General features: G+C 40.4%; 3 protein-coding genes across 3 annotated transcripts; 1 reads left to right on the forward strand and 2 right to left on the reverse strand.

Annotated features, from left to right (window-relative positions):
- Window positions 1–31,337: 31,337 nt before the first annotated feature.
- On the forward strand, window positions 31,338–36,725 carry LOC308082514 (uncharacterized protein). Its single transcript, XM_080424306.1, has 6 exons — window positions 31,338–31,421; window positions 32,461–32,539; window positions 32,755–32,831; window positions 33,046–33,326; window positions 33,852–34,112; window positions 34,401–36,725. Exons 4-6 carry the CDS (start codon window positions 33,050–33,052, stop codon window positions 35,432–35,434), a joined length of 1,572 nt encoding a protein of 523 aa, XP_080280432.1. The 5' UTR covers window positions 31,338–31,421; window positions 32,461–32,539; window positions 32,755–32,831; window positions 33,046–33,049; the 3' UTR covers window positions 35,435–36,725.
- Window positions 36,726–40,550: 3,825 nt separating this feature from the next.
- Window positions 40,551–46,501, reverse strand: LOC308098602 (uncharacterized protein). Its single transcript, XM_080447012.1, has 8 exons — window positions 46,407–46,501; window positions 45,290–45,368; window positions 44,998–45,074; window positions 44,531–44,681; window positions 43,026–43,141; window positions 42,656–42,734; window positions 42,459–42,567; window positions 40,551–41,526 (listed from the first exon to the last, which is right to left on the reverse strand). The coding sequence occupies exons 4-8, from the start codon at window positions 44,630–44,632 to the stop codon at window positions 40,574–40,576; spliced, it is 1,359 nt and encodes a 452-aa protein (XP_080303138.1). The 5' UTR covers window positions 44,633–44,681; window positions 44,998–45,074; window positions 45,290–45,368; window positions 46,407–46,501; the 3' UTR covers window positions 40,551–40,573.
- Window positions 46,502–48,642: 2,141 nt separating this feature from the next.
- Window positions 48,643–56,100, reverse strand: LOC308073607 (uncharacterized protein). Its single transcript, XM_080412611.1, has 3 exons — window positions 56,029–56,100; window positions 52,886–53,131; window positions 48,643–50,904 (listed from the first exon to the last, which is right to left on the reverse strand). The coding sequence occupies exons 2-3, from the start codon at window positions 53,121–53,123 to the stop codon at window positions 49,622–49,624; spliced, it is 1,521 nt and encodes a 506-aa protein (XP_080268737.1). The 5' UTR covers window positions 53,124–53,131; window positions 56,029–56,100; the 3' UTR covers window positions 48,643–49,621.
- Between the last annotated feature and the right edge of the window lie 15,989 nt (window positions 56,101–72,089).

The following is a 72,089-nucleotide window of genomic DNA, read 5'->3' on the forward strand; positions in this document are numbered from 1 at the left end:
CTGCATGGACCCCCCCCTCCACACACACACACACACACACACACTCACACACACACACACACACACACACACACACACACACACACACACACACACACACACACACACACACACACACACACACACACACACACACACACAAATGATTGCCACTTACGCTAACAGTATACTTTTAGTTTTCACTTTAATTTGACGGTGCTTTTATGCATGAATATCTCAGAGGAGAGTAGAAGGACCCAATTAATGAGCACTTTGTTTGAGCTCATTTCACAAACATAATTTGAATAATGTGCTTTTTCTGAGACAAAAAAAAAGAAAAAAAGGATTAATGACACATTGGATCACTTTAATCAGGGGCAAAAACACTGGCAGGTACTGTGCATCTTTCTGCAGATTTGACCTACTTTCTCCTTTACTGCTGAGAAATTCATGGACATGGTTATAAACGGTAACATTTTACCAATACACAGGATGTGAAGGAACTATCCTTTGTGCTACAGAACTAGAACACTAAACCAGCCACAGAAGAGATAGGAGCTGCGGGGGGGGAGAGAGATGGAAAAGTATTAATTATTATGAATTAATCACTTAAGCCCCTATTTAAGAAATAGTGAAAATGCCAATCTACAAGCTCACACCGCGTCACAGTGTGACACGTTGGTGAGCTTAGTTTCACAATAAAACGTTTTTACAATATTATGAAATTCTTTGGAATTTTTTAAATTAAATATACCGGTATACATATTTTATTTCCGAAAAAATATTATATAATATTTGAAATGGGATATTTACTCGCCACTCATAAAATGGTTACGTGACCCAAAAACGGGTCCCGACCCATTGTTTGGGAAGCACTATGCTACAGAAGTAGAGCACTAAACCATGCAGCCACAGAGGAGATAGGAGCTACGGGGGAGGGGAGGAGAGAGATGGAAAAGTGATGTGTACAGACTTATGCAACACTTAAAACCCTCCTTACCAACTGTGGTTATGCAGCTGCACACAATGGCCCCTACATCACTCCTGTAGGGTCACTGCTGATGACCAGTAATCCCGTGGGTGTGTGTGTGTGTGTGTGTGTGTGTGTGTGTGTGTGTGTGTGTGTGTGTGTGTCTGTGTCTGTGTCTGTGTCTGTGTCTGTGTGTGTGTGTGTGTGTGTGTGTGTGTGTGTGTGTGTGTGTGTGTGTGTGTGTGTGCTAAAGGAATGTCGATGTGTGCAGTTATGCATGTACGTAGTGTGCGAGCGCACACACACACACACACACACACGCACACGCACACGCACACGCACACGCACACACACGCACACATATTTCTTCATTGTGCTTCCACTACTATACTAGTGAGGGCCAAATGTCCCCACAAGTATAGTGGAATTTGAGAAATAAGACATTTTCCTGGTGCTCACAAGAGAACTGGTTGTTCTATGGTTAAAAGACATTTTTAGACTTGAGATAGATTCGTGTTGGGGTTAGGTTTAGGTTGTAGTTAATCCAGATTTAGTTTTGTTGTCGTGCAACGAGAATAGATAATCTGCAAGCTCACAATGTGTCGCTGCGTGGCGAATTGCACACTTGTAGATCGGCTACTTTTCGGCTTTAAGGTTGGGGTTAATTGCCTCTTTAAAAAAAAAATTACTTTAATAAAATAGCAGTCCTAAAATGACGATGTACAAACGTGTGTTTGCGTGTGAGTGTGTACATGTGTGCAGAAGGAACATGCACACGTGTTTACTCATGGATGTATGTGATGTGTGTGCATATATTAGTAAACATTGTGCATGTGAGCATGAATATGTATGCATGTATTAAGTGTGTCCAGCTGGTCTGCAGAGCTGCAGGTGCGTCAGTGTGTGGAGTGATGTGAAGCTGAGTGCACAGATGATGCAACACTGCCATTCACCGTTCAAACATCATTGCTTCTTTTTTTTCCTATTCTTTTCTTCTATTCATCAAGGCTTTAGAGAACGCCTGCGGTGTTCTGCAATACTGTCCTAGTTCCAGTTCACCCAGTTACAGTTACACACTTTCACACCTGGGAGCATGTCCAGCCCACTTAAAGGAGCATTTGGCCTTCTCCACATGCAGCACTAGTCCTCAACGTCGGGTTTGGAGACCTCCATTGGGTTTGTAACTGAGTGTACAAAAGGAACCAAATGGACCCGTAATTTGTACACTCTCTGAGTTAAATAAGCACTGAGGATTTTAGTCACCCACTGCTCCTAATATTTAGGAAGGGTAAATGCAGAGGATGAACACTGAATATGTGCAAATATACTTGGCAAATACCCCAACAACTACTTAAGGGGACGCAATTGTATTATTATAATAATATTTTTTGGTCGATAAGCAGGATCGATAAGGGGATCCAAATCCTAATATTACAATTGGCTTGAGAGAGGACCGGCCCGCCCGGGCCGCGGGCACACCTCTGACATCACGCTCATGTCACCATGACTCAGCCATAACCATATAAGGAGTTCCCAATACAGCTACACCCAAATATGGTGTGTGTTGTCTAACCTCAATAACCTCAATGCGTCGTCATGGCATCAGGCGCAAACAAATCCGTCAGCTCCAATTATGGGCACAAAATTGGGTATGCCCATACATGGGCGTAAAAGGGACAAGGACTGACAAATATAGATATCTCCTATATGGGCATATCAGTCGGATCGGCAGTGCGATGAAGGTGTGAGAGCCACGTAGCGGCCCAAACTCTACATGTGAGGGCCACGTAGCGGCCCGAAATTCTAGTCAATAATTAACGATCCCCATCCCTTGGTTTAAGTCATTAAAATTGTAGCTTTAACCTCATGTCACCCAACCACTGAGAAGCTCTGTCAACAGGAGGATAAATCTAGACAGACAAGACACTCGCACATTGGAAATCATTTTGCTCCTTGCTGCTTCTAAAGGCGGCGTAATGATATATCACATTATCCGTCCAAGTGGAGGCAGGCAGGATTCAGGGCACAAAGACTAATGAGAGGATGGTCTCAAGAGTTTGCCTTTGCTTTGCTTATCAAGAAATAGCTGGCTCGTTCTGATGGAGACACAGAAACAAAAGGCTGAGATTAATTGTGTGTTTTGAAAATCTGTTTCCATTTTCTACTTCCTCCGTAGCCCCTGCAGATGTACAGTTTTGAAGGCAATATGAGGATCTCCAAAGTGTTCAATACACTAACTAGTCTTTATCCAGCAGTAGCCAGTGGTGGAACAATTCATTCTGATTTGTAACAGTAGCATTACCACAATACGAAAACACTCTGAAAAGTAAAAGGCCTGTATTCAAATTTGTACTTGAGTAAAAGTACAAAAGTATTGGCATCAAAATATACCAAAATAGACCAAAGGACTCCAAGTATGGAGTGTGTTGTCTAACCTCAATGTGTTGTCATGGCATCAGGCGCAAACAAATCAGTCAGCTCCATATATGGGCAAAAAAGGGGGCATGACTCATATATGGGCATGGGACATGGACCGACAGATACAGAGATCTCCATATACGGGCATATCGGTTGGATCGGTGGTGCAACGTAGGTGAGGGCCGTGTAGCGGACAGAATTCTAGATGTGAACCTCTAGTAATCTAAATCTGCAAAGTAACTAGTAACTAGTTCAAATAATTGTAGTGGAGTGAAACATACAATAGGCCTACTTGCTTCTAAGATGTAGTGGAGTAGAAGTATGAAGAACAGAAGTAAAAGTACAGTACTTGAGTAAATGTACTTAGTTACTTTCCACCACTGTGTGAGAGTCATGTTCAATACACTAGTCTTTTCATCTTCCAGTCCCGTAGCTGCCAATACTTACTTTTGAAGGGAGCCGCTCATAGAGTCAGTCGTCATGCAAACCAAAGCACCCAATTTAAAACACAGAAGATTGAGGGTGTTCTTGCGGATGACTTGAGCAGATTTTTATTTTTTCCTGCCAGTGGTTTTCTATTCATCAGCTTCCATTTGCTGCCAATCTCACTGAAGTGTGGTATGGGACAGACTGGGCTGGCCTCTCGTTTCTGTTTTATATTGTGGAGCTAGCATGGGGGCTTTTACCCGGAACCCTGGAGAAATATCTAGCGCAAAGCCATCAAAATGGCTCCCAGGGAGGCCATATCAGATAATTCCCTTCTGTCTGTTCCATGTTTTATGGCAGAATCTAATAAAAGGCAAGAGCAGTAAGTTAGTAAATTATTCCTGAGATGGTTTTAACTATCTTGGAGTAGTTCAGATCAGGGCTATGTGAACAGGAGAGTTGTCAGTAATCCGTTGGCGTCAATTTCCAATTTCGGGTCATGGGTGGGATGGTCGACTTGGATGTATACTTTCAACTTGAAGTCCCTATTTTGAAGTCTCATTGTGTTATTTGATGGCTAACTATAGGAAGTGGGAGAAGTGGTACTGTTTACAAAGAATTTCAAAGTTGCTATTTGGAGCCACAGGACTTTTTTCTTGAGTGAAAAAATCTGAGTACTTCTTCGCTGGCAAAGACACTATAGCTCTGGTCCTAGTTCGCTAGCTCAGCTGATTTATGATTGGAGCTCTGTCTCCACCCAGCCAAAGATGATTATGTAGGCTGCCCCCCCCCCCCTCCCCTGCCTACAGCCACGCCATAAAGGTTAGTGGAGATTAGAGGTGCTCCTCAGCAGGCATAAGGAGGGAGGCACCGTGGACAGATGAGACTTTAACTGCCGCGCGGGGGGATCCAATCATTCACAAAATGTGTGTGTGTGTGTGTGTGTGTGTGTGTGTGTGTGTGTGTGTGTGTGTGTGTGTGTGTGTGTGTGTGTGTGTGTGTGTGTGTGTGTGTGTGTGTGTGTGTGTGTGTGTGTGTGTGTGTGTGTGTGTACTTGTATTACTATACATGTGAGGGCCAAATGCCCCCACGTGTATAGTAGAATTTGAGAAATAGACCATTTTTTTTGGTCCTCACAAGAGAGGTCGGTTGTTTTATTGTTAAAAAATAAGATGTTTAGAGTTAGGCTTACAATTAGTAACAAACATCAGGACATTTCTGCTCACAGCCCCGGCACGCAAGTAAGTATACCTCAGGGTTAGGGTTAAAAAATGAAATATTTTGGGTTCGGGGATAAGAATCGCATTTATAACATTGCTGTCCTAAAACGTTGATGTCCTCACAGGTATAGTAATACCAATTACGTGTTTGTTTGTGTGTGTGTGTGTGTGTGTGTGTGTGTGTGTGTGTGTGTGTGTGTGTGTGTGTGTGTGGTAGTGGGTGTGGTGGTGGGAGTCAGGGTCTCTTCTTTTGCTGGCAGTCATCAGAATCCAATTCAGCACAACCACTTTGACTCTCTCTCCTTCCATGCAGGTTAGTGATCTGCAGCTGCCGGCCAGTGTTGCCATGTCTGCTTAATATAAGTGACTTTGGGCTTGGTTTTCGGTAAAGTTGCTTGTAAATATCGGTAGTTGCGTTTTTTTGGGCTTGTTTCTAACGTGTTGTTGCTTATTTGGGCTTGTTTCCTAAAAGTTGTTTAAACCAGAGATTCTCAAACATTTTCAAATCAAGGACCCCCAAATGAATATGCATTTCACTTTTTTTCAAGATAGTTTTTGAAAATAGCAGATCTACAACTCACAACGCGTCGCATCGCGACCCGTTGTGAGCATGTAGATTGGCTATTTTCAAATATCCGATACATATAGGTTGTATGTGTCATAGTCGCTTCTTTTGGGGTTGTTTTCATAGACCTGGTTGCTTATTTCTCTCGCAGAAACTGGCAACACTGCTGCTGGCCTGCCTCCATGCCTCCATGGGGCTTTATACCACTAATCCTGGAGCCTTCTCACAAAGGACTGATTGCACCCACTCTGAGGGAGGGGGAATCGATACGCCATTGAGTCCTCCCTCCCTCTCTCCCTCCCTCCAGCTCTTGTGGGGCTCTGTTATGTAAAGTCATATTCATTGCTTTGGCGCGCGCACGCACAGCAATGTTGTCTCTGTTGGGTCCAAAACTGTTACTTTTCAGGAAATGGAGAATAAAAAAAGAGCCTGTGTTCCAATGGTTCCAATGTAGTTATTATTTCGTCACTGTCAGGCAGAAACCTCTTATCTCCATGTTCTAACTTTTTGCGTTTTTCCGTAAATGAATGCCTTACTTGATCATACAGCTTCAAACAAAAGTATCAAAATCCACAGGGTTGAAACGCGTCGCGAAACGACGTGTTTCTTCAACCCTGATCTTGACTGATCAACCGATCTTGACTGATCAACCCTGATCTTGGTCTAGCGGAGCAGATAAGTGCTACGATCTTTCAATTTATGATAAAAGCATGAAAATTGGCATGAGCAGTCTCCATGGGTCACTTGACAAGAAAATTGTCTGAGGCATTTGTAATTTCAAGATGGCGGGCATTTTTCAAGATGGCCGACACCTTAGTGGGCAGTTAAGTGATATGATGGTTTATTTGGTGATACAAGCATGAAAATTGGCATGAGCAGTCTCTGTGGGTCACTTGACAATAGGCCACCCACAGCTACTTGAAATTTCAAGATGGCGGCCATTTTTCAAGATGGCCAACACCTTAGTGAAGCAGTTAAGTGATATAATGGTTTATTTGGTGATACAAGCATGAAAATTGGCATGAGCAGTCTCTGTGGGTCACTTGACAATAGGCCACCCACAGCTACTTGAAATTTCAAGATGGCGGCCATTTTTCAAGATGGCCAACACTTTAGTGGAGCAATTAAGTTATATAATGGTTTATTTGTTGATACAAGCATTAGAATTGGCATGAGCAGTCTCTGTGGGTCACTTGACAATAGGCCACCAACAGCTACTTGAAATTTCAAGATGGCGGCCATTTTTCAAGATGGCCAACACTTTAGTGGAGCAATTAAGTTATATAATGGTTTATTTGGTGATACAAGCATTAAAATTGGCACGAGCAGTCTCTTAGGGTTGCTTGACAAGAAAACACTCCCAGCCACTTGAAATTTCTATTTTCAAGATGGCCGCCCCCTGGATCCTCAAAAGATACATTTTCTCATAGAAATGTATGTTTTTTTTTTCATTAAGGACGATTATACAATTATTATTATTATGCTAAAGAACAACTTTTAACACATCAAAATACAGTTGTGTTGATTTGTTGATCATAGATAGATTAGATAAGAGTGAATATCTGCACTACCAGGGCACACTGGTGATATATCACTGCTGTTAAACTTAGAGTGGGGTTCAATGTCAGCTAATTGAAAGTTAGTATCCCAAATGCTGTCTAATTTACCCCAAAACATTTAGATAGCCGCACCTGAATTGACAGGTTGTGCCAGCGCGGGAGAGCCGAGCCAAGGTTAATGGGGTTTTAGTTAACCGGATGGTGTACAGATCGCACAGGATTTAAATGGCATTGGATGAACGATCGGACTAAGTGTAGGGTTAAGGCACGAACTTAGTTGTATCCCATACATCAAAGTGCTTGGTAAAAGGTGGTAAAGGGATAAACCCTCGGCCTCACCAAGGAAAAACTCATTCAGCCGAGTTTATTCAACAGAGAGCACGATCGTACTGGTTATGATACCATTGCAAGAAATGTTCCATTATTTCATAAGATCAATGCTCTGCCTATCTTACTTAGTCCAACCCGACTAGATGAAGGTGATGGCATAGAAAGCACATTGACAAGAAACAGAGCAAAATATCATTCAAGTTGTAAACTTAGGTTCAACAACACAGAGCTGGAAAGGGCCCAAAAGAGATCATCTACATCTGCTGAAGACACCGAAGATACCAAAGATATCCATGTCAAGAGGCCAAGAAGATCTAATGTATGACAGGTCCAGCGATGTCACAACTGTGAACGAGGCAAGGCTTGATCTCTTTGCCAGAAAGCAAAGACAATATGACTTGATCCCACCAACTCAAGCAGCACTCAAAGAGCATGCCAAATGTGCTTCTTTTGAGGCTGGATACGTGTGGGGACAGGCATTGAAGTGACATCCACAAATGCCGAGCCCATCTGACTGGGGATGGGTGGAACAGGACGAGAGTCTTCTGGACTCCACTTCCACCTATTGACCAAATGTGGGTGCACCAAGGCATGTACTGGAAGGTGTAAGTGCTTCAGATATGGACTCAGTTACACATTCCTATGTAGTTGCCCCTGCTAGAACCTATTTGCATGTTTATTTTGCCAGAGTTATTCCCCGTTGTCCTCTGTGTTTTCAAGTGTAGGCCTGTGGCTCGGCTTCCCCTCGCCACATCTGCGCATCATGTTTTACTTTTTATCTAGTCTATTACTGTGTAATTTTCAGTTGTTACTTTGTAACATTGCTTCCACTGCCTTCCACTGCCATATCTAACAGTGAAGCACATTTTCAGTTTAGTTCCTTAGTATCGTTTGTCATGGTTCCGTGGCTATTGCCATTCAGTATTAGCCATTGCTCATAATTTTGGAGCACTGTCCGTTCAGCACCACAACTGTGCTTATCAGCACCACAACTGTGCTAATTTATTCATCTTATTTTTCGTTTCCCCACCCCTTAGTATTTATTTGACACATGTAATGGCTGTTAGTTAAAAAAAAAATATATATATATATATATATATATATATATATATATATATATATATATATATATATATATATATGGTAAGGAAGCTTGTGTAGGCCTACCTCAGTGAACCCTGAGAGCTATGCCGGTGGGAGGCACTCCTGACAGGTTTTACCAAACTGGACAGGTCGTGGGCGAGGAGTCAGACAAAACACAGTCAAACAACCTCTCTTGGCAGAGCTTTTTGAGCAACCCAATACATTTCTATGAGAAAAGGTATCATTTAAAGAGCCACATGGCGGACGGCAGTCATCTTGAAATTTCAAGTGGCTGTGGGCGGTTTCTTGTCAAATGATCTTTTGAGACGGCTTATGGCAATTTTCATGCTTATATCACCAACTAAATGATTTCTTAAGCTTAACTGCTCCACTAAGGTGGTGGCCATCTTGAAAAATGGCCGCCATCTTGAAATTTCAAGTAGCTGTGGGTGGCTTATTGTCAAGTGACCCCCAGAGACTGCTCCACTATTCTGCATTTATCCGCTCCACTATTCTACAACCCTGATCTGTTGTTCAACCCTGATCTTCTGTGTGTGTGTGTGTGTGTGTGTGTGTGTGTGTGTGTGTGTGCGTGCGTGCGTGCGTGCGTGCGTGCGTGCGTGCGTGCGTGCGTGCGTGCGTGCGTGCGTGCGTGCGTGCGTGCGTGCGTGCGTGCGTGCGTGCGTGCGTGCGTGCGTGAGTGAGTGAGTGAGTGCGTGTGTGTGTTAATTGGGTCTTATATTGCTAAACAGGCTGTGCCAATATCCCATGGCTGGGGAGAAATCACCGTCTTAAAGGGATCTTCATTTGGAAGACAAACGAGCAGAATGTAAAAGCAATGAATCTTGCTCTGAAGCAGCCTCTCCATCCTGTCCGCCTCCATTTGGTGGAGTTAAGGTGCAATCACATCATCTGCAGCAGTGCGCTTTGATGCCTCAAGGAAGGCCTAGTTGTAAAGAATAGGACTGGCTTTGTCGGGTGTCATAAAAAACATTTCCTTTTTGTTTGCATCCTCAGACGCATTGATTTAGCCTCAGAATGACAAATATGTGTTGTCACAACGATACCGTTACAATATGCACATAATACTTTGCGCCTTTACCTCGTATAAATCTTCAAATCGATGTATTGACAGCAGCCACGGTGGAGAATCAATGGACAGACAATGGCCAGACAGATTTATATGGACTGTGTGACTCTGTTGAAGACAGAAACAGTGAGATGAATTTCCGCAGTCCTCCCTGAAGCATAACTTTTACCGCTCATTCCGCTCTCATTTCAAAGTATTTCATTACTGCACACTGCACAGCGATAGCTGAACGTACACAAGCAATATCTTTGATGACATTCTAATGTGCCATTGACTCGGCAGATGAAACGAACTGACTGTCAAACCGTGTCTTTGTTACTGTAGGTAGACCTGCTCTTTATGTCTCTGTAATGATCCTGTCTTCCCGGTCTCTTCATTTGCATGTTTAACCACTGAGCCTTTCATGTCTCCAAATGAAAATAATTAATCTTATCTTTGATTATCTGGTTCAGTTGTCAAACGTAGAAGAGAGGGGGTGTTCTGCGCTGTCTATACTGTATGCTCAGTTTTCTGAGTGATTTTTACTTTCCCACAATATGTGGTGGCCTCCTCCTCCGTAAGTCAACGGATAATCAGGTATTTACATAGGCTACTATGCCATATCTTGACAACAATCCGTTTTCTTTCTTTTTTTTATAACTATATGGAAATTACCCAAAGTGAAACGTTCTGAAAAGGCATCTGTATAGAGACCAGAGTGGAATTGTTAAATCATGACATCACTGTCAGTGCGAGGCAGGAGATGGTGGATCCAAACGCAGAACACAGAGGCTGAGGCAGAACAGGTCGAGTGCACAAGCATGTAATGACCAAAACTAGCAACAAGAAGAAGTTACAACAGGACCTATTGGAATATACTAGACTAGAGGAATACACTAGGATGCTGTAACAACATCACACAGTGATAACCAGACATCAACGCAGGTATTGGCTAGCGGACTAACAGGACACAGGTGGAAATAACTAATAATCATAGTCATAAGGAAAAAAGGAAACAGGACATCACTACAAAATAAAGGTATGCACGTTTAAAGTAAAATCCAACTAAAACTGAGAAACAAAGAGCACACCCCATCTGCGACACACTACAGCTGCAAGTTGAGGTCAATCTGTCGCACTGTGCCCGAGTTATGCCTGGAACAGACACAGACACACAGACACAGGTTTCGTGAATTTATAGAAAGACTAAGGACAGGACAGACTTAAATATATCTGGACATGTTAGATGAATGTATGACTTAATTAATTTGCATTCAAATGATTCCTTTGTGGAACAAATTGTACTTTAATTTATTGAGCAGTTGTTATGAGCAATTCTTGTTCATAAAATGTTACTTAATCTCCAATGCACTCAAGCCATACTGTGCAATTATAGTTTGATAGTGCTTTGATTCAAAGTGCTTACATTATTCAGAACCTTCACCCAAACTGTCGAGAAAGCACTCACATGCATCCCGTTTCATGTGACTTGGACTGGCAAATCAACATTTTTACCCGGTTCTTTCTGTGCCGCCTTCTCTGTTCCTGTCACGCCTGTTAAAATCTCTATGATTTGCGCACTGTTTTAAATCCCGTAACATGCAGCCTTCTTCCATCAAAGCATTTGCAGCAGATATTCAGTTTCATTTAAGATGTGCAGATCCTTCAATAATGTAGCCTGATTGGGAACTAAACAAAGTGTACCAATGTCAGAGGCACACCCCACTGTGTCACAAATTAATCTTCCCATAAAGAAATCCCATAGATTTTAAAAGAATCAATTAATAATAAGTGATCCAAAATAATAATTTAAATGAATTAGTCCCGCAGACTGTATTAAATATAACTAAATATAGTTGCTGTCGGCAGAAACCTCGTATCTCCATATTTCAACTTTTTTTGTAAATCAACGTCCTATACTTAAATTTTTTTTTTTAAATAATAATAAGAAGTAACGATTTTGGACATGCAAGGTTTCCACCCAACAGCAACGATATCATATAATACAGGGCCACTTCCCAGACAGAATACCCAGACATATTTTATTTTAGTTCATATATTAAGTGTTTTTTTTTCAAAAGTCAAGGGGATGTTGGCATGGGAAAAGTTTATTATGACCCAGGAGACGTGGCTATGGCATCAGACCTTGGTACTGTATTTCACTCCTCTTCAGTTTGCTTATGCATCCATACTTCAGCAACCTAAAAAGAAAAACAGCATCCGGGAAGCAATGATAAGTGCCTTCACTTCTCATTACCTCTAGTGCACAAAATGATGTCTCACTTATACGGCAGGGGAGGTTTGGATCATAAATATGAATTTATTGCTGGGAGACATTTTCTTCACTGCATTTTATGGGGCGTCTCAGGTGTGGTGAATATACAACTAGCTCATACTATTTCAATCCATGCATAATCTGTCTCCATCCACCTCAACCACTTTCAACCCGGCGTCCTTATGTTGGGTATGTCATTAAAGTTTTCACAAATTTTAAAAAATGTTCTAAAAAAAATCAAGAAATCTTCAAAACTCTTCATAAATAGCACCAAAACAAATAGCAGATCTACAAGCTCACAATGCATCACAATGTGACAGTTTTTGCTATTTTCGCTCCACACCGTTGATCCTTACCTTATGTTGTTAAACAATCCAGATAGGGAGGGTAAAGGTTGACTGTTATCTTACAAAACAACACTCCTTTGTGTTCTCTATGACCCCGGTACCTGCAAGGGTATCTGATGGCTCTTTTCCACTACAAGAACTAAGCAAATCGTGCTGTGTCTTGTTGTCACATATTTCACAGGTTTTGGATTTGTTTCAGGATAGATCAGATAATGTTCTCAGAACCTATAGGTTGTTAGTTAGGCTTAAGTTAGGCTTAAATTAGCTATGGAATTTTTATTTAATTTCTCTATTTGTCATGTTGTCACTGTGGTGTGTTAGTATGTGGGATTACGGAGCTTTAAGCTCAATCCGCATTACTTATGTTCATTCATGTGCATTGTGCAAATAAAAAGTAAAGTAATATGGGCCCTGCTCAGGAGGAGGTCATGTTCAAGGTCATGGTTCACCAACATGCCTCTATTGCCGTCACCCTTCTCAGCTGTTTAACTCTCACTCTTTCCAAATCAGTGTGGCTACCTCAACCTCTATCTGCCTTGTTCCCAGTGGTGGGTGAGGTTCTCAGATTTTCTTTTGTCCTCCTGGTGGGGGCTCCTCACTGGCAGGTGAGTCAGTAAGATACGACAGCAGTGACAACACAGAAATATGTGAGGGGAGGAATCAATTGGCATAACGATTAATTGCGGAGAAAAAGGGGTAAAACATTATTGGCTACTCTAAATTAAAATCAATAAATAGCAATAATACCACTATGTAGAAATACTCTATTACAAGTAAAAGTATTGCATTACATTTTTTATTAGAAGTTCAAAAGTATTGACATCAAAATATACTAGTACCAAAAGAAAAAGTCATCAGTATGACCATTATGTCCCATTATTACACGGCTTGGTTGAATACTTGATTCTAATTGGTCAATCATTGAATTAATCGGAGTGTTATTTTTGAATAATGACCGCTGAACTCAATAACAGACCACTGTCTAATCAAAGGTTCATATCAACCTGCGTTGCTTTATTTTGTGCCGTATCCAACATGGCAACTGTAAACAAAGACAGCCAAATTTCTCTCAAGAATGTTTTTGAAAACATTTGAAGCGAGAAACGGACAATGCAATAACAAAAAAAGTGTTCTATTCAATCAACACTTTCTGTTGTTTTCCAAGGTTGCACTGGACGCGCCTGGCATAAATTAATGGAATACTTTCATTACCGTAAGCAATGAAATCCTTCGTTTTGTTCTTACTTTTGGGTCAATGTATTAATTTCTTTATTAAGTAGCCATGTGATAAGCTGGTGATTAGACTCTAATCACTCTGTCAGGGTTTATTTCTCAATAATGATCCTGCTCCTGCTCCCCATAGATTTTCCCTTGCTTATGTCCCACTTCACAAGTTTTTCAAAAGTATATTTTCTTTGTCAAAATCTTCAAAACAATATCCGATCTACAAGCTCACAGCACGTCGCAATTCGGCGCGTTGTGAGCTTGTAGATTGGCTATTTTCGATTGGTGAAGTAATAAGTTAATGTATGTTTTCTAATAATAATCTAAATCTGCATAGTAACTCGTAACTAAAGTTTTCAAATAATTGTAATCGAGTGAAAGGTGCAATATTTCCCTCTTAAATGTTGTGCAGTAGAAGTACAAAGTATCAACAAATGGAAATATATCTAGTAAAGTAAAAGCACCTAATATTTGTACGTAAGTACAGTACTTCAGTAAATGTATTTACTTCCCACAACTGGAACAACTTGTTCCCAGCATCCACTCTGAAAGCAATGAGTGTCAGCCTACAAAATATAAAGAATACATCACATGGATGCACCTGGGATGTATCATCAGTGTTGTAGCCGTCTAATGTTATTAGCTCCACTTGCGGTTTGCTGGAATGGCCCTCCTAAAGGCCTCACCGTGGGTTTGTTGGGCTTCTTCCTCACGGAAGACACAGCCTGGGGCGCTAACCCATACTGCTCCCGGTATGCCGTCTACATTCTGGCTGTTACCCGTCTCTCCGGTGGTCACCAAACTATTCCTGGTTGTCACGTAGTCTAATTCCTATGAGCCACTATAAATAGAGTCACTAACTATAAAGACTACATCACATGGATGCACCTGGGATGTATCATCAGTGTTGTAGCCTGGGGTCATAGGGTGTTTCGGGTCTCGCAACATACACTCTCGCCCAGGTGACCCAGCCGGGGTTGATCAAGCCCCAACTTACATCCCAGGTAGCTACCCACGGTCAGTCCTATAGGGAAAGACATGGCCACTCAGTCCGCTTCTCTGGAACTACTCTGCCTGAACACGGGGAGGCTCTGGCACGTGGAGGGACTAGGCTCTGTGTGGGTGGCCTCCTGGCCGGGCTCCTCCTTCGTCTCACCAGGTCCCTGAGCACTGTACCAAATACGCTGCACCAGATCCGCTGCACCGCCCCGATCCAAACATTTCCTTTTGGCGTGATGGTTCCTTGGGCCGATACCACTAGATTGGGCCGTCTAATGGTATTAGCTCCACTTGCGGTTTGCTGGAATGGCCCTCCTAAAGGCCTCACCGTGGGTTTGTTGGGCTTCTTCCTCATGGAAGACACAGCCTGGGGCGCTAACCCATACTGCTCCCGGTATGCCGTCTACATTACGGCTGTCACCTGTCTCTCCCGTCTCACAAACACTCAGGAGTAAATGAAATAATGATTGCTAATACCTAATGAGACGGTGGTCTGTTTGTACCTCATTATATGATACAAAAATTCTGCATGGTTTGATCTCATCTTGGTCTTTAATCCAGTGCAAATAATTGATAGAAGGAAAGACTGTTGTGGACGGTGCGTGCAAAATACAGTAGTCAGACTTTCTTTGAAATTGAAACTTTTAATTCCTATAATTACATTTCTAACGTTAAAGGGAAAAGGAAGTTGGAACAATATGTTGCATCATCAGCGTGATTAGACCCCTCACTATCACGTCAGGGTCTAATCACCCTGTCAGGGTTTATTTCTCAATAATGACCTGCTCCCCATTGATTGTCCCTTGCTTATGTCCCACTTCACAAGTTTTTCAAATGTAAATTTTCTTTAACTTAATTAAATCTTTCAAAAATATCCAATCTACAAGCTCACAACGCATCGCAATTCGACGTGCTGTGAGCTTGTAGATGGGATATTTTTTAATAGCTGAAGTAATTGGTTAATATATGTTAAGAATAATGTAAATCTGCATAGTAACTAAAGTTTTCAAATAATTGTACTGGAGTGAAAAGTACAATATTTGCCTCTGAAAGGTTGTGCAGTAGCCTGGCTCTAGCCCCTGAAATTGCAGTTGCAATTTACGGTACTTGAATAAATGTATTTACTTCCCACAACTGGAACAACTTGTTCCCACTCTGAAAGTAATGAGTGTCAGCCTACAAAGAAGGAGTATATGAAATAATGACTGCTAATACCTAATGAGACAGACGGTGGGCTGTTTGTACGTCATTATATGAGACTAACATTCTGCATGGTTTGATCTCGTCTCGGTCTTTCCAGTGCTTTCTTTGCAATTAATACTTAATTCCTATAACTTTACATTTCTAACGTTAATGGGAAAAGGAAGTTGGAACAATATGTTGCAAGCTGCAAAGTCACAAAGCAAGTCTTCTCGCCTGTGTAACTGCACACAATCCGACTGTAGTGTAGGAAGGTCGGTGATGTTTATTGTCAATATCAGCCAGAACGTGGGAGTATATCCCTGTTTCACAATGCGCTAGACCCCTGGGAGATACATTGCTGAGGTGGAGTGCAACACCTACCATCAGCTCCCAATACTTACCGCACATCTTGCCTCACCCAAGCCGTGCTACTCATACACTGTGTTGGCAGTGCCAGGATTGAACCCATGACCTTGTGGTCGAAAGTGCTCTACCGACTGAGCTACCTGGACACAAATCCCACTAATGAGGGATCCACTGGTCGCTGTCCGAGGTGCTGAAAAAGCTGATTTTACAACAAAATGTGTCAAACCATCGCCAACAAAGCCATCGTGCTTTTTTATTTTGCTGTTTGAAGTTGGTGTTTTCATCTCAACTTCAGAATGACTGCTGAGCAAACAAAAAAAATGTCTTTGGTTGGAAAGGCAGACAACACATTTCAGGGATTTCAGGGATGCCCTACTCATCCTACAGAGGCTTGCTGTTACACTGAGACAATAGATTACTGTTATTTTCAAAAGATTTTCTTTTTTTGAAAACTTGTGAAATGGGACAGTCTGCATAATGAGTACTTTTACTTTAGGTACTTTAAGTACATTTTGATGCCAATACTTTTGTACTTTTACTTAAGTATTTCGGACTTTTACTTGTAACAAAAGTACTTCTACATTGCAGTATTGATACGTTTACATAAGTAAAACATTTGAGTACTTTTTCCACCACTGTGGTTATGTCCAGTAGCTGTTGCTCTGCAGTTGTCATGATAGATGTCCTTCCCTCTCCTCCCCCTCTGTGTGCATCCTGTTATCAGAGCTAGTTGCTGTGTGCTGGGGGTGGGGTTGACCTTTGTCCTGCAAACGATGCTGGGGATGTCTTCAGACAAACAATTGTGAGTGAAAACGTAGGCTTATGCTGTGTCTCTCTCTCTCTCTGGCTTTGAGAGACGGGGTCTGTCTGTCTGTGTCCATTTTATGCCCATGTATGAAGATCCTTGATGTCACCAATATACCCATTATTGTACTTTTTCTTTTTTTTTGTACTGCACTGCAGTTATTTGAAAACTTTAGTTACTTTGTAGATTTTGTATTATTATTACAACACATACATTGAAAGTAGCCGATCTACAAGTTCACAACGTGTCGCGAAGCGGCACGCTGTGAGTTTGTACTACCATTTTCAAAACATTTGCAAAAGATGTTTCAAAAGATTCCCTCCCCTCATCCCCGGCGACCAATTCTAGCCCCTTTCACCCCTACCTTCCGAGGTCAGATCTCTATCGTTTAATTAAGGTAGATGTTGGGATGTCGCTGACATTCTTCGGCAGCCCTGCCACTCCACCCCGAGGGCGACATTTTGTTGCAGAAGCCTCTTACAGGTATCTCCAAATTCTAACCTTTTGTGTTTTTTCATAAATGAATACCCTTCTCGATCATAATACAGCGTCACACAAAAGCATCAAAAGTAGCAGATCTACAAGCTCGAAACGCAGCCGGAAAAGCGACGCGTTTTGAGCTTGTAGATCTGCTGCTTTTGTTTTTTGAATCCTGAAAAGTAACAGTTTTTAACATATTAGGAAATTGGCATGATATATATCATGCCAATACTTTTGTACTTTTACTCAAGTAAATTCACTTTTATTTGTAACAGAGTATGTTTATATTGTGGTATTGATACTTTTACTTAAGTAAGAATCGGAGCACTTCTTCCACCACTGAACTGTTGTGATGCTGTGGTCTTTGATGAGCAGAGGAGGCCGTTCATAGGGTTGGCATCTCAACTGCCATGTCTGTGTGCATCAATCAGGGCATTGCATTGAATTGCGGGCCAGAGATGGTTAAAGGAGAATTTTGGACTAAGTTTTTCTTACCTTTTCTATGACGTTATAATATCTTAGGATGAATGGTACAGTAGAAAAATGTCATAACTCCATCCCGGGTCCACCACAGCTTAAAACATGCGCGGATAGGCCTTGCGTTAGATCGCATATTTTAATAGCTTTAAAATAAAAACAATTGGTGGGATCTGACGTTCATAGTGACAGAACACTGTCAAAAAAAAAAAAAAAAACCTAAGTCTCGCTAGACGAGATTGAAATCTCGAGATTGAAATCTCGTCTAGCGAGACTTAGGTTTTTGTTTTTTTTGCTTGCATAGTGTTCTGTCACTATGAACGTCAGATCTCACAAAAAAAAGAAAAAAAAAGTTATTAAAATATGCGATCTAACGCAAGGCCTATCCGCGCACGTTTTAAGCTGTGGCGGACCCGGGATCGAGTTATGAAATGTTTCTACTGTACCATTCATCCTAAGATATCATAACGTCATAGAAAAGGTAAGAAAAACTTAGTCCAAAATTCTCCTTTAAGCCATTCAATCCGGGAACGCATCTGTGTTTAGATTTCTTTGGCTATACAAAAATAGCAGATCTACAAGCTCATAGCGCGCCGCCCTATGAGCTTGTAGATCTGCTATTTTTGAAAAATCTTGATAATTTGCGCAAATCTTTGAATATATATTCTACAAATGTCTTCTAAATCCTAAATCCTAAATCCTAAAAAACATATGTTGCTATATTAGCGTTTTTTCAAAAATAGCAAAATCTACAAGCTCATAGCGCGGCAATCGGTGCTGCGCTATGAGCTTGTATATCTGCTATTTTTGAGAAGCCAAAGAAATCTTAAAATAACACAGAGATACGTTCCCGGTCTTAAGAGTGTGTGGCGCGCAGAGTGTTTGTACCATGATGTGTAATAAGCAAATAAGCAGTGCCGTTTCTGGGCTTTGCAAGTAGGAACAAGTAGATGGCAATACATATGTGGTTGGATGAGCATCCTGTGACAAATGATTGCATTGTAATCACTTTTGGAATGTTATAAAAGGCTAAATCAGTGGCTGAAAGCTACTGTAGTACAGAGTATTTAGCTGTGTATGTCTAGGTATAGTGGCTAGTATAGCAGATGTTTTACATGTCTTCCTTTTTGGCAGTGCTGCAATGTTGCAATGATGCAATTGACCGAATGCATATCTTATGGGCAAATGCAATGCTCTTAACTTACAGTATAACATGATGACAAACTAACTAAATTAATAAAGTCACCTATATATTGTTTTACCATTTTATTTTGCCTACTAAGTTCACTAACAAAGAAAAAAATAAAGGTATGTTCAATGGAGCACAAATCTCTGCCAGAAAGCACGGTCAAATAATAATACTTACTGGCATATATAATACTTTCTCTCTCTCTCTCAGTCTCTCTCTCTCTCTCTCTCTCTCTCTCTCTCTCTCTCTCTCTCTCTCTCTCTCTCTCTCTCTCTCTCTCTCTCTCTCTCTCTCTCTCTCTCTCTCTCTCTCTCTCTCTCTCTCTCTCTCTCTCTCTCTCTCACACACACACACACACACACACACACACACACACATTATAACATTTGACATTTGAATTGAGTAAAAAAATAAGTTAAACACCTTCTCTCCTTAAGTGATTCAGCTGAAGTACTCCCATTTGATCCGGCAGCGAGCTTGGAGAGCAGGGGCCTGTTCCTCAAAAGGTGAATTAGAGCTAAAGCCTGGCTTTACCACCTATCCTGGCTTAATTTAGCCAGGATTAGAGCTGAGTCGGTTCCTCAAAAGGTGAATTATCTTGAAGATTAGTTTAGCCAGTTCACCCTGGCTAAGTTTAGCCTTATCCGATTCCTCAAAAGAGAATTGAAGCAAGCCTAGCTTAGTTACCATGGCAATTTAGCTGTGAAGTTAGCCTGGTCAGGAGCAGGCTAACAGCCAAGCTTTATTAATCCAGTGCCTTGTTCTTCAAGTTTTGTGAAATAGCTGTTAGTCCAATGACTCCAATCATAAACCAATGAGTTTTTCTACACTTATTCAATTCTTATGCTAAAATCAAAGATCTACAAGCCCGAAATGTTTTTGTCTTATGACGGCCGGGGGTCCCCGCCCCCCCATGGACCCCCGCCCCCGTGGACCCCCGTGTACCCCCGGCCCCCTGTGTACCTCCGGACCCCCGTGGACCCCCGGACCCCCATGGACCTCCGGACCCCCGTGGCCCCCCGGCCCCCCATGGACCTCCGGACCCCCGTGGACCCCCGCCCCCATGGAACTCCGGACCCCCGTGGACCCCCGGACCCCCATGGACCTCCGGACCCCCGTGGACCCCCGCCCCATGGAACTCCGGACCCCCGTGGACCCCCGCCCCATGGAACTCCGGACCCCCGTGGACCCCCGGACCCCCATGGACCTCTGGACCCCCGTGGACCCCCGCCCCCGTGGACCCCCGTATACCCCGGACCTCTGTTGGGGGTCAACGGGGGTCCGGGAGTACACGGGGGGCGCGGCCCCCCGTGTACTCCCGGACCCCCGTTGACCCCCGTGGACCGTGGACCCCCGGCCGCCAAAAGGCAAGCTTTTCCCTTGTAGATCTTCGATTTTAGAAATTTGAAATTAGAAAATTATTCTAAGTGTTTATAATTATAATTCCAACATTCACTTAAACTCCTTATGTTTAAACCTAACTGAATTATATATTTATGGATTTGTATATAAATTAATTGCATATTTTTGGACAACTTGTGCATTTAATTTGTCGGCAATACTTTGCCACGCTTTCTCCCTGGATCTATATTTATTGCGGCCGTGTTTCCTTTCTTGCTTATTATAAATTTTACTTCCTTGTAAGATTCCATGAGCTGCTGCAGTGCTGCTGTTCAGCCACATAGAAGAACGCCGCTCTGGTTTTGGGCTCCATGATTGGTCAAGTTCAAGGATTCTGCTATCGACTTTCATGGTCTTTTATAGAAATAAGTGAAGCCTGGCTTCATAATCCTGGCTCGACACAGCCTGGCTTGACAAGGCCTAGCTCGACAAAGTCGCTCCTTTTCAGCCTGGCTTGGCGTTCCAGGAACCGAATAAACCAGGCTATACGGACCCGACTTTGTCAAGCCTGGATTTGACTTAAATCCAGGCTTATTTAATTCACCTTTCGAGGAACAGGCCCCAGGATGACACCAGGCAGTACCACACGACCGAGTTCCGAAGTTAATTAAACACATAAAGAATATATAGTACACGTCACATTATGTGACCGGAAGATATATGAGTCATAAGAGATGCAGAAAGGAATATGACTAACTATAAAACATGATGCTCTACATTGTAGATGAGTAGTACTTCATGCATCACTGGACATACACAGAGTCCTGAATAGCCGAAGTGTAACGGTTGAAGTGGTTAAACTGATTTTGATCTTGTATAACACATTTTGTTGGGGGACCCCTTGAAACCCCCTCAAGGACCCCTGGGGGTCCCCTGACCCCACTTTGAGGACCACTGCGATAAAGCAGTGGTCATGGTGTCACAAACATCTCTGTTTGATTACAGAGATGAGGTTGGCGTCTCAACTGCCATGTCTGTGTGCATCAATCAGGGCATTGCATTGAATTGCGGACCAGAGGTGGTTAAGCCATTCAATCCGGGAATCTGTGTCACTTTAGATTTCTTTGGCTATTCAAAAATAGCAGATATACAAGCACATAGCGCGCCGCTCTATGAGCTTGTAGATCTGCTATTTTTGAAAAAATGTGAAAATGTGTGCAAATCTTTGAATATATATATATATTCTACAAATGTCTTATACATCCTAACAGTTTTTAGAAAAAACATATTATGTTGCTATATTAGTGGTATATTAGTGGAGAGAGAGAGTCTCTCTCTCTCTCTCTCTCTCTCTCTCTCTCTCTCTCTCTCTCTCTCTCACACACACACACACACACATTATAACACATTATAAAAGGACATTTGAATTGAGTAAAAAAATAAGTTAAACACCTTATCTCCCATTTGATCAGGCAGCGAGCTTGGAGAGCAGGATGACACCAGGCAGTACCACACGACGAGTTCCGAAGTTAATTAAACACATAAAGAATATATAGTACACGTCGCATTATGTGACCAGAAGATATATGAGTCATAAGAGATGCAGAAAGGAATATGACTAACTGTAAAACATGATGCTCTACATTGTAGATGAGTAGTACTTCATGCATCACTGGACATACACAGAGTCCTGAATAGCCGAAGTGCAACGGTTAAAGGAGAAATCCGGACATTTTAAGTGTTATCTTTGAGTGTTCGGGCGGGGGGGCCCATTGCAGTTCCAGTGCCCAGGGGCACTGAGAGGTGTTAATCCAGCCCTGTGTCCCCCTCCCCGCATGTCCCTCCTCCCCGCGCGTGCTTTTTTGGGGTACTTTTTCCCCCGTTTTTTTGTTACTGTATTTCGGTTTTAGGGTTAGGGGTAGGGTTAGGTTAGGGTTATAGATACATAATTAAAAAACAATATATATATATATATATATATATATATATATATATATATATATATATATATATATATATATATATATATATATATATATATATATATATTTTATTGGTGGCTTTGGATAAAACATTGGTGGCTATAGCCACCGAAGCCCCTGCGTAACGACGCCCCTGGATAGAGGTAGGTAGAGAAAGAGAGGGAGAGAGAGAGGAAGAGAGAGAGAGAGAAAGAGGAAAAAAGAGGGAAAGAGAAGGAGAGAGAGAGAGAGAGAGAGAGAGAGAGAGAGAGGGGGGAGATAGATGATAGAAGTGTTATCCCTGGCAACACCGAGTTGCCAGGTTCTGGGAGAGAAACAAGCAACCAGCGTTAGCTCGTTCTGCATTAGCGTTAACTCGTCTGGGACTTCCAGTGCCTGTTAGGGTATCATGAGACTCCACAATGAGCAGTAGTAGAGAAAATACTAACTTTGCATCGGTTATAATAGACAATTTTCACTCTTACACGGGCTCCCATTATGCCAACGGAGGGGGTCGACAGACTGCATGTCACGGGACTCTCTGAAATAGCCACTTTCTACGTCGGTGAGTGATTAACGACACATCAAAGATAACACTTAAAATGTCCGGATTTCTCCTTTAAAGTGGTTCAACTGATTTTGATCTTTTATAACACATTTTGTTGGGGGGACCCCTTGAAACCCCCTCAAGGACCCCTGCGGGTCCCCTGACCGCACTTTGAGGACCACTGCGATAAAGCAGTGGTCATGGTGTCACAAACATCTCTGTTGGCTTACAGAGATGAGAGTGAGTCAGCACCGGTCGAACAGATACAGTACAGGGCAAACCTGAGGTCAAACAGATACAGGTTAAACATAATCGCCTCTGTCGGGTGGAAACCTCATCCAAAACTGTTACTTTTCAGGATTCAAATTCAAAAGTAGCTAAAAGTAGCAGATCTACAAGCTAAAAAAGCGCTGCTTCACGCAGGGTTTTGAGCTTGTGGATCTGCTACTTTTTATGTGACGCTGTAGTATGATCAAGTATAGGGCGTTGATTTACCAAAAAACGCAAAAGGTTACATTTGGAGATAGGAGGTTGCTGCCTGACAGCAACGATATTATACTGTATATCATAATCTTGGTTTCACTCTTGACTCTACTCTTACCTCTACGGTGTTATACTCTTACTGCTGTTGCTGCACACCAGAATTTCCCCATCACATGGGGATCGATAAAGGTTTATCTTATCTTTATCTTATCTTATCTTATCTTAGCCATAGAACAGCACCAGGCGGCAGTGTCTCAGGAGATTCTGTAGATCTGCAGCTTGGGAATCGTAAGGTTCCCGGTTCGCTTCCCGGCTCCCCTTTGGAGCAGGTTGGTGTCACACATTGCCTGCCAAGAACGCATATATGCCGTCTTTCCAACAAACATATGTTTTTGGGAATATTCCACAAGAGGGTGCTCTAACACAACTTAGGAATGATCCCTCGAGGCTGAGAGAAGGAATGGATGGATGTGATGTCATCCCAAAAAACGTCACCTCTGTCCACTCCTATAGTAGAATTTGTAGAAAAACACAGATTTCTCTTTTTTTTTAAATGAAAACGAGCCTTATTCAACGGGCGATAGCATCAATTTGGCCGATCGCGGTAAAAATGTTATTCCTCTGGTGGATAGAGGAGACCCCCCCCCCACTTCCGTGTCTACAACGTGGCTTCTGCTGCTGTTTTAATCTCAGGCAGTCAATGTTTTAATGGTTTCCTCTGCTGTGAGTGAATAAGTGAATGTAATGCACAATGTGTAGTGCTTTGGATATGTAAAGTGCTTAGGATAAAGGCGCTATATAAATTTACCACTTACATGAAAAAGCATGCATGCATTCAATCGATAAATAACACATCAAAACAATTTACAGCAGCATTAAAAAGCCACACAATTATAGTCATTAGGCTGGTTAGTATTATGTGATAATGAATAGCGGAATATGTGTTTTGCATTTAATTATAATGCACACAGAATTGTGAGAAGAAATGACACAGTCAGAATGTGCTGCCGTGTGATGATGATGATGATGATGATGAGGAGGAGGCAGGAACATATTATTATTATGACAGGCTGAGCTGCCAAGTGAGCTTTCACAGAAGCAGCAGTGGAGAGAATAGGGGGGGGGGGGAGAAGGGGGTGCATTGGGCGGTGGAGGGTGTGTGGGTGCTGGGAGGGCTTCCAGTTTACAACCCGGACAAAATACAGTCATAACATCAAACAGGCAAGCAGCATGGAGGCTTAGGAAAACGCCCTGGGATGGACTTTAGTCACAGAAGAGAACATAATAAGGCAACAGTGCCCTCTGGTGGAGCCGATGGGAAAGGGTTGCTCACTAAAATCCAGCTGATGCATCAAATACAGTGGTGGAAAGTAACTATAACTGATTACATTTACTCAGGTACTGTGCCTGGGTAAAAATGTTTACTTTACTTTACTTAATATTTCCGTTTTTCAATACTTTATACTTCTACTCCACTACATCACAGAGGCACATATTGTCCTTTTTACTCCACTATATTTATTTGACAGCTTTAGCTACTATCGGACCGGTATAGTTAAATTTGTATCATTATTAACGTACATATTACACTTCAGCTAGTCGAATAATACAGATCTACAAGTTCACAACCATCGCTATGTGCTGTGAGCTTGTAGATCTGCTGTTTTTGATACATATTGGCAATTGTTTTTTTTACAATTTGAGGACTTTTTTTTTTACAGAGTATTTGTATGTGCTGGTATGCTGCTTTTACTTAAAGGACGACTTCATCCATTTTCAACCTATATTCATATAATTGGTCCTCACTAATGCTCATTATAATATGGTACCATTTCTGTCTCACTCACTCTGCGTCAGAAACCTGCCTACCAGTGACATCATCGATGGGGAATCCAAGCTAATAGAGACGGCAGGCTTTCTATTCCTGGAAAGTAGCATGCTATAATGGTAACCATTGTTCTTGCGTTAATAAAACTCAAAATGTTGAAATCTTGTTTGAAAAAACAACCCTGCCTAATGATGATGTCACTGGTAGGCAGGTTTTCTGTCCACAGCCCTCCTTCTGAGACACAGACCGAAATAAATTGTACCATATTATCATGAGCATTAGTGAGGAGCAATCATATGAAGATATGAAAATATGTGAAGTCGTTCTTTAAGTAAAAATATGTACATTTCTCATAAAAGATATATGTAGTTCTTCCACCACTGATTAAATGGTTCTAATGTATGCTAATCCACCTGGCAATGTCAACGTTCCCTGTACAGTACCTCATTCCAATAAGCCGCTCTCATGCATTTTTATGTTCAGACGAGGATATTTTGCATAGCCTATGAACTACCATGAATACACTTAACATCAGAAATGTCCTTCCTCTTCCTTGCACTTGCGCTTCCTTACACTCAATTACGTGCAGTCACCCCTGTCTATTACCCTGTGTTTCCATGGACCTCTCTCACATGCATGCATAGTCTATTTGCTCAGCCAGTGCCTCACAGGTGGGAAGTAAATCTTGTTTGAAATGACCCGCAGCTGCCTATCGATGATGTCATTGGTAGACAGGTTTCTGTAATGTCCATAGCCCATGAGACACACAGCAAGTATAAGTTGATGAATTTAATACATAGGACCATAATGGAAACAAGTCCCCGAGAGTTTTTTTTATCCTCCTTTTAGCCTCACTGTACCACGTGTTGGTTACATTTCTGACTAATTCAATCAATCAATCAATCAATCAATCAATGGTTTCTTATAATGAACATTAGTGAGGACCAATTGTACGAAGACGAGGCTGAAAATAGATTAAATGGTCCTTTAAGTGATTTCTTGCTGATGACAGCCTTTGTGAATGTCACCACAGATCAATGAATTGATCATGTGTTCATACAACCCACTGAGTAATAACCACGAACATTTTGAGTTGTGCACATCCTCAATTTGCATAGTCCCTCAGCATGCATGTATAAAACCTTATTACCCAATTACGAGTTAAATTGCCCTGGCTGTGACCTTATATTGTTTTGCAAATAACTTGTTTTGACAACAGAATCTTGATGAAGTCATTTTCATAAAATGCTTATGGACTTGCTAGTCATAAATATGAACTCAAAGTTAGGTTAAGACTTGGACAGGGGCCGTAAAAAAATAAAATAATCTGAGTACCTTTTCCACCTCTGGGTATCCTCGTCTATCTTTGATTCATAGTCCGTCATACGGCGGTGTCGCTGAGCGAAAATAGCAGATCTACAAGCTCACCCAATCCGGGTTCCCCGGACCAATGTAACACCTGAGATTCGACCCTGTGTCTCATGAGAAACCACCCATCTACACACATCTACCACCTGGACAAGAGTGGATCTCTCAAGCCAGACAACCATTCCAGTCTTCAAACGCTTCACAGAGTCTGTAGCTACGCCTACGCCTCCTGAAAGCTCTTTCAAAACTGCCCTAAAAGAATACCTTCAGGAGGCTGCAATTCGAAACTGTACATATTTTATATATATATATATATATATATATATATATATATATATATATATATATATATTTGTTTTGTTTTTTCTTACCTTTAAACTGTTTATATTATGTTCTGCATAGTAGTGTATATCTGTCTGTCATTTATTGTCTTATGAATTGAGTACGTGAGGACCCTTGTATTTTGAACTGTACTTCCATGTGTTTTTTCTCTCTGCAAACTTCTTAATAAAGTATTCAATCAATCAATGTCAACGGAAGCTTTCATCTATTTGTCACTTCCGTTCACGAAAATATATTTTCAAACATCTTAAAATTATATTTCAGTCAGACAACTCTTGGATTGAATAAAATATTTGTATTGAGCATAGATATCTGAAGCATAATTTGGCATCAAGGCTCTGTCTCTATTCATTCCCTGTCAACGTGAAAAAATGTATAATTAATAGATATGCCAAATAGAATTACATGGTATGAATTAATACCGCAAAGGGCAATATAGAAACAGAGCCAGGGAGGCGGTGGGGTTGCAAAACATCATAGGGCAGCAGCAGACAGCGAGGCAATGGACAGCAGAGAGCAGCAGAACAGCACAACGGACAGTGAGAAGGTAAAGCGAGAAATGATCAGGTAGGCAGGGAGGTTTAAATCAGTGGTTCTCAAACGTTTTCATGCCAAGGACCCCCAAAAGGATATGTATTTGGCCGCGGACCCCCATCTCAAAATATTTTGTTCCAGGGACCCCCAGAAGCAAAGATTGGAGTTACAAATGTTGGCTTTAAAAATATATATATTCAAAGAAAAATGTTTCTTCTTTTTTTTTCAAAAATAGCAGATCTACAAGCTCATAGCGCGGCAATGAGCTTGTATATCTGCTAGCCAAAGTATAAAATATGGATTAAAGGGGTTGAAATGATTGTGACGCTTTATTAACTAATTTAGCTGGGGACCCCCTGGTACCCCCCAAGGACCCCTGGGGGTCCCTGGACCCCACTTTGAGAACCAATGGTTTAAATAGCCTGCCCTGATCAGGTGAAGAGTGCATTTGACTGATCACCTGATCAGGGTTTGGCGAGCTGCCTTGAGTTGTCTGCCTGAACTAGCTCTGCAGGCTTCGCGTCATTTTTGAATTTCTATTTTTGCCAAGCAACAAGCTAGTTAGGCTTCAACTAATTTGATTTAGAAAAGGATTCATTTCCGTGACTGCAAAAGTGAAATGGAAGTGACGTGGAGGCCAAACATCGGCTTTACAATCCTCACATTTTCAGAGCTTCCTTTGCACAGACTGTTGTGTTATTTGAAAACTGAGTGAGCCAATAGAGCACCGAAGTCTGAAGTAATTTACACATCCTACCTACATACTATATATGTCTATGAAATTAATTCAAGGACCCCAACGGAAACAAGTCTTTTTTTGGTTGGACCTTTTAGACAAAAGTATTATAAATGTAACTGTGTTGTTTTACATTCTTTTGCCTAATAAAAACTTCAATCAATCAAACCTGGGTCGCGTTTTTTTCCCCCCATTCTGAATTCCCATAGACGTGTTTAATATCGCGTCAAATAAGAAAGTGTTACAAAAATCCCGGCGGTTTGACTCTTATGGATACGAAGCATCAACTGACGGTGAGAAAACGCTAATGTTACTGCCACCGTATTAGTTACATTTTCACCAGAAACAGACTGTATCAAATATGAGTGACTGACTATCATAAACGATACAGAGCCACCTCCCTGACAATATCGCTGAGACAGTTTGTTTATTTTTTGGACCACAATTCTTATATGAGACGATTCTAAGATGACCCAATGTTATTCTCCTTAGAGAAAATACTTCTACGACCCAGGGGATGAATGGGTGACACCAGGACCTCTGTACTCTATACTGCCTCGAGGGTCTGAGTGAATCCCTCCTTGGCTGGGGGAGATCATTATTAGACTTTGGGTTCAGGCTGAGCTACTCTGCTGCACTTGTAGATCTGCTACTTTTGGCCTAAACCCTGTATAAATATAGGTCAATACTCATTAGAGTGAATTTTCCATCCTTCCCGCAATTGTCTCTTCTTCACATGCTGCTCATATAACAGCATGCTGTCATAATGATGATATGCTTAATGGCAGTGGTGAGTTGCGAGCTTGTAGATCTGCTATTTTCAATGCATGTGAAATAGGGCTTAAAGCCAGCGTTGTGAGCTTAACACGATTAAGTAAAAAAATGTATACAAAAATTTGAGAACTTCTTCCAGCACTGTATATCTCCTAGCAGAGGGAGAAACAGCTGGAAGCAGTTAATATGGCTGTGGGTACAGAAGGTTTGATCAGTAACGCTGACAAAGGCCTATGTGCCTTTTTGTAGACTGCTGCTGCATGCAGATCATTATCATTAAAGACTCCTAAACTTCTTCAGGGAGTGCGGATGTTTCTTCCTTGTGTATATTGTCAAGAATCAGCACCCAGTTTAGTCTCAAGACTACCTCAAAAACTTAAAATAAGAGGCAGGGTAAGTGATATTTTTGGTGAAAACAAAAATGTTTTTATTACAATGTTAAAGCACTGATAGTACCGTAATCATTGCTATAGTGTGTTTGTTCAGTAACAGGGGTCTCCCTGTCTCTCCAGCTCTTTAATAAACAGAACATTTTCACTTTCAATTATTTATATCCTATATCCTGCGTGAGTTCTCTCTCCTGATTGGATAAAATTGGTATCCTGACCTGAAAATTGGTTTTCTGTTTACCAAAGAGCTGGAGAGACAAGGAAGGAGACTCCTATTACTGTACAGACACTAGAAATGAGTCCTATCAGAATATAGAGCTAACACTTGTTATAACAAAACAATATAATTTACCCTACCTCAAGAGCTCACCTAGTAAAAGAAAAAAAATGCATGCATTGGTCTTTTTACAAACTACAGGGCTCATTATAACAACATACTTTTAACATCACCTTGTGTTGTGCTTTATTAATGTTTGTGGAGGTGCTGTTATAGTAAACAGAGAGTAGGTGCACTACCTCATGATAACATTAGGTGTCACTACAGCATCACCAATGAATGTATTAATGCAAACAATAAGATCCTCAAAACTAATGCAAAACTAGAGGCTTAACGTTGTTGTTAAATAATTGTTAAATTGTGATATTATCACAATATTGTAAAAATTGTGATAAATCACAATTGAAAAAGTTGATATTTTATATTTGATCAAGTATCAAACATATCAGACAGACAGTCTGCATTTCCCCAAAAGATGCATGCATTTAAATCAGTCTAACCAGAAGCAGGGATATAACATATCCCCAACATAAACATGAATTAATCTACTATGCAGATGCATGTTGGTTACATGTCCACATGTGTTAGGTATACACATACCATTTTGTTTCGATGGATGCTTGACGTTTACCTGGAATCCATGTGTGGCAGTTAATTGATTTCTTTGCACTCTATTTACTTGACCGTGTATTAGGTTACTAGGGTTCATGCAACTTACTGAAGTTGCATGAACTGGATATTGAACATTTTGTTGTGGATTATCTGAATATACAGTCAGAGAACATAACACACATAAACCACAGAGTCTGATCTGAATTAAGAGAATACAATTACATTATTACAATAAGGACACAGAAACGTACATGGAACAATGGTAAAACTAAACCCTCAAATATATCACCCTCCGTCTCAGATCTGTCTCTGATACACTACCGGTACTCTCATACAAAACATACCCATGTGATCACTCACAAACTATTTCTGCACTGCTAAATCACAGAAAACAGATGACAGAAACAACTGTTCACTACAGGTTAAAGGACACAACAAAACCACTCTCAGAATGACACCACACAGAAACACACTAATTAACTTCAGAAATAATATTAAAGTACAAATGATAATTCAATTCACAAACATTCAGCTATTGGATTTAATCAATCATTTCTGTAACGATCTGCTAAAGCCTGGATAGTATTTGTAAATTGGTATTGATAATACAACCAGATTCCACTCAATAAGTACAGTACACTCAGGTAGCAGTTGATGCAGAGGACTTCTCTCATCATCTTTTGTATTGATAATGATGATGTTTAAAGAGAACATGTCTTTCACAAGCACCGCAGCTTGAATTGTTTACAGTACATGATGTTCCTGAGGGAAAAGAAGTGTAAATAAAATCTCACGCATAAATAAGTTGATCACACGGTGCGGCCCCTTGGCATGAACACACACTTAAGGTGTTGGACCCCAAGGTGGTGACTGGATATTACTGTCTGTCTGTCTGTCTGTCTAAAATACACACCAGCACAATGTCAATACAATATTCACGTATTGGATCTATTGGTGCCATACCACCGTGTGTCCAACAGCATTTGTTTTAATATTCAGAAACATTGTTTAATTTTCAAGGAAACCGTTACTCTAGTGTTTATCATCACAATAGGACCGTGCAGTTTGAGTAACAGCTGTGTCCATGATGGGCCATTAACCTTCTGAACAGGAATTGCAAGTGATCAGGCTATCATCCCAATAGGCTCAATTCACGTGACGTCAGTTCACTTCCGGGTTTAGTGTTAGTGGTGATGTACTGGGATTTCTCCGTCAGGCTAAACAGTGTGTCTCCAGAACAAAGCCAGCAACTATTCGTGTTTTATGGTAAAGTAAATTCTACTACTGTTTTCTGTTTTATCATCTTGTTTTCTTGAAAGAACTATCGTTTTTTTACATTTTAAAATTCGGAAATTGCCTTAGATTGGGTTGAGAATGTATGCTAGCAATGCTAATAATATTAGCCCTGCTGTCTGCCTGCCTGTGTAACACTTTTTTTTATTATTTTCTTTTTTTATAAATGATGAAGTGGCGATGCCAGGGTGTAGGTTTTGTTTTAAAACTACAATGTATTTGTAATCAGATATAACATTAGTGTATATCCATTATAACCCAGTGTGTTATCCTTTGTATCTCACTGTGTGTGTACATATAGCTATAACCAAATGAACCCGACGTATTTTCAGTGGTGGAAAGTAACTAAGTACATCTACCCAAGTACTGCACTTAAGTACAATTTGTAGGTACTTTTACTTTACTGGAGTATTTCCAATATTCATTACTTTTACTTATACTCCACTACATCTCAGAGGCAAATATTGTACTTTTACTCCACTGAAATTATTTGAAAACTTTATTAACTAGTTACTTTGCAGATTTTGATGATTATTACAAAACATACATTAACCACATTCCTACTTCTACAAGCTTGTGAGCTTGTAGATCTGCTATGGGACATTCTGCATAATGAGTATACTTTCTACTTTTGGTACTTTTTAAGTACATTTTGATACCAATACTGTACTTTTACTCAAGTGCATTTTGAATTCCAGACTTTTACTTGTAACAGTGTTTCTACATTGCAGTATTGATACTTTTCCACCACTGCGTGTTTGAACATCCCTGTGAAATAAGAGATGATTAGGAAATAACCTGATTTCATGTTTACATGCAGATCTGAAAAGTTGAATGATAGACAAGTAAAGTATTTTATCAGGCGACACTATGGAAATGATATTGCATGATTTCAAAGCCTAGCTCTCATGAAATAATTTGTGAAGTTGCCAGAGCAGGTATGCTCAGCTAAGGTTTTCGTTGTACACCTGCAACAACTGATTATTTACAACTGATTACTCCTTCCTTCAAGGTACTGGGCAGGACTGCATGACAGTGGTGTGTCCTCCTCCCTGAGCCAAGACAAGGTTTAACCTACCTCAACTATACAGGTATATGAATTCTTTGATTAACTGATAGAATGATAGACAAGTCAGATATTTTTTGAGGCGACACTATGGAAATGATATTGCATGATTTCATAGCCTAGCTTTCATGAAATAATAATTTGTGAAGTTGCCAGAGCACCTATGGTCAGCTCAGCTAAGGTTTCCGTTGTACACCTGCAACAACTGATTATTTACAACTGATTACTCCTTCCTTCAAGGCACCGGGCAGGACTGCATGGCAGTCGTGTCGTCCTCCCTGAGCCAAGTCTGAACTTGACCTACCTCAACTATACTGGTATATGAATTCTTTGATTAACCACTAATAAGGTACATGAATCCTCAGTGGATACTGGATATTGATTATTGTTTATCATGTATTGTGTGTGTGTAACACATTTAGGCAACTTTTTTTTAGCATTTGCTTTTTATTGCAATATATACTTGACATATATCAATGCTAACATTACCTTAGAGATAAATCATTGTTGCCCTTTTCTCTCTCTCAACAGCAGTATGTCACACCACTGTAGTGTTCCTCACTGCGCTAACAACAAACGCAAATCCCCCCATATGAGCTTCCACGAGTTCCCTGTGGATAAAACACTACGTGCAAAATGGGTGATTGCGATCAAGCGAGATGAGGGACCAACATTTAAAATAGCTCGTGGGAGCACCTTTGTGTGTAGTGAACACTTCGATCCTGGGGATCTAAAGAAGTCCACCAAAATCAACGGACGCACTCACATTAAACCAGGAGCAGTGCCTTCTAGATTCCACTGGAATGAATGGGGTAATTAACACACGACAATGTTAAACCTATTAGTCATTTACAACAAAGTTCACATTGACTTATGTTAAAGTTAGGTTAAGTGATATTGCTTTGTTAAAATAGGTGTTAACTAGCTGATATTAGGTGTTTGTTCAGTAAAAGGGGTCTCCCTGTCTCTCCAGCTATTTATTAAACAGAAAATGCATTTTCAGATAAGGCTACCGATTTTATCCAATGGAACTGGAACACTATAACATTTAAGCTAATAAATGGGTACTCTCTCCTGAAATGTGCAACCTACCTGCTAATGTATTTTCTGTTTATTCAAGAGCTGGAGAGACCAGGAGACCCCTGTTACTAAGCACTCTATAGCAATGAGTAGGCTACTATGAGAATTTAGAGCTTTAACCGTTTCACCAAAAAAAACATTTAGTTTTAACCAAAAAAATATCACTTACCCTATGATATTTGTGATATCTTTTGGGTGTGACAAATTATTACCTAAAATCATCACAATAAAGTGTCAAAATTTTTTTACACTTCTAGGGAAAGGTTCACAACCTCGGGTGCCAGTTTTCCAGCGAGCACACAAGCGTCTGTGTGCTGCTGCAGAGATGTCTGTCCCAGGGAACAGCACAGCCTGCAGAGGTCAAGGAGCCGTCCAGAGGACAGAGGACAATACAGAAGACAGGGGACAGTTCAGCGGTCAGAGGACAGAGGACAGTGGGCAGGGGACAGTACAGAGGAGGCAAGGCACTCCAGGTGCATTGGCCAAAGATCATGATTATGACTGTCGGCCATCTCCTGGTTAGTATTACAAAACATACTATGTAAAAAACATTTTGTCTTACAGAAAAGATACATGGCAGTTAGTTAATAATATTGTAAAAAAGGATTGAATCATTGAATATTTCGGTCAAGGCATTTGAGGAAGGTCCTTGACCGAACAGTTATTGCAGGTGATTTATGTTTAATGTCTGCTCCACCAATACACCTGTCCCTGAGCTGAAAAGTAGGCGTGCTAAAGACTTAGTGTATTAGATTGTAAAATGTATAGATGGATTAGTGATATGTATGCTTTTTCTTCCTCTTAAGGTAAACTGGACACTGCCTCTGGAAGAATCCGGGAGTTGGAGCTTAAAGTGTTACTCCTGGAAATGGAACTCGGTCAGCTGAAAGTTGATGTGCAGCAGCCGGTGATTTTCCAGTATTGTGTCACAGATAATGACTTCCGTTATTACACCAGATTCAGCTCAAAGGATGTTTTTATGGTGTTTTGGGAGTCAATTAAGCCCTCTGCTTCAAAACTTGTCTACTGGTCCAAGGCACAGCGAACAACACAAGATGAACCTACCTGTAGCCCTCATCGCAAGCTCCCACTCATTGATGAGTTCTTCATGTTTCTCTGTCGTGTTGCAGCTGGGCTTCATGAGAGAACATTGGCCTCCATATTTAAGGTCAGCCAGTCTACAGTTAGTCGCATCATCTTAACGTGGACTAGCTACCTTTTTCTGGTTCTTGGCTCACTACCGTTGTGGATGACAAGAGAGCAAGTGCAATCTACAATGCCTGACAAGTTCCAGCTCTACTGCCCTCAAGTCAGAGTCATAATAGACTGCACAGAGATACGCTGTGAAACCGCATCCTCCCTCTCACTTCAATCAGAAACCTTTTCCAGCTACAAAAACCACACCACCTTTAAAGGGCTGATTGGAATCTCCCCATGTGGGGTAGTCACATTTGTGTCAAAACTGTACACTGGCTCCATTTCTGACATAGAAATAACCAAGAAATCACAGCTGTTACGGTTACTTCAGCCCGGAGATGGAGTAATGGCTGACAAAGGTTTCTTGATAGAGAAGATGCTGTCCGACGTGGGGGCTACTCTCATTATCCCTCCAATGAAGAGATCAGCTCAGCTCAGCACAGAGGACACTCATAAGACCCAGGCTATCGCCCGTCTGAGAATTTTGGTAGAGAGGGCCATACGCAGAGTGAAGGAATACCATGTTTGGGATGGACTCGTTCCTCTGTCTATGACCGGTTCAGTCAACCAGCTGTGGAGCATCTGTTGCATCTTGTCTAACTATCAGGGGCCTCTGGATATCAAAGGGGACAAACCAGTCTGAAGTCACCTTTCCCCCAAGCTAAGTCACTACAGACTGAGCTACTGCCACCCTTTAAGACCTGAGGCCGATTCTACTAGATACTACTAGATTATCCATACCAATGTCTAATATGCTCCCATTGTATGGCACACTATATTTCAACATCTGTAGTGAAATAATCGGGTCCTTGTCTCCTAGCTCCTTATCACCCCTCTCTTGTTTTGCTTTTCTTAATGTTGCCAGGTTTGGTAGGTGGCTAGGCTCTGGGTCACCAACATCCATTGTTTTGAGAGCCTCAGCAGCTCTCCATACATGTGGCTGTTTTCGACCTTCACAGAGTTCCTGGGACACTTTTTCTCTCAGATGGCCAGACAGCTTGCGCTTCGATTTTCCAGCTTCGATTTTCCAGTGTGGAGACTCTCATCAATATTATGCATCATGCATGTGAATGACACTGGCTTGTCAATCTATATGTTGTCACTGGTAATTGACAGTTTTGCATCACACTCAGTACAGTGCCCTATGATGTCAACGTACTTTGAGGTGGAATTTGGATAGACCTTTGCCCTCTTAAAACTCAAAGTACATGAAGTTTTATTTTTTCTCCATATCTCCTCATTCAGGAGATGAGCCCAAGTGCCACGTTTTAAGACAGTGTATTCTCTTTCACTAGAGTTTGTCAACTTATTATTGTATCTGACCTTCTCATGCCACATTTCTGTCCATCGTTCATAAGGTATTGTGAGTTCAAAGTTCAGGTCATAGATCTTCTCCTTGCACTGCAGTGAGGGAACAAATTCAACTTCATCAGGGCTTTCATCGGGGCTGTCACCATGTTCATAGATTTCTTGTGTGTCACCGGTTTGAAATCCTATTAGTTGCAATACATTGTGTCTGTTTAGCTTTACAAAGGTGTAGAGGCTCTTTGGTGTCATCTTGCTTCCAAGTTGCTGACTTAATTCTGTCCACACATGTTCAGTTGGCACTGCTATACACTCGCCCTTGAGGACTTCTTCTCTTGCAGCAATGATGACTTTTAGAATGTCATCCTTGTTGCAAGCAGGCACCCTTCCTGGCATCTGAACAAAACAAGAATAGTCAGTTACCACTGATGTAATTACTTCTAGATTTTCTTTTTGGTGAGTATTATGATGACGATGGCATCGTCTCCATCAACTAACAGGACATACTGTATTTTAATTCTGTTTGATGTATACATATTGTTGTTCCCATACAAAACTATTATGCATTATGTATAACAGAACTGCATTCAAAATTTGTTTGTGTTTTGTTGTGTGAATTTTGTGTTGAAAACCCCCAAATCAGTTAAATGTAATGTCAAAAACTAATAAATAACATATTTGCTATTCCATTCACTTGTACATACCTTGAAATCAGTTCCTTCTTTTCCAAAAATTGGCATCTGATAGAAACAAGAATGTTTTGTCAGTATTATAATGATATTGGTTTAGTTTCCATCAACTTGCAGGACTTATAAACTACTTAATGTACATGTAATTATGGGAAACAGAACTGCCTTAAACTTAAATCTGTTTAATGAAAACTTTAATTAAATCAATATATTGTTAAAAATATGCTTTTTTTGGCAATTCAACAATTCAATTCAATAGTACTACTTACCTATAGTATGATTCATGAACACAGGGTTCCCAAGATGCATCAGCAGAGGTGAGGTGCATTGTGCAATGATTTTATTTCGCCTGTAGGTGTCACTATTTCAAGTTTGCATTAATGTCCCATTCACACCAAGCACTAGCCTATATAAGATTGTTTTTTATTATTTCACATGTAGGCTATTTATTTTGTTTTATTGGAATATTTTGATTACAGCATTGGTATTATTTTAGTTGAGCTGTGTTCTTAGTCCATGAGCCAGAGCCCCAAAATTGAGCCATGATTATCAATGGTGGGCAAAGCTAGGTATTTTTTAACTTGGTTTACATTTCTACTTCACAATTTTGCATGATAACCATTGCAGACTAGAAGCTTAGTGGTAGTGACCATGCATTGAATATGTGGACCCCTATATTATCACACGCAAATTGTTACAACCAATATATGACCAACTTTTGAGCCATTATTGTGTAGAGACCTATGAAAACCTATGATTTTCCAATCAATTCAAGTATGGGGAATTGATTGGAAAGGTTATTTTACTTATTCAATACTTCCATATGCTTAAATGGCTTTTTAATGGAATATTTTGCACACAAATCGAATAATTTGAAAATAAGTCTAATATCCCCAATTTGAGTATGTGCCGAGAATATTGACCTAATAAACAATTTAAAGGAGTAGTTCACCCACAAAATTACTTATTTTCTATCAATTACACACCCCATGGAGCCTTGAATTCATGATTATTTCTTTTTTTGTCCCATTCCTAAGCCAATTATTTGATGACCGGGTGTATTTCCGGTAGGAGACACAAAGAGTCTACTTTGTGTCTCCTACCAAATACATTATCCTCTTTCCGCCGGTAATCAAATAATTGGCGGGGGAAAAAATCCAAGAATTAAAGGCTTCATGGGGTGTGCAATTGATAAAAACTAAGTATTTTTTTGGGTGAACTACTCCTTAAATATAGGTATGGTTTTGCCCACTCATTTGATAATGAAATCTTGTCTTATGACCTGAACTTGGACAGATGGACAGAAATGTGGCATGAGAAAGTCACATACAATAATAAGTTGTCACACTCAAGTGAAAGAGAATACATGTCTTAAAATGTGGCAGATAGGCTCATGTCCTGAGGAGATATGGGGAAAAGTTAAATCTTCATGTACATTGAGTTTCAAGACGGCAAAAGTGTATCCAAATGACACCACAAAGTATGTTGACATCATAGGACACTGTACTGAGTGTGATGCAAAACTGTGAATTACCAGTGACAACATCCCTGAGATTGACAAGACAGCGTCTTATACATGCATAATCAATAATATTGATGAGTCTCTCCACAATGGAAAATCTTAGCACAAGTTGTCATTTGAGAGCAAAAGCGTCCCAGGAACTCTGTGAAGGTCGAAAACAGACACATATGGAGAGCTGCTGAGGCTCTCAAAACCATGCATGCTGGTGACCCAGGGCCTAGCCACCTACCCAACCTGGCCTCATTGAGAAAAGCTGTCAACTCGTGTCACAAAAGTACCTGACAAAACAAAAATACAACCAAATGTTGTGTTGTTCTCACAGGACAGATAGTTAAAAGCCAGACAATCAGAGCAAAATTTGCCATTACATGATTTTCTGAAGCCTTTTGTTTAGCAAACTTTATTTCTGCAAGGAAACTGCACCATTAAATTATTTTGAACTGCATATTTTTGATTTCCAATCAATTTCAATTGTCAATTTCCAAATCAATTTCTTAATAAATGTCATCTCTTAAAGGCAAAACTGTTCTCTTTTCACTTTAATAGGCCTTAACTACCAGCATATACTGTATGTTAAAATGCAGATTTTTGGGCGGTGAAACCGCCCCTATATGTGAGGTTTGGACATTCGACACCCATTGCACCCCCCCAACCCTGCGCTGTGATTGGCCACCAGTGTACCCCCCTAACCCTGCACCGTGATTGGCCAATCACAGTCTATTCAGGACTGTGATTGGCTAGTGAAACATGACACATGTGCATAGCCCTATAAATAGGACTATGCACTTTAAAAAAAAAACATTTGTGGGGTTTTTTTTTAAGTTAGGGGTGTACAATGGTTGGTCCACAATATTACTTTTCTTTAAGTGAACTTCCATCACTGTGATGACCACTGTGACCACACCGCCCACTTCACACTGGGTGTGATTTTTTTTCTTTGAATACATTTTTGAAACAGTATCTTTGATATGAAAACGATACATGAAATGTCTTAGGGTTGAAATGGGTATGACTTCCATTCGTATAACTTATTTCAACAGCCTGTTATGAACCAGCAATGCACTCTGACACATTGTGACAAACAGCCCCATCATAGAATCATCATCTTATTCATCAAGGCCTTTGTAGCCTATTTATTTTATTTTTTTCACACACTGTGAAGATTCCAAATGCCATACAGGTACACATACCTGTGTGATTTTCTATATGAAAGAATATAGAAAAAACAGATAAGACGAGTGGTTTAAAGTAACTAAGTACATTTACTCAAGTACTGTACTTAAGTACAATTGAGGTATTTTTACTTTCTTCAGTATTTCCAATTTTCATTACTTTTACTTCTACTCCACTACATCTCAGAGGCAAATATTTTTACTTCACTACAGTACATCATTTGACAGCTTTAGTTACTGGTTACTTTTCAGATTTAGATTATCACAAAACATACTGTATACAACTTGAAATGGGACATTCTGCATAATGGGTCCTTTTACTTTGGGTACATTTTGATGCCAATACTTTTGTACTTTTACTCAAGTACATTTTGAATACCAGACTTTTACTTGTAACGGAGTATATCTACATTGTGGTATTGATACTGGATAAGACCATGTGTATCATAGTAGCTAATTATATCAAACAAAGACATTTAGCCTTTACATAAAATAAACTCTGATAAATAAAAAGAAGTTCTAGGCCTTAATGCATCCAGAAACTAATATTACTTACTTTTTAATGGATGCACACTGGCAACAGGTGCAATGAAATCACTAATGAACTGAATGAAGCATGGAGAATGACGTCACTCATTAAATACCTCCTTTTAAATGTAAATAAATATTTATAAAAAATTAAAAAAATAGCACAATTGTTATACATAATGAGCACTAAAGAATGAGAACATTTTGGTCAATTTGGAGCCAAAAAGTGTGGGGTGCAACGCTCAGCAATGCTTATAACCATATAAATATTGATATAAAAAAAATAAAAAAAGCACAATTGTTAATTTCAACGGCACAAATTAGAGCTCAATTAGCACTAAAGAATGAGACAATTTTTGGTCAATTTGGAGGCAAACAGTGTGGGGTGCAACTCTCAGCAAAGCTTATAACCATACAAATAGGGGTGGAGGATTTTAAATACTAGAAAGAAGATGCAGAGGACAGTGTGATGAGGCAGATGATTCTCTGTGGCTACCCCTGAAGGGAAGAGCCGAACGGAAAAGTAGAAGAGAGAAACGCAGGTAAAGTAAGAAACTTGAGTACATTTACTTAGGTTTACAGGTTAAGAACACATCCATGTACACATTATAATAGAACTCATCAAGTTTCTGTCGCATTGACTGGATAATCTCCTCATCCCTATAAATCCTTTCAATTGTGTATTCAGTGTGAGTATCTGTGACAAAATCACACCACTGAAGACCACTTAAGGCTAGTTGACCTTGAACCTGATAATAATATTTGTGGTTCTTTTTAAGGTAGGCCTTGCCTTGTACTGTGTTCAGGTGTTTAACTTGTGCCTTGCATTCAACATCACAACTCTTTACCTCAGCCAGCCCAAATGGTGGTGTTACTTTTGGGTCATAGACCTTAGCATCAGGGCTAGCTCCAAGGTGAGGTGCGTCAGGGTGGATTATGATCCCACACTGTGTCACAGATACATCACGAAAGTCTGCATATTGCCTCAGTATCTCAGGTTCCAGATCCAGTCCTCTTTTCATGGCCGCTGTCTGTGGAGTTCCTTTTAGAATGCGGGCTGCCAAGGCTTTCGCGGACGACTCCCCACGAACATGGCATATTTCCCGGAATCTGCTGGCTGTAAGTCTAGGCTTGCGTACCTCGGTCCACAGCTTGCATTCGGACTGCTGGCGGGTTTCTGTTTCAATAGAAGCAGACACCTCCCTTGACACCTGTAAGCTGTCCAAGTGGCATTGTTGCTTGTAGCTGGGCTGAAAAGCTGTTGAAGATGTACAGGTATAGGCGTAACCATCTACAGGCAACAGAGGGAACTCTGGGCCACCAGGATGTTTAATAATGTCTCTGCTTACTTCGGGAGGGCACTGATAAGACAGAACAGACCCAAATGGCACTGGGCCAAATTTTGAATCGACCATCTGAAGGTCCTTAAGCCCATGGAGCAGTTTACAAATGCCGGGTTGTGGACGCCGGTCTTTTAATTTATCCCCGCTCGCCAAGACATCTGTATCTGGAAGTGGCCCTGACAGAAAAAAGGGAGAGAGGTCAAATTTAGATTTATCATAATATTATGACACCTGCTCTTTTACACTAAAGCTAGGCTGCCCCAACGCTCCTGATTTCGTGTATAGAGGGGCATAGATGTATAGAGCCGGAGAGAGATTGCGCCTGATCCCATTGGTTCACCGATCTGTCCGTCAACCCCCGCCCCGTTAACACAACATTACGAGTGACGCCCACTGCACTCTGGTTGGTTGGGGAAATGAACACTTCCTCATACTGGGCAGAGTGTAGAAAAGAGACTAACGACACGCTTTGATCTCGCCGCAAAGCGGGCTCCTATGGGCTATAGTTCCAAACATTGGAACTATCTCATTGAGATAGACAGAGCACTTCCGCATTCCATTCTTACAATGGGAGTCGACGCTAGTGTCAGAACTCTCTTTATGGCTCTGATACCGGGTAAACCGACGCGATGGTCCAGGCTTAAAAAGTCTGGAGATCGAGGCTACACTAAAGCAGACACCTACACTTATAAGTTATCACCTCCCTGTACATGTTTGTAATGAAAACTGCCAAAGGAGGAAACAAAACGTGCACAATTCAGTCCAATACACTTTTCCTTTATTTTTACCAGGTGCACGGTTCAACAGAAATCCATGTAAATAAAGAGAAAGGCCAGCACTCAAACAAGTCCTGAACTTTGTCATTATATATCATGGCACAGGCCTTGATATTATGACTAAAAAGTTCAGAAAGACTCGTTTGTGAGTGCTGGCCTTTCTTCTTCATTTACATGCAAACTGTCCCTGAAATATTGCATTTTATAAAAAAGGGTTCCGCCAAACCCTGGTACTAATAATAAATCATAAATTCCTAAAGAAAGGTATATTTAATGTATGTTAGAAATGCATTAGAATTATTGTACAGGTGGGAGCTCATTCTCATACTCACCAGCATATGCTCTGTACAGTGTGCACTTCACACCGGTCCTGACACTGTCTTTTGTCCTTCGCACTGGTTTCCGCACCTCCATGTCATTTGTCGCCTCTGGTGCAATACCCTATAATATAATAATGTTGAATAATGAATAGACAAGACAATACAAACGGTTGAACTTGTTCAACATCAAACAAAAATCCATATCTGACCTGTGTACGTGGCCGGTGCCAGTTTTGCAGGGAGCTGGTGCATGCCAGAGGCAATGGCACAGACTTGACTCCTAGGGTACTATACAGGTACATAACAGAAACGAAAAACAAGCACTCAGTACATTTTAGATACAACTTGCCAGGTGCACAGCTCAAAAAGACTCATAAAATGTGAAAAATAGCCAGCACCCCAAGGTCTTCTGCGTCAAGCCTTCCTCTGTGTGCTGGCATCCCAAAAAAATTTATATTGTTGAAACGTTTTTTCCCTATATTTATTCATTCATTCATGTCATATAATATTTCACTTTATGTGTAATGAACCTAGAATATATGAAAGTTTCACTTTTTTAATGAACTTTTTGGGACGTACCTGTAGTGTGCCGTTTGAAAAAGCAGTGCCACTATGTGGTTACATAGTGCCTTGCCCGCAGCGCAAGAGCATGACGTGCTTTCCAGTTCCACAGGAACCTTTTGCGAAAGTGTCACCTGTTAATAGGGAAATAACAATGAGTGTTGTTGCTGTGCACGTTACATTTACACATCAAAAGTTGAGTGTATACCGTATATAAGGGCCTTTCACACCAAGCACAAAAAAAAAGTTCAATCTCAAGTGGATGCCAGTGTCCACATCATAACTATAATAGACAATGGTGAACAATAGTTATCGTTATAGTTATATTGCTTGGTGTGAACAACCCTTAAACTTGAATATACAGTTTGTATCTTTTGTGGCTTTTTCTGCCTTTATTGATAGGTACAGTAGACTGACAGGAAATGGGGAGAGAGAGATGGGGAGTGACACGCAGCAAAGGTCGTCGGGATCGGGAGTCGAACCTGCGATACGCTGTCAGGCGGCATTAGCAGCCTACTGTAGGTGCCCAGACGGCTACGCCAGCTGTCTGGGCCCAATGAATATATTTGGATCTCACAGAATCTTTCTCAGTCTTTTATTTGTCCACCAAAAAAAAGACACTAATGTTTTTAAATATATGTCTTATATGTATGAAGTTGTTTTGGGGAGTTTAGCTACACAAATCATTGACAGACTGAGAAACACACTGAAGTACATGCAACATTGTGGGAACACTGCAAAGTCTCATCTGCAATCGCAGGAAACTGCAGGAAAAACATCTGCAAACGCAGGGAACTACATCTGCAGGAAAACCAACTGCAGGAAAACCATCTGCAGGAAAACCATCTGCAGGTTAACAATCTGAGAAACCTGTAGGTAGTGAGCTTCCTCATTTTTCTTCATTGACCGGTAACATCGTCCTCTCACCGCCACACCATGATCAACTACATTAGAGACTGTGTTCCATTGTTTGGGAAGAAGTGTGCAAGATTAACCAGGCATATTACTGACTTATATTTTATGATACATATTCTATAGACGATTCCACAGACACGTCATAACTGCAGTGTCGCGGAGCGGCAGCCGCTTGACACAGCAGTTATGACGGCCTGCAGACAGCGCGTCTGTGGATTCGTCTATAGCTCAGTGGTTTTCAAAGTGGGGTCGCCAGCAAAATTAATGAATATAGTATCAAAATCAGTTTAACCACTATAAAGCTCAGCGCCGTGAGCTTGTAGATCTGCTATCTTCAAATATGTACTTACAATCTTAAGAATTATTATGAAAAACTTTTACACAAATCTTCTCTTCTGCAGCGTCCCTGGCACAAAACCTATTCAGATGGGGGTCCACGGCTTAATATGTAGGCCTATACATTTCAGAACCACTACCCCAGTAGTATGGAAAGGTGTTAGTTTGCAGGTGGTGCTACAGTAACCTGATCAATAATATGGTATGCTATATGCAATGTTTTTATTTTGGAAAACAGAAAGACAACATAAAAAAAGACAAAAGCACTTTACCTTCAAAATCAAACAGGTACTGTTCGAAGTAGAACTTGTAGCCTTTTTCCTGTTTGGAACCTGGTGTATGGGAAAACTTGGCAACAAGTCGTTCAACATCATTGAACCTCATTTGCGGCAGATGTGATAGGGACTTGGTGAATTCCATAATCTGAAAAGAAATAGCAACAATAATGATCTGCATGGAAATGGTTTAGATTAAGATTTTGAGAACAATCTTTCCAGTGATACAATGGCAGCAATGGAAACAAGTCCTCTGGGCTTTTTTGTGTTATCCTTTTAGCTTCACTGTATAATCGTACCATTGTACCTTTTTCTAAATGTTAATAACGTAATCAATCAGGAGATTAAGAGTCAGTATGGTGAGTGACTATACATTTTTAGAAACATGATAAAAAATTATCGATATCCAGTATCCACTGAGGATTCATGTACCTTATTAGTGGTTAATCAAAGAATTCATATACCAGTATAGTTGAGGTAGGTCAAGTTCAGACTTGGCTCAGGGAGGACGACACGACTGCCATGCAGTCCTGCCCGGTGCCTTGAAGGAAGGAGTAATCAGTTGTAAATAATCAGTTGTTGCAGGTGTACAACGGAAACCTTAGCTGAGCTGACCATAGGTGCTCTGGCAACTTCACAAATTATTATTTCATGAAAGCTAGGCTATGAAATCATGCAATATCATTTCCATAGTGTCGCCTCAAAAAATATCTGACTTGTCTATCATTCTATCAGTTAATCAAACAATTCATATACCTGTATAGTTGAGGTAGGTTAAACCTTGTCTTGGCTCAGGGAGGAGGACACACCACTGTCATGCAGTCCTGCCCAGTACCTTGAAGGAAGGAGTAATCAGTTGTAAATAATCAGTTGTTGCAGGTGTACAACGAAAACCTTAGCTGAGCATACCTGCTCTGGCAACTTCACAAATTATTTCATGAGAGCTAGGCTTTGAAATCATGCAATATCATTTCCATAGTGTCGCCTGATAAAATACTTTACTTGTCTATCATTCAACTTTTCAGATCTGCATGTAAACATGAAATCAGGTTATTTCCTAATCATCTCTTATTTCACAGGGATGTTCAAACACGCAGTGGTGGAAAAGTATCAATACTGCAATGTAGAAACACTGTTACAAGTAAAAGTCTGGAATTCAAAATGCACTTGAGTAAAAGTACAGTATTGGTATCAAAATGTACTTAAAAAGTACCAAAAGTAGAAAGTATACTCATTATGCAGAATGTCCCATAGCAGATCTACAAGCTCACAAGCTTGTAGAAGTAGGAATGTGGTTAATGTATGTTTTGTAATAATCATCAAAATCTGCAAAGTAACTAGTTAATAAAGTTTTCAAATAATTTCAGTGGAGTAAAAGTACAATATTTGCCTCTGAGATGTAGTGGAGTATAAGTAAAAGTAATGAATATTGGAAATACTCCAGTAAAGTAAAAGTACCTACAAATTGTACTTAAGTGCAGTACTTGGGTAGATGTACTTAGTTACTTTCCACCACTGAAAATACGTCGGGTTCATTTGGTTATAGCTATATGTACACACACAGTGAGATACAAAGGATAACACACTGGGTTATAATGGATATACTAATGTTATATCTGATTACAAATACATTGTAGTTTTAAAACAAAACCTACACCCTGGCATCGCCACTTCATCATTTATAAAAAAAGAAAATAATAAAAAAAAAGTGTTACACAGGCAGGCAGACAGCAGGGCTAATATTATTAGCATTGCTAGCATACATTCTCAACCCAATCTAAGGCAATTTCCGAATTTTAAAATGTAAAAAAACGATAGTTCTTTCAAGAAAACAAGATGATAAAACAGAAAACAGTAGTAGAATTTACTTTACCATAAAACACGAATAGTTGCTGGCTTTGTTCTGGAGACACCCTGTTTAGCCTGACGGAGAAATCCCAGTACATCACCACTAACACTAAACCGGAAGTGAACCGGAAGTTGTCTGACGTCAGCGTGAATAGGGAGTATTTGCAGAGGAATTAGGAGAGAGACACAGAACAGGTTTTACCTACAGGTTTACTCAAGCACAGTGCTCAAGTACAGTGTTGTGGTACTTCAAAAAACAAACAACTGCCAGTAAAATAATGTAGGGGGGGCAGCTGGGGGGCCATCTAGATTCATTTCACAGGTTAATTGGCTGGCTTTGATAACAGATGTATGGATGGTCCTAAGATAGCACAGGTTCAGAGATGTATTCTGTCTTTATAGACAAACTAAAATCAATTATTGCTGAGAGAAACTGTTTGCGAGGGTACTGCAGTATGATGATGTCAATATATGAAATGTTTGATTTTTTTCAAAAGTAAATATGTAACTCTTGATAAAGGGGTAGGTTTAAAGGGATACGTTTACCATTATCTTTCTTTTATTGTTTATTCAGATTGTTTGACTCATCTTTGTATTCTAGCTTTTGTTTTGTATTTGATCTTTTACCGTTTTATTGTGATCTTTTATTGATGATGTTCAAAAAGAAAGCAGAAAGAAAGCATCAGCAGTTTGAACACTATGAATTGAGTACATAAGGACCCCGTTTTGAAACAAGCCATTAGGCTTTCATGGGCTTTTTAATCCTATTTAGTTGACCTTGTATTTATTAAACTGTACTGTCATGTGCTTTTTTCAGCAAACTTCTAAATAAAGTATTCAAATCAATCAATCAAAACGCTTTGGGAATTGGAGACTCCTAGTTGAACTAGTAGAGACACCAATGATTCCAAATATATGAATTTGATTATGTATGTAACTACAGACCACTGGTTCTCAAAGTGGTCCGATCTACAACGAACGTGGACAAATCTTCTGCGGGTCCCTGGCACAAAATCTTTTCAAATGGGGTCCGCTGACAAATACATGTTTGAGAACTTCTGCACTAGACAGCAGAGGTGGACAAAGCACACATTTAATGAACATCAAAACCGATAGGCCTCGCTTTTGACTTCCAGGGTGGCCGTCATTCCACTGATAATATTCATTGTGTTGACTGCTTGTACGGAGGTTCATTTGGAGGCACAGTGTTTGTTCACCACCGACCTTGACTGTGTCAAAGTTTGTCTCATTACCTCTTGACTCTCAAGCTACAGTATGTATTATTCATCTACTCATTAAAGTCTAACTTTAACAAGGGGGATGCATTTTTGTAAAAACATTCAGAATCACAGCGCTGCCTTTTTCGGATTCCGCATGTTAAAGTATATTAAGTAATTTGTCCGTCTATTTATTAACTGCTACTATATGTACTCTTACCGTGCGGTACATGAAAACTCCTGTTAGTCAGAGATGAACTTCAACCTGGTGTTTGCACTTTCTCCATTTACGGTCCGTACATCTATATAAACGCTCAGACTTCAAATTTAAAGAGCTTACTCCAGAGCTAAGTGTATTAATACGGCATCACAATAATTTTATTTTTAACTCCATTTATATGTTCACTATTAAAAAAAAAAGCACATGTACAAGCTACATACCGGTAAATATCAATTTGGGGGTCCTTGACATTAAAGAGTTTGAGAAGCACTACATTGGAACTGAACTGTAAATAAATAAAGAGCACCATAATTGAAGTAAATGTCTGTCCTTTACAGTGAAGTTACAACTGGTGTTATTAACCACTAAACAGTAGCATCCCTATTATGAGACAGTGCACCTGCTTCCCTGGCTAAATGTTGTATTTGTTTGCTTCTATTGGTGTTATTTAGTTTAGTTTTTTGCCTTATGACACTGTCACACTCTTAAGTTATTTTAAATGTCACACTCTTACCTTATTCTAAATGTTCTGTTTTTATATAAATGTTTGTATGTTTTATAAGCGCCAACTTTTTGTACTGCTGCTATCCTGAACAGGGCTCCCTCGTAAAAGATATCTTGTATGTCAACGAGACTTCCTGTATAAATAAAAAGGTACCAAAAGAAACGTTTCTCTGTAGTCTTCAAGCAAAGTTCACAGCAATATAAGAATAACACCGTTTCAGAATTCAACAATGTTTATTACCACCACAAGATAACGTTTGGTACAAAGTCCAAAGTAGTAATACGGTGTAAAAATATGAAAATAATTAATAGAAAAGAAAAAAACAGCAGATATGAGCGAGTATTTACAGAACAATGACAGTTGTCAAAAAATCTCAAAAAAAAAAAAAATCAAGTATACAGTTTAGCCACTTAAACCCCATATTCTCTACCACGCTTCATTGGAGTCAATGAGAGCCATGTTGGACCAGCTTAGAACAAACACTATTTCTGAACGACTGCAACTATTGTGCAGTCGTACGTACTTTGGCACGTTCAGAAACGTGCCAAAGTATCGCAAGACTGTCCATCATTGACCGCCTGACAACCAAATCTTGCGATACTGCCAAGTCAGAAAAGAGTGTTGCCATGCCAGCTTATTATAAGTGACTTTGGGCTTATTGTTCTGTGAAGTTGCTCGTAAATATTGGTAGTTACGGGTTGCAATATTTTGGCCTTGTTTCTAAAATGTAGTTGCTTATTTAAGTCACAATTTTTTAATTATTTTAACCAGTGGTTCTCAAATATTTTCATGACATGGAACCCCAAATGAATATGCATTTGGCCCCCCCATCTGAAAAGGTTTTGTGCTAAGCAGCCCTGTACCAGATTTGTGTTAAAATGTTTAAAAAAATCTTCCAAATGTGTCACATTTTATTTCAATTTTTTTTATACAAATTCTATGTATACAGAATATAGGTTTCAATCGCTCATAATGGCCTCGTGCCCTAGTTGCTTCTTTTGGGCTCGTTTTGCTAGACCTGGTTGCTTTTTTCTCACAAAGCTGCTGTTTAGATGCCTCAATAAAATTAAACAGTGTGCACATTGAAAAACAACCTGTGATTTCTTATGTTATATTCCTGAACCGATTAACTGACTAAGGACTTAATCGTTCAGAAATAAAATAGTGTTTGTTCACAAGCTGGTCCAGCCAGCTGCCATAGACTTCAATGTATGACACCAAACTTCCGGTTCCAGTTTTGGTTCCCATGCGCGTCAATGGCGTCTGCCCGGCCCCGTAGGCTGACTGTACCTTCTTCATTATGACCTTGGTTCAAGATACAGATCGTGTGAAAGTAGACTATTATGACATGTCCACATTTGGGTCAAGATACAGCAAACACGCACAATCTTGTCGAGCCAAGTACAGTCCTCATCTTCACATGGGAGGCAAAAGCACGCTGGTATGGTGTGACTTAGCATTGTGAACTTGTTACGTACATTGTCAACAAGCCTCCGCACAGGCATCCTGAGGCGAGCAATCTTCTCGGTCTGTTCCACATCATCCAGATGACATTGTCCTTTTGTGTTAGGGGCTGTCACTTCAGTACACATCATTGCTGCGCTCTCTTTGATGTTAAATCCACGATCCGCAAAGACCAAGTCGCCTTTCTGTAGTCTCTGGAGAAGACCACAGGTTAAAGCCACCGACATGTCATCGACTACACCTGCGCACCCTTTGGAAACGTAAGTGACGATTCCAAATGGTGCAATGCACATGAGATATTTCTGGGTGTGTGCCTGTGTGGTGCGTTGTTGAAATGGCTGTGCTGGTCTCTCGGTAGCAATTTCAAAGCAGTCAATAATAATCGCATAGCGCTTTCCAAGCACCTCCTCAAATTGTTGAGGCATGCTATCGTGAATGAACTTTCTCTCTGCCCAAAACACACAATGTCGAAGCTCTGAAAAAAAAATGACATCTATGGTGTTTTTGAATGTGATGGCCGCAGTTTTCGGGTCTATGCGGAACATGTGTGCAAGGTGCACGTTTGGCCAGTCCAGCCTCAGTCGCATGAGAGTTAAGACAAGCTTTTGGAACTTAGACAGCTTTCGGTCATCCTTTAAGAATTGACCCACTGCTGACAGCACAGTCATCAGCATAGCAAAGGATGGAAGCCCAGTGTAGTACTTAACTCTCTCATCATTGTCTTTAAAGTACTGCTCATCAAATTGCTTTTGGGAGAGGTTTTTCTTCACGGTCCTGTAATCCTCCAACAGGCGGTTAATGTCCTTACGCCCGAGGCTACAAGAATTGAATTCCTGCTCTTCTTCAGGGTTGTGCACCTCTGGCCCTGCCTCAACAACCTCTGATGCATCATCAGATTCATCACAGGTTGTTGACGGAGGCTGTGGTACGGCTTCATCCACCTCTGGCCTCTGTGGAGCTGGTTCTGCAGATGCAGTGCTGTTCACTTCCTGCAGTGTCCTTGTACTCTGGTTAGACTGCTCAGTGTCGCACAGTGATGCCTTAACTTCTGTGTGTCCCAGGTGTAATGTAGGTGACCAGTCAGTGTCACTGTCAAGCATTTCATCGGCTGGTTTGCCTGAAAAGAACACATAGATTTGTTTATCGGCAAGGAAGCTCCACTGGACATGAAGCCAATAAGGGAGTGCTTTACAGCACTGCAGTTCTCATTAATGGCCTACAACAGCGGTTCTCAAACTATGGCTCCAAAGTGGGGTCGCACATTGGCAACCGAAAGATCAAGAAATTGGAAAAAAAAAGTGGGGTTGTCGTGGCGTGAGAGTTGACGTCAATGACGGCCACTTGACCCCTCAAACACACATACAGCTCCAACCGACGAGAACCAGCAGAGCAGCAGCACAGGAAAGAGACCACACACACACAAAATGTAGCTGTTCATAAACTAAACTATATAGTTATAATATAGCAGGAATTAAGTTCAATATGAGCGGGTGCCGAGTGGCTTAAAGGAGTTTTTGTAACTCCGAGAGCAGGAGCACAAACACTGGGAAGGAGAAAAGCACACGGTCGGTGGCCAATAAAATCGAGAGCTGGATTAAGAAACTCTGGTGGTTCTGGGAACAAACTGTGTTTAAATAAGCTTGAGTTTACGAATGTGTGCTTTTATTGATTGACTACAATATTATTCATTTAATTGATACGGTAGGCCTACATATCACTGCTGTGATTTCATTTTTGAATAAATATTCATATATAAAAAGGCCAGCAATGTATGCTTTTATTTTAAAATATTCTTTATTTCCACTTTCAGTGCTTCCCCTAGGATGAAGTTGTAACTGTGGAGCCTCCCTTTTATTTTTTTATCTTTTTTTTATTTATTTTTTCTCTCAAAATATTAAGTCAGGTTTCTGAGATTGGCAATGTCACTCTGGCCATTTACAACCACGCACAGCTGAAGTCCTAGTTTATGTCTGTCTATCAGCATCACCACCAACCGCTTCCTTTTTCTCCCAAATAAAGTCAGTGGGTCGTTTCTAAACTTTCTGCAGCTAGCGTTGTTAACCCCGACTCCCAAATCATCGCTCCTCATTGTGGGCTAAATGCGTCCTCTTACGGTTTTCTCTAGCTCAAGAACTAAGCAGTCAGATGCGTCCCAGCAACAGGTATTTGGCTTGAAAATAGTGATGAGAATCAGAGGATGCGGGGGGCGAGGGGGCTTTTGTACTGGCACTACTATAACTGGAAAAGCATGGACTTCTTCTACAGGCAAGCGCAAAGTTATTGATTTGGCCCAGAATATGAATTGATACGGCGTTCTGCAAATACAAGCTTCAACTTAAGTTACTCGATGTGTCCATGCATTAGCCTTAGATGACTATCATAAATGTGTTTTATCAAGTCTGACTTTTACTTTCATAGATATGATTTTCAAAATCAATAAAATACATCTATGATGGTCTTGATCCATCTTTGTGAAAAGCATCTGCATTGCTGTTAAAACAAAACAAAGCACATTCCAGCGAGCCTACGGTGGCCTATGTTACTGAAACCTTTGTGACCCATAGAAAGCTGTTACCCTAGGGGGAGCCGTTTCACAGGAGACCCAGAGACCCAGGAGAGCACAAGAACACGGCCCAATTCCTACAATCACTGGTTTATAGTCTTCTTTCAATTACCAAGATATGCGTTTTTGTACATTTTGGTCCCATTAATTTTAAAATTGATGATAAAGTAGGGTATGCATTACAACACAACTATCATTAGCATCACATAGTTAAATTTAGTTGGCGGTAACCACAGGTAACCTGACTCCGCCAGATGGGGCCGGTATTGACTTCACAATACAGCCTCCATCTGGACTCGCTCAGACAGTAGAGCTGCCCGCACCGCTGCGTGTTCGAACCAATCAGCAGCTGCTAGGGGCGGGATCATCCAATCACCTGCCAAGTAGCTTGGAGAAAAAAAAACGGACCGCACCTTCATCGATTGTGCTACCGAGGTCCCAGATGGAAGTAGCCTGTGAAACAAATGTGACGCAGGCTTCTTCCATCTGGCAGAGTCAGGTTAAACCACAGGTGCATGTGTTTTGAATAACTTACCAGTGAGAAAATGCCGTGAACAAACAGAATGTTTGGCAACGCTGTTGATGGTGATGTCTGGTTGTTTTACTGCTGACACCCAAGCCATGCGATGCTTCTTCGTTAACTCGGATATCTGTTCTCCATGGTGTTGCCTCCAGGTTGGAATGCTGAAAAATTGCACTCCATTATCGAGCCGTTTGCCTTTCCGGTCGTGAGAATAGTTCTTGCATCCAATAACGCAGCATCGGGTTACCATTGTTGAGTCTGCAAGTCAAGAAAAAAGAAAGAAAAGGCAAATCAATCACTTGAACAAATACCTGACTACTAGGCATGCCAGAAACTGACAATAGTCAAATTCGAATATTCTACACCAGGGGTGGGCAACTTTGATGTTGGAGAGGGCCACTATATTTCCACACTCACTCCAGGGGCACATTGCATATTGTTGCTGTCGGGCAAAAACCTCTTATCTACATATTTTAACTTTTTTCGTAAATGAATGCCGTACTTCGTCATTCTAGTATGTCACACAAAAGTAGCAAAAATAGCAAATGCGTTTTGAGCTTGTAGATCTGCTATTTTTGCTATTTTGGAATGGGAATCCTGAATTCTTTTTTGGTATTTTTGAATTGGAATCCTGAAAAGTAACATTTTCCTTTAATTTCAAATGCATTTAGTTATACTTAAAGGAGAATTTTGGACTAAAGTTTTATTACCTTTTCTATGATGTTATGATATCTTAGGATGAATGGTACAGTAGAAAAATTGCATAACTCCACCCCTGGTCCGCTACAGCTTAAAATGTGCGAGGATAGGCCTTAGGTTAGATCACATATTTTAACAGCTTTTTTTTTTTTTTTTTTTTTGAGATCTGATGTTCATAGTGACAGAAGACTATGCAACCCAAAAAAAAAAAAAAAAAAAACCTCAGTCTCACTAGATGAGATTTCAATCTCGAGATTTCAATCTCGTCTAGCGAGACTTTTTTTTTTTTTTTTTTTTTTGTTCTGTCACTATGAACGTCAGATCTCTCTAAAAAAAAAAAAGCTATTAAAATATGTGATCTAACCTAAGGCCTATCCACGCACATTTTAAGCTGTAGCGGACCAGGGGTGGAGTTATGAAATTTTTCTACTGTACCATTCATCCTAAGATATCATATCATAGAAAAGGTAATAAAACTTTAGTCCAAAATTCTCCTTTAAGTTAACTTTATGAACTTAAATACAATTACATTGGACTTTTTTTTTCTCATAACACTAAGTGTTGCTGTCCATGCTTTGATGGTTACAGTGCGTTTTATAATAATACGTTTTGATGAGTAAACATCTGTGGAGATATTGTAATGTACAGCCTCCTCAGTCCTCTTAGTTACTTTGAGTGAATACGGGTCGATCCATATACACATGTATCCAATCTTTTGAAAAATTAAAAATGTATCAACAAACTATACAATAAAAACTGGTCAAACAAATTGTCAAATAATATAAGAAAGAGGTAGAAATTGTAAAAAAAAAAAATAGCAGATCTACAAGCTCACTTGCGAGGAGTTCTGAGCTTGTAGATCTACTATTTTCATAATATTTATCTGTGGAACCAAGTCAAATTACATGTAATGCTTCATCTCCTACAATTCCAAGTGCTTGTCAAGGCTGGAGGGGGGGGGGGGTGTTCTCACAGTTCAAATATGATTATTTTGGAGGGGGTCCCCAGTTCAAATTAATATGATTATTGTGGGGGTCACAGCCTGAAAAGGTTGCTATAGGTAGACCCAAGTAGTACACCACTGTGAGCACGTGGATCCTCTCTGTATGCAGTTGCAAGGCTCTGAGCACTTCTACTGTACTGCCACAGCTGGTGCAGCAACGTGCTGAAGCGCACTACCCATGTTGCCATGTCTGCTTATTATAAGCGACTTTGGGCTTGTTTTTCTGTAAAGTTGCTTGTAAATCAAGGAGGAGCAGGCTAAGTAGGAGTAGGCTACTGCTTGGCCCTACATCTACAACTCATCTAACCCCTGCTCACTTTGCTAGGGTGGGATGGCTCAGGGTAGAGGACAGAGTACAGCAACTTGCAATGGGCCTGGTCTACAAGATCAGGCATGCAAACAGCCCCGAGGTGAAAAAGGTGACAACATTTTTCTTTCGGGTCAGGTGTCACACAATTGCCCTATTTGGGTTAAAAAAGGTGACTGTAGCTGAAAAGTGGCACTTTTGCATGTCTGCAAGATACACTACACCACAGACACCCATGTACAGTACTGTATGTACCTGTCAAACTACTTCAAAAACGTCAATGAGGTCCACAATCACAACACCAGAGGGAGCTCCACAAATCACATTCAATCCATATTTTACTCAACCAAGGGTCTAAATTCGTTCTACTGCTATGCCACAAAAATGTGAAACCCTCCCTTCCTTAAAATCCGCTCTAACAGAGCACTTACAATCAGAAGTGCAACTACACAGGGAACTGTACTTATGCACACAGCCAGGAAGAGACAGAAATGTGGACGTACATGAAGAAATACGATATTAAATATGCAATTCCGAACTGGCCCCTCTAAAAGGGCCAAACATTCCACGATTACAATTTTCTGTGAGATGTTTTCCCTCTTTTGTTTTGAAAATAGCAGATCTACACGCTCACAACGCGTCACATCGCTATGCGTTGGGAACTTGTAGATCAGTCATTTTCAAATAGCCGTTGCCTAGTCGCTTCTTTTAGGCTTGTTTTCATAGACCTGTTTGCTCATTTCTCTCGCAAAAAACTGGCAACACTGCACACTACCGGTATAATCGAAAGTAAAACCCACGCACTGAATGGAACGTTCTATCCTTAGCAAATATCATTAAAAAAATAATAATAACAATCTCATAGATTGAGTACTAATAATCACTCAAAACTTGGCGCAAAAATATCCTCCACACATCCCCTTCTCCTCTTAGTGTTAGTGGACAGCTCGACTGTTTCCCTTATTTTTAACTCTATGCTGTTTCCCCTTTTAGCTTTAGCTTAGCATTAGCTACTAGCTAGGTTACACTGAAACACACAACTCTTCCGCATTTCCTCCTCACAGGGCTAAACTGATACAAAACCACACTGATATACAAACCCTGTGGCTCTTAACTGAGATGCAACAGGATTCAATTACAGATTACCCCGTTTATTCTTTAAACACTGACCGTGTACACTTGTTCTGTTTCTCCGAAACGGTTCCGACGTCTCTCTCTTCTCTTCCTGCTTTCAGCTTTCAACCTTTTAGTCCCGCCTCCTCGGTTCCTCAACAGGTTGGGCTCAGGTTGATTGACACATCGATCCCCCAATAGCAATTCAATCCAAAGGTAGGCGGAAAGACCGGTTACGCGAGGTTAGTCGAAAGGAGCTTTATTGGCAGGAGAAAACATACGTTTACATTGCCAAAGCAAGTGAAATATAATAAAAACAGTTGAAAATGGGGAAAGTATATACAGTTAGAGCCTCTAGGGCTACAGCAGTGTGTTAAACAGAGCTATGTCACATTTTGTCGTTATATACATGTTATAAACAGGGTATAACGTTTTTTTTTAAAACAAATAGCACCAATCTTTTGCTTTGGGACAAAATAGCAGTGTACAAATAGACCCAATAATAATAATAATAATAATAATAATAATAATAATAATAATAATACATAGCATATTATGTGAACAACTAACCTAGATAAGTGATACACGAAGTGCTGCTTAAAAACCTGCCCACCCAAATATGTAGCTGCACACACACACACACACACACACACACACACACACACACACACACACACACACACACACACACACACACACACACACACACACACACACACACACATACATGTATTGCATTATAGTGTTTGTATTTCAGAAGGACTTTCATCTAAACACTGTGGAATGCTTCCAGAATACTTCCAGTATATTCCACAGTCCAGTCACAGGACCACAATGGAAACCCCATAGGGCTTGTTGTGTTATCCTTTTAAACAATCATTGTAAACCCTACTTCTGTACAAACAGATGAAGGATCCTGACCCCCAGTTTGGGGAACCACTGACCTAGAGCATCAGAGTGACAAAAATGTCTTGTCATGTGCATGCGTGCACTGTCTGTTAAGTCTGTGGTGTAAAGTAACTAAGTACATTTACTCAAGTACTGCACTTAAGTACAATTTTGAGGTATTTTTACTTACTGGATATTTTCAATACTTTTACTTCTACTCCAGTATATCTCAGAGGCAAATATTGTACTTTTACTCCACTATAATTATTTGAAAACTTAAGTTACTAGTTACTTTGCAGATATAAATGATTAAAAACATACATTAACCACTTCAGCCCTATTTTATACATAGGCTATTTGAAAATAGGTGATCTACAAGCTCACAACGCGTCATATTGCGACGTGTTGTGAGCTTGTAGATCTGCTATTTTCAACATCTTAGTACTTTTACTTTTGGTACTTTAAGTATATTTTGATGCCAATACTTTTGTACTTTTACTCAAGTAACATTTTGAACACAAGCTTTTTACTTGTAACAGAGTATTTTTTTATTATGGCATTGCTACTTTTACTGTAGTAAAAATATCCGAGTACTTCTTCCACCACTGCTGTTAGTGGTATATCTGTATCTGAATAGTGAGGAGTCCCAGGGAACGTATGCCTGGCGGTCTTGTGAATATGCATGCGCCTCCGCTTGCATGATTAATTTCCTGAGCAAATGTCAGCGCTTGGGATCAGAATGCAAATTCACCTCTGTTTATACTGACGATGCGGAAAGCACATGTTCTCCATTTTACGTGTCTGTACCCTTGCAAGGGGGTTGATATATGCATAATGCATGTGTGAATATTCTTCCTCTGTGTGTATAAATTCTCAGCTCTCGCCCTTAAGGGCCTTATCAAAGCATCGGTAGGCCATGTGCTATAAAGCAATACGCCCAGAGAGGCTGTGATTTAAGACCAGCTATGGGGGCGTTGTCGTGCACGTAGAGGTCATCAGAGGTGGAAGAAGTACTTCTACATATTTCTACATTTGCTTAAGTAAATGTAGAAATACACTCTGTTATAAGTAAGTCATGTAGGCTACCCAAAACGGCACTTGAAGCACTTCAATCGAACATCCTGTTAACAAGTAATAATTAACAGTTAATACTGAATCACACAGACAATTTTTCTTGTTTTCTGTCTTTTATTGAAAAGAGATTGGAACAAGTTATGTGTTATACGTGAAGCATACCGTATCAATCAATTCCTGTTCCTCTTATTATCAGCACAAGACCACACTCCATCTCCTGTTAATGTTATCTCTTCATTCCGTCAGAGATGTTACAGCAATAGCAAAGTATAGTGGATATGAGAGATTTCCATATGTATATAGAGTATGTGTGTGTGGGTGTAGTCTGTGTAAGTGGAAGGGCCTCAGACCATTCTAGCACAGACAGATGGATATTTCTATTTGCATTCGTAGTCATCCCATCTGAATTGACCTGAAATGATAGAAAGACAAGGCGCTACATTAAAATGGCTTCCAGGCTACATAGGTTTGCATGATCTTTACTGACTTGTTATCACATTTTCAAATTGAACGTTAGTTAGTGTGTGTTGTGTCCCACCCTGCCAATTTGTTCGAGTACAGTGTTGTTTACCACTACAGTTATTAGGTTCCGGCTTCACAATGTTTCGATAGTCCCACTTCCGACCATTACACCAGAGCAATACTCCTTCCTAAAGGACGGCAGAGTGGAAAATCATATCATATCATATCATATCATATCATATCATATCATATCATATCATATCATATCATATCATATCATATCATATCATATCACATCATATCATATCATATCATATCATATCATATACATTACATTGCAGTCATTTAGCAGACGCTTTTATCCAAAGCGACTTACAATAAGTACATATAGGTAGGGAACGAAACTACTAATCACCAGAAGTCTTAAGTGCATTTCCTGCAAAAACAAGCAACCAAGAGTATACCTAGCGCTAAGGTAAAAGTGCAATATATCAGCTACTTTCTTAAACAGATGAGACAAAATAGCAAAATCAAATGAGCACGAGCTAAAACAAATACATGTATCGACTAAATAAGATCCAATAAAACAATACAACAATAAAACAAGACTTCGTACAACTAGTTAACAACAAGTAGGCCAGGCAAAGAGGAAGGGCAGTGTTTCCTGAAGAGGTGGGTTTTCAGCCTGCGGCGAAAGATGGGCAGTGACTCTGCTGTCCTGACATCAGTGGGAAGTTCATTCCACCACTGTGGGGCCAGAACAGAAAAAAGTCGTGACCGTGTCGATCGACCAGAAGGACCAGAAGCAATGCAAGTCAAGACAGATGTTCCTTTGTGCATACAGGGGACCATTATAATGCTGCTGCATCATCAGAAAGACTTTAAATGATATATAAATCAGAATAGTTCATCAACACGCTTCACTGATGCCTGTGGGTATGAGTAAAGAGAGTAAAAGAGTAACAAGAATTACACACACGCATGCACGCACTCATATCATCGGAAACCTTCAGTAGAATGATCTGTGTTGTCTTCCTTCCTGTGTTGAAGTGTCGAAGAAGAGAAACAGAGCTATACACTTTGTTCATTTAGATTGTAGGTTTGGTGACATATTTATGGCATATTTACATAAACTCAAAAGTACATACAAATCCTAATGATGTCACAAGTTTTGGTACATTATCAGTTGCACTGACTCATTTGAACCTGCTGCCTTTTGCCAATACTGTAGAGTATACTCTATTGACACAAATCATCATAAATTAGCAGATGTGAATAAGTAGTAATCACTACTAATATTTATTTGGAAAATGTACAAGGTGTTTACACAATATTGTTGTGCACCACTGGTCGGTTGTATAATAATCTGTGTAAAACAACTTCATTACAGTGTTCACTGAAATGCTGTCTCTTTTTCTTCTTCTGTTTTGAGTCAGAGATCATATAAAAGAGCGAAATATAGACCATTAAACTCAGTGCTGTTAGAGTGAATTTAAAGCGCATGAATGTAATATAATGTACTTTAGTCTTGGAAGTATTCCACAGTGCTTAGATGAAAGCATACTATTTAAAAACAAGTAGTAATAAAAAAAAGGGGGGGGGGGTGGCTTTTGACTTTTTACAAGGGCCAGTTCCGAATTGCAGTCACCTGTAAGTGAGAGCGGTTTTGAAGGAGAGTAAGGATTCACAATTATGGCTATGTATTATTATTATTAGTACGGGTCCATTTGGTTCTATTTGTAAACTTAGAGGTAAATTAAAAACAGTTTTTACAGTGTAGATTGATGTCCCAGAGCGAAAAGAAACAAAACAAAACAAACAACGATCAAATGAGGATCTGTGGACTAATGCAATGAAAAACATTATTCTATGGTGCGGGGGCTGAGCCTCTTACTGCAAATGGATGACTAAACATAAACGACGAATGGTAATAAGAGCACAGTTGACCAGTAATATGCTGTTTTTGAAGAATGAGTTTTCACTGTTGCTACAAAAATATAAAATAAGTGTGAACCCATACAGTAGCAGGCCTGGCAATATCCGACCTTGAGAATTAAGGAGTTTATTATTATTGTTAGTGACCATTATTAGTGACCTGGTACTCCCCCATAAACTTTTTAACAGAGTAGATGTAATTTCCTCTGTTCTGGTGAATTTTGGGAGTTTGATACTTATATCAGGCTTGCTTTGCTGGTATTGGAAAAATGATGGGTACATTTAGAAATGTCATCCATTAAAACTAATATCTCTGTATGATTGCATGCACTGACCACACCCCCTCAAGTGGGGGGTCTCTGGTTCTCCCCCAGAAACGTTTTAATAAAGTAGATGTAATGTTCTGTGTTCTGGTGAATTTTTGGGAAAATGACAATCAAGGAGTCATCCAGGAGATGTGGTTGAAATTGTGGTATCTTGATACACATTTATGGACTTTATAGAGACAGATTTATTTGAACACACACACAGGACTTAAGGCTGTGGTCTACAGCTCACATTCCAGAGAACCTAGAACTGTACATTTCAAAGAATGATTGCCAGAGGGCACCTGACCTTAGCTGACCTCTGGGATCTTGGGGGTTGTTCTTCCTCATGCAGAGAGAACACACACACGCACTCACGCACTCACGCACGCACGCAAGCACACACGCACGCACGCACGCACGCACGCACGCACGCACGCACGCACGCACGCACGCACGCACGCACGCACGCGCACACACACACACACACACACACACACACACACACACACACACACACACACACACACACACACACACACACACACACACACAGTACTCTGTACTCTGTTTTTATCCAATAAATCAACTTGAGGAACAACTGGTCTGGACCTTTCAACTTCTTCTTGCTCTGAACTCTGTTTTTATCCAATAGATCGACTTGAGGAACAACTGGTCTGGACCTTTCAACTTCTTCCTGCTTCACGCTTGCACAATTTACTACAAAATCAAGGAGACTCCAGCAGAATCAAGGAGGGTTGGCAGCCCTGACCCATAGTCAAATATAGTATAGATCAGTGGTTCTCAAACTTTTTCATTTTAAGGACCCCCAAATGAATATGAATTTGGCCATGGACCCCCATCTGAAAATATTTAGTGCGAACTGACCCCCATAAAATATTTGTTTTTTGTGTAACATTTATTTCAAGATTTAAAAAAATGCAAATACAATAGCTGATCTACAAGCTCACAACGTTTCGCAGTGTGATGCGTTGTGAGCTTGTAGATCAGCTATTTTCAAATAGACATTGTAAAGGGTTAAGTAGTCAAACACAATGATGCCAAACACAATGTTGAATACATGTGAATAACGATAGCATAATGTAGTTGTATTTTCCATCATCACACCAACTCGTTAATATTTTGAGGGCAAAAATTATAATTAATTAATGAATACAAAATCCCCCCCCCCCGGCCTCCTCCTAGACTTACCTTTTCCTACAGGAAACCCTGTAAGTTATATTCAAAGCACATGCACCTATGGTTACCGCCAGCTAAATGTAGCTAAGTGAAGCTCAACCTGGACAAGACCGAGCTGATGTTCCTCCCGGGGAAGGGCTGTCCGCACCGAGACATGGCCATCACCATTGATAATGCTGTGGTGACGTCAACTCGGACTGCGACGAATCTGGGTGTGACCTTGGACGATCAACTGTCGTTCTCGGCTAACATCGCATCAGTGACAAGGTCCTGCAGATTCCTCCTCTACAACATCAGGAGGATTCGCCCCTTCCTCACGGAGAAGGCAGCCCAGGTGCTCATCCAGGCTCTTGTCATCTCCCGCCTGGACTACTGCAACTCCCTCCTTGCTGGTGCTCCGGCATCAGCCATCAGACCTCTGGAGCTTGTTCAGAAAGCTGCGGCTCGTCTGGTGTTCAACCGCCCCAAGTTCTCCCACACAACTATCCTTCTCCGTTCTCTGCACTGGCTCCCCGTAGCGGCTTGCATTCAGTTTAAAACCCTGGTGCTAGCCTATAGGGCAGTGAAAGGAACAGCTCCTTCTTACCTCCGGCTATGGTCGATGCCTACACCCCTGCCACTTCTCCCACTTCGGTCTGCCACCTCGGGGCGACTGATTGCCTCGTCACTCAAGGGTCCTTCTGGTCGATCGACACGGTCACGACTTTTTTCTGTTCTGGCCCCACAGTGGTGGAATGAACTTCCCACTGATGTCAGGACAGCAGAGTCACTGCCCATCTTTCGCCGCAGGCTGAAAACCCACCTCTTCAGGAAACACTACCCTTCCTCTTTGCCTGGCCTACTTGTTGTTAACTAGTTGTACGAACTCTTGTTTTATTTTTGTATTGTTTTATTGGATCTTGTTTAGTCGATACACTTATTTGTTTTAGCTCGTGCTCATTTGATTTTGCTATTTTGTCTCATCTGTTTAAGAAAGTAGGTAGCTGATATATTGCACGTTTACCTTAGCGCTAGGTATACTCTTGGTTGCTTGTTTTTGCAGGAAATGCACTTAAGACTTCTGGTGATTAGTAGTTTCGTTCCCTACCTATGTTGAATGCACTTATTGTAAGTCGCTTTGGATAAAAGCGTCTGCTAAATGACTGTAATGTAATGTAATGTGTCACTCGATACGTATCAAAATCGAACCGAAAATGACGTTCGATACAGTGTATCGAAATCAAAAGCCGTATCGCGATTCAAGGGTTAATTAAAAAAAATACTCCGCGCATGCGCACATCTGATTGCACGTCCGGGTGAAGCCATGCTCGAGTCGCTGTTATGTTTTTCCGTGCAACGCGCATGGGTGCTTACGACGGGGGAGAAAAAAAAGACGACAGGACAAACCCACACACAGAGTAACCTCGCGTCACCAGTCTTTCCACCTCGGAGGAAAACACACAGAGAGAGACCGCTGTAGCGTTGCGTCTGTACTACTTTACATTTCACCATGGCCACTGCTGAAGCCAGCGATGGTAATGATGATACACAAACGGAAGAATTGGAAAACCCTCCCGCTTCCATTAAGTCAAAAGTCTGACAATATTTTGGCTTCCCAGTGAATTATGAGGGCAACCGACGCGTTGTTGACAAAACGGCTACCGTTTGTCGATTATGCTCCACATTGATAGTTTCTCCGTCTTCACTTTTTCCCCTCTACACCTATAATTCTCGGCCAAAAATAGCCGATCTACAAGCTCACTGTGAGCTTGTAGATCTGCTATTTTTGGCTAAAGTTCACCTCAGAAAAGGGATGGGGTTAAGGTAGATATTATTCACATTGTTTGTTAAAGCTCTGTTCAAACAATGTGAACATACTTTAAAGGTTTAATGACATTCACTTTTACACCACATTCAAAGTCTTTGTCCTGGTCCTTCAAAAGTGTACAAAAAGTTTTAAGTGAAAATTCCATTCCAGTGATCCATGGCAGGTGTTTTTCTCTCACATTTCTAAAGCCTTTTCAACTGCAATGATAAAAGAAATCTTTGCCTGCGGGTGTCACTGGTGAGGGATTTTGCCTGTCAATCATCGCCTCTGCTCCGCCCCCCCCCAAAGGAAAGGATAGGGGAGGGGAGGGGCGAGGAGGAGAGTGGGCGGGATTAATCGACTGTGACCTCACTGTCGAAGGGCCAAGCTCAGATTACTTTTCAGCCTAATTATTCAGAAAACCCCAGACCACAGAAAATCCACTGAATGTTCTAAGTTCAGGTTTTTTGGGTGTAATTGAGGTCATAAAACCCCAAATAAAACATTGAAAATAAAAAAAGTGAAAATGAATGTCATGATACCTTTAAGATGTTTAAGAACATGTAGCCAAATAACAGTTGTCTTTGGATCCTTTTTTCTTACATGTTCAACTTTGTATTTAGATTTTATTTAGTTATAGAGCTTCACAAGAATGTTGTTGTTAACTCATCTTAAAGAAGAATCTGAAAATGACAGTTGTTGTAAGGGCATAAAACCCTTTTTGTTGTTCTCATTCTCATTTGATATTATTCAAATAAAAGGGACTTATTGAGAAACATGTGTTTTTCTTTACAAATCAAGACAATAGCCTAAATTAATAATCATATAGCCCTCAAAGCTGAAAAAAGGACGTTTTAAAAATATATATCGTATCGAAAATCGAATCAAATTGTGACCTTAAAATCGAAAGTCGAATCGAATCGTGGATTAGGCGTATCGTGACACCCCTACTGGTCACCTACATTACACCTGGGACACACAGAAGTTAAGGCATCACTGTGCAACACTGTGCGGTCTAACCAGAGCACAAGGAGACTGCAGGCAGTGAACAACACTGCATCTGCAGAACCAGCTCCACAGAGGCCAGAGGCGGATGAAGCCGTACCACAGCCTCTGTCAACAACCTGTGATGAATCTGATGATGCATCAGTGGTGGATGAGGCAGGGCCAGAGGTGGACAACCCTGAAGAAGAGCAGGAATTCAATTCTTGTAGCCTCGGGCGTGATGACATTAACCGATTGTTGGACGATTACAGGACAACCTCTTTCAAAAGCAATTTGATGAGCAGTACTTTAAAGACAACGATGAGCGAGTTAAGTACTACACTGGGCTTCCATCCTTTCCAATGCTGATGACTGTGCTGGTAGCAGTGCGTGAATTTGTAGAGACTGACCGAAAGATGTCTCAGTTCCAAAAGCTTGTCTTAACTCTCATGCGACTGAGGCTGGATTGGCCAAACGTGCACCTTGCACACATGTTCTGCATAGACCCGACAACTGTGGCCATCATATTCAAAAACACCATAGATGTATTGTTCTCACAGCTTGGACATTTTGTGTTTTGGTCAAAGAGACAGGCCATTTACGATAGCATGCCTCAACAACTTGAGGAGGCGATTGGAAAGCGATATGCGCTTATTATTGACTGCTTTGAAATTGCTACAGAGGGAAAATCAAAGTTATCAAATATATCATTGGCATTACACCATTAGGAATCATCACTTATGTTTCCAAAGGGTATACAGGTGTTACCGATGACATGTCGGTGACTGTAATGTCTGGTCTTCTCCAGAGACTAAAGCAAGGAGACTTGGTGTTAGCGGATCGTGGATTTAACATCAGAGAGGGCTGATGTGTGCAGAAGTGACAGACCCTGACTTTCTTGGACAATTTCATCTGGATGAAGTGAAACAGACCGAGAAGATGTCTCACCTCAGGATCCCTGTGAGGAGTCTTGTTGAAAATGTACACAACAAGTTCACTATGCTAAGTCACACCATACCAGCGTGCTTTTGCCTCCCATGTGAAGGCGAGGACTGTACTTGGCTCGACAAGATTGTGCGTATTTGCTGTGTCTTGACCCAAGAGTGGGCATCTCCAGTGTATTAATACAGCATCGCAATCATTTTAACCACTCTATCCATTTCTATGTTCACTATTAAAAAATAGCACATGTACAACCTATTCTGGGACCTATTCTGTGAGCTTGTAAATTTCAAAAAATCTTGAAATAAAATGTGGAATATTTGGAAGATTTTTGAAACACTCTAACACAAATCTGGTAAGGGGTTCCCTGGCAAAAAACATTTTCAGATGGGGGTTAGGGGACAAATACATATTAATTTGGGGGTCCATGACATGAAAATATTTGAGAACCACTGGTTAAAATAATGTAAAAATTGTGACGCAAATAAGCGACTACATTTTAGAAACCAGCCCAAAAAACGCAACCCGCAATTAACAATATTTACAAGCAACTTCACAGAAAAATTAGCCCAAAGTCGCTTATAAGCGGACATGGGCATGGCAATACTGGTTTCTGACTCTGAAGTATCGCGAGATTTGGTTGTCAATGATGGACAGTCTCACAATACTTTGGCACGTTCAGAAACTTGCTTTGTGCTCTTTAGATTGCTCAATAAACAGTCGTTCAGAAATAGTGTTTGTTCTAAGCTGGTCCACCATGGCTCTCATAGACTCTAATGTATTCCACGGCTACAGTACGGACCCATGGGGAAGTGTGGTAGAGCACTTTAGACTACTTTAGACTCTTTTTGACAACTGTCATTGTTCTGTAAATACTTGCTCATATCAGCTGTTTTTTTTGTGTATTACTATTGATTATTTTTCTTTTTTTTGGTTTTTTTTTCCTGCAAAGGTTGAGCATTATGTACACAGTACTACTTTGGACTTTGTACCAAATGTCTGTTATCTTGTGCTGTTAATAAACATTTTTAAATCCTGAAACAGTGTTATTCTTATATTGCTGTGAACTTTACTTGAAGGCTTTATACAGGTGAAGTCTCGTTGATATACAAGATATCTTTTACGAGGGAGCCCTGTTCAGGATAGCAGCAGTACAAAAAGTTGGCGCTTATAAAACATACAAACATTTACATAAAAACAGAACATTTAAAATTAGTTAAGAGTGTGACAGTGTCATAAGGCAATAAACTAAACAAAATAACACTAATAGAAGCAAACAAAAACATTTAGCCAGAGAAGCAGGTGCACTGTCCCAGAATAGGTTGTATATGTGCTATTTTTTTATAGTGAACATAGAAATGGATAGAGTGGTTCAAATGATTGCGATGCTGTATTAATACACTAGCTGGGGACCACCTGGAACCACTCAAGGACCCCTGGGGGTCCCTGGACCCCACTTTGAGAACCAATGGTGTAGATATAACTGGTGAAATATAGTAGAAATGTAACATTGTGAGATCATAGATCTGCTATTTTAAAGCATTAAGCATAGGCTAAATCAGGCTTCATATCCATTGCAGTGCTGTTATAAATAAAGTGGCTGTGTAACATTCAGATAAAGGCCAACCAATGCATTACATTCTGAAACGAAATAAAAGACAACTTGTTACTCAAAGCAATACTTGCTGTGTGCAGCAAGTATTAAAAAGTGATTAGTTTGCATGTTCTCCCCGTGTCTCCTAGGATAGGTACCCTCACAAAAACATGCTGTAATCCTGGTCACTATACTGCCTCCCCCTGGCCAGCCAGGGCGCCTGATGAGAAGGGAACTGGTTGGAATAACGTGTTCCTTCCACGCGCTACGTCCAACCAGGGAAACTCTCCCCTGTCAGGTGACAAGAAGGTCAGTTGGCTCTCATGCATTGAAGGAGGCATGAGCTCGGCCCTGGCCTCCCTAGGTTGGCAGAGGGAAGGTAGTGCCCAGGATTACATAGACAATTGGCACTGGGTGTAAAAAATAGGGTTACAAAATCGTGGGATAAAAAAAAAAAAAAGTGATTAATATACCAATTTAAAACAACAAAAACAGGCAAACCAGGACAATTGGTCTGTGCTTTACCTGATCTCTACCTGAGTGTGTGCTTATATATATTACAAAAGAGAGATAGACACATTGTTGTCACTGCTCTAGCTCACTGTTTCCCAAACAATTTGTATGGGTCGCGAGTAAATATCCACCTTTTTTTTGTTTCCTACATTTCTTTTTTCAGAAGTATTTCATAAAGTTAAAAAACATTCAAGAAGTAGTGAAAATAGCAGATTTACAAGCTCACAACGTGGCACCAAGCGACGCATTGTGAGCTTGCTATTTTCACTAGTTTGCGTCCCGGGCAAACAGACATAAAACTAACAGTGTTCTGTGTGTCTCTGCTGCCAAAGCTGTGCTGAACTTTACTCCAGTGCTGTCACTTAAGTACAATGTGTGAATGTGAAAACTACAGTCTTTTAGCTGCTGCCCTCCTTGGTTGACCTTGCTGTGTTTATGGCAAAGATACCTATCGTGACGTAAAGAAAATACGAATCAGGTCAGTATTGTTGTCTCTGGAGGGCACGGTGGCGCAGTCGGTAGCGCTGTCGCCTCACAGCTTGAAAGTCCTGGGTTTGAATACAGGTAAAAATCACATCATGCTACAAACTGTCCCTTCCCACTTAGTGTGTCTATGTATAGGGCACGGGCTGCCCCGTGACAGTCAACCTGATAAGAGCCCCATTGACTTCCATTAAAGTTAAATTAAAAAGTATGAAGCATATCTGAAGAAATAAGTGGAGGTATACTTTGGCCTGCTGGCAGTGTGCACAAGACAGGTGCATATGTGTGGTGTGGTTTGCGAAGAACCATTTATAATAGTGTATAAGACTATAATCAATGAAAACGTGTAACTAAGATATACAGAATATATTTGTACATTCATGCAGTGGGATGAATAAATTATTATTGTGCAAATAGCAGTCAGTATGGAGTGGTGAATAATATCAGTTTTGCCCTACAGTATATATAATCTTAAAGTTGCCATCCCCCTTGTTAGTAAAATGTAAAAGATGCACCCACTTGTTAAAGTTAGACCTTAATGAGTAGATGAATAATACATACTGTAGCTTGAGAATCAAGAGACAATGAGACAAACTTTGACACAGTCAAGGTCGGTGGTGAACAAACACTGTGCCTCCAAATGAACCTCCGTACAAGCAGTCAACACAATGAATATTATCAGTGGAATGACGGCCACCCTGGAAGTCAAAAGCGAGGCCTATCGGTTTTGATGTTCATTAAATGTGTGCTTTGTCCACCTCTGCTGTCTAGTGCAGTAGTTCTCAAACATGTATTTGTGAAACCCCATTTGAAAAGATTTTGTGCCAGGGACCTGCAGAAGATGTGTCCATATTCCTTGTAGATCGGCCCTTAACCTTCTGAACAGGAATTGCAAGTGGTCAGGCTATCATCTCACTTTGCAGATGAATTAGGAGAGAGACACAGAACAGGTTTTACCTACAGGTTTACTCAAGTACAGTGCTTAAGTACAGTGTTGTGGTACTTCACAAAACAAACTGCCAGTAAAATAATGCAGGGGGGGCAGCTGGGGGGCCATCTAGATTCATTTCACAGGTTAATTGGCTGGCTTTCATAACAGAGGTCTGGATGGTCCCTCAGCACAGGTTCAGAGATGTATACTGTCTTTATAGACAAACTAAAATCAATTATTGCTGAGAGAAACTGTTTGCGAGGGTACTGCAGTATGATGATGTCAATATATGAAATGTTTTTAAGTAAATATGTTTTGCTTCTTCCTGCTCCTTTAGAACACACTATTTTTCTTGTATTGTTTATTCAGATTGTTTGACTCATCTTTGTATTTATTTTGTTTTGTATTTTATCTTTTACTGTTTTATTGTGATCTTTTAATGGTGACGTTCAAAACAAATAGAATGAAAGAAAGAAAGCATTTGCAGTTAAACGCTTTGGGAAATGGAGGCTCCTAGTTGAACTAGGAGAGACACCAATGATTCCAAATAATTTTGATTGAATTTAATTATATACAGTATTATACTCTATTGACACAAATCATCATACAATAGCAGATGTGATAAGCAGTAATCACTACTATTAGTTATTTAGAAAATGTACAAGGTGTTTACACAGTATTGTTGTCCACCACTGGCCGGTAGTATAATAATCTGTGTAAAACAACTTCATTACAGTGTTCACTGAAATATTGCCTCTTTTTCTTCTCCTTCTTTTTTGAGTCAGAGATCATGTAGAGAAATCCTTTGCTATGAATGTAAAGTAACTATTGTAAAGTATCTGTTGCTTTTTCTTACAGACAACTCAATGGCATAGAGTTAGACACATCTTGAATGGCCACCATTGTTATGCACTACTTTTCTGACTGAATTACATGCAAAGCTACTACATACATATACCATTCAATGACAAAGACTCACGCCCACCCAACCAACCAGATTATTCGCATTATTACTGTTTAATGTAAGGTACAGCTACCCTGAGTTCTACACAGAAACATCTAAACATGTAAATATACAAATAATTATAACAATTATTAATTTGATTTATATTATTTTGTGTGTATTCTGCTTTAAGGTTTAAAGGAGTAGTATCAATTACACACCCCATGAAGCCTTGAAATCATGGAGATTTTTTAGTTTTTGTCCCATTCCTAAACCAATAATTTGATGGCCGGGTCATTGGTCTTTAGGAGACTCAGTACGAGTCTCTTTGAGTCTTCTACCAGAGACTCCACCAGTCATCCAATTATTGGCTTAGGAATGGGACAAAAACAAAAAAAAAAATCCATGAATTCAACAAGGCTTCGTGGGGTGTGTAGTTGATAGAAAATAAATAAGTATTTTTTGGGGTAAACTACTCCTTTTTAAGGTTCAAGTTTATAGTCAGCAGTACCAATCACAAAGTAAAAAGCATGTGAAATTCATTTTGCACTAAATCCCCGCACAACAACTACAGTCTCAGGAATTAGAAAAAGGTTAAAAGAGCGAAATATAAAACATTAAACTCAGTGCTATTAGAGTGAATTTAAAGTGCTGAAATAAATGAACAAGTGTGTGTGTGTGTGTGTGTGTGTGTGTGTGTGTGTGTGTGTGTGTGTGTGTGTGTGTGTGATGTGTGTGTGATTTGCAGGCGTTCAGGGGGGGCAGGTTTTTGAGCAGCACTGTCTTATTTCCGTGTATCACTCCTAGTTGTTCACATTATGCTACTGTACAGTATGTATTATTAGTCTTTTTCTGAGGCAAAGTAAACCACGCTCCACTGGTGTTCACATGGGCCTTTTATTTCCACTCAAGGTATACAACAACAAGGAAAAACTGCAACATAAAACAAATATATATTTTTAACAATGAATTATAAACATGAATTATGAATGTCCTTGTTGACAGCCATGCTGTCTTCCTTTTAAATGTCCATGAAATGTCCACATAACAAATGAAATGTCAATTTTTTGTTGCATAAACACACACAACAAAACAACAACAATCATTGTAAAGACCAACAAAATAAACAAGTGACATACCGTGTGCGCCTTCTGCCCAGATATATTCAGGAGTGTTAGTACTTTATATCGTTTTATATATTTTCTTCTAGACATAGACAGAGCTCCTCACAGCTCTGAAACTCAGTTTGTTCTGATTACCAGCACCTTTAGCTCACCCACGTGAACCCAATGCTGCCGCGTGGTGTCAGTGATATCTGCTCCAGCAGGCCACAATGCAGAGAACAGTAGAAGGCACTATATCACCATACTCCATACACATACAATACAATATATTACCCAAAATAAACCATATTCACACTTTTCATAAAAATAATAAAATACCATCAAATTCAACCAGACTCTGGAACAGCTGCATTATTATTACGGGTCCATTTGTACACTCAGAGGTCAATTAAAACCGCAGATTTTACAGTGTACAGTATGTTAGAGTTAGAACTATGTCTTTTGTCGACAATATTGATATATATGCCCTCATATCCTATTTTAGTGTGCCATCTTGGCATAACTCAAGTTTGCCTACCAATCTTATGATTTTATTAAGTTCGAGGTTGGACAAAACTAATCCTAGTATCAGGTCTCTCCTTTCCTCTAGAGACTGCATGTGTTTTGAGCTGTACAGAGCGCAGGCCCTCCAAGGTCACTGATTATCTCTGGAGGAATACAATAACAGCTCATTGGAGTTAACTTGACCATCTATGACAAAGCAACAACACCTCCATATTTGCCATCTGGTGCCGGCTCCATATGTTTCATATCAGTAAAAACATGTCTTGGTCAACGCTTTGTGATCTAATGTCCTAATGACCTGTATCTCTATACATGACCTATATCTCTGTATGACCTGACATCGTCACTAATGTACTCTGTCAGCTGTCACCCTGTCACAGATAAACCTGCCACATGTCCTATGATATCGAAGGGATAACTTGTTTA

The sequence above is a fragment of the Gymnoscopelus braueri genome (assembly GCF_963280865.1).
Source record: "Gymnoscopelus braueri genome assembly, chromosome: 1".
Lineage (NCBI taxonomy): Eukaryota > Metazoa > Chordata > Actinopteri > Myctophiformes > Myctophidae > Gymnoscopelus > Gymnoscopelus braueri.

Coding starts and splice junctions, on each gene's coding strand:
- LOC308073607 (XM_080412611.1), bottom strand. CDS start 53,123: ATGGTAACCCGATGCTGCGTTATTGGATGCAAGAACTATTCTCACGAC. Junction 50,905..52,885: donor TTCACGGCATTTTCTCACTG/GTAAGTTATTCA, acceptor TGTTCTTTTCAG/GCAAACCAGCCGATGAAATG.
- LOC308098602 (XM_080447012.1), bottom strand. CDS start 44,632: ATGATGTTGAACGACTTGTTGCCAAGTTTTCCCATACACCAGGTTCCA. Junction 43,142..44,530: donor GTACCTGTTTGATTTTGAAG/GTAAAGTGCTTT, acceptor CCCTATTAACAG/GTGACACTTTCGCAAAAGGT. Junction 42,568..42,655: donor GGCACCGGCCACGTACACAG/GTCAGATATGGA, acceptor ATTATATTATAG/GGTATTGCACCAGAGGCGAC.
- LOC308082514 (XM_080424306.1), top strand. CDS start 33,050: ATGTCACACCACTGTAGTGTTCCTCACTGCGCTAACAACAAACGCAAA. Junction 33,327..33,851: donor ATTCCACTGGAATGAATGGG/GTAATTAACACA, acceptor TTACACTTCTAG/GGAAAGGTTCACAACCTCGG. Junction 34,113..34,400: donor TGACTGTCGGCCATCTCCTG/GTTAGTATTACA, acceptor CTTCCTCTTAAG/GTAAACTGGACACTGCCTCT.